The 72,030-nt window shown below is 40.0% G+C and overlaps 1 protein-coding gene across 2 annotated transcripts; it reads right to left on the reverse strand.

Annotated features, from left to right (window-relative positions):
- Positions 1-42,380: 42,380 nt before the first annotated feature.
- LOC139461959 (uncharacterized) lies at positions 42,381-56,281 on the reverse strand. 2 transcript variants are annotated; one of them, XM_071243451.1, is made up of 5 exons: positions 56,208-56,281; positions 48,702-48,801; positions 47,255-47,452; positions 44,817-45,053; positions 42,381-43,668 (listed from the first exon to the last, which is right to left on the reverse strand). In XM_071243451.1, the coding sequence occupies exons 2-5, from the start codon at positions 48,766-48,768 to the stop codon at positions 43,094-43,096; spliced, it is 1,077 nt and encodes a 358-aa protein (XP_071099552.1). In that variant the 5' UTR covers positions 48,769-48,801; positions 56,208-56,281; the 3' UTR covers positions 42,381-43,093. The 2 variants fall into 2 exon arrangements, with proteins under 2 accessions (XP_071099552.1, XP_071099560.1); XM_071243459.1 differs by lacking the exon at positions 56,208-56,281 and adding an exon at positions 52,253-52,354.
- Positions 56,282-72,030: the final 15,749 nt, after the last annotated feature.

Raw genomic sequence — 72,030 nt, forward strand, 5'->3', positions numbered from 1 at the left:
AAAGAAAAATCATAACACGAAATGGCGACCGTCCTTGTCAGTTGAGACATCGTTTGAAATGTTGAATGAACGATACAACTCAAGGACAAAGATGTTACGTCAGGTGACGAATCAAGGGACTGAGCTAAAACTGTCTCTATACACCTACTTACTTCATAATGCCATTTCCTTTTCAAAGTAGTTTACTCCACTTCCAGTGACTGTACAAGATAGCGTCCTTCGCCAGCTGAAGTGGAATAAGTGGCTGTCGTGGTTAATTTTCTGTCGATTGATTGTTAGGGCACGGGGAGTTTTTGCCACAAACCGTCTCCCCATTTTATGGGCTACTATTATAAATTAAGAGGTTCATAAATAAAGATCTATACAATATTGGTATTGATTAGTTACATATCCAACGTCAAATACCACTCAAGGAACTGATCCCTTTGGCCTGTTCTTAAATGTATTTGAAATTTTAACCAATCAGGATAAAAACACATTAACACTTTTATTCAGACTAGTTGTGTATACCGACATGAGCAATTGTTTCAACAAATACAAATGCATTTTTGACAAGTATGATGTACATGTATGTACCTGTGATATGTTTTGAAATAGGGTGTATTAAATAAATATCAATATCAATATCAAATCATCAATATCTATCTTTGTGGGGATTTGCAAGGAGCTTTGGAATCCAGTACAACAGAGGAGAAGAATGGACTGAAATATATGTACTGGGCTGACGTAATGTCTGAGATGTATAGGGTTAATTTGTTCTAAAGTGATGTTAATTCCCTACCTACAATTTAAAGAACTGGCTGAACCCATATTACGGCGCCGTTACACCTCCTCAACTTCTCCATTACCCTACAGCTAGACAACTTATCAATGTTACGATGCATGAAGAAGGCACAAGGGAACTGTTATCTCAGCTGTAAATATACACTTTACTCTCTCAACAATTCCCATACACCAACGTTAGTGTTAAGTGTATATTGGGACTGTTACTCAAGACTAATAATGATTATTTCATTTGACAGTAAACCATTATTTGGTGTTTCGTGATCAGTTCACCTGCTTGCCCTAATACTCATGGAAACAATTCTCGTTCCAATCTTGGGGAGAACATGGAGTCAACAGTACAAAAAGTGATTTACCTGAATGTTTCCAGACTTTGATTGATTGATGTCACCTTGTTTGGAATTAATTCCACACGTGAATAGTTTGGAAAGTTTCGGAAAAAACGGTTTCTTGTGTGAAAGTCAGCATTGCACAATTTTAACCAACTCCTACCACCCACAGCACACTGTAGGGCACTCGGCTCATTAATATTTGACATCTTAGGGGAAACTGGGCAGAACTTACTTACTTATATTGGAGATTTAACGTGCGCTTTCCGACTGCAAGCGTATGTCGCACACGGGCCCGGCCAGGCCATTTAATGTGTTTCCAAAAAGGGGAAAAGTGAGTTTGTGCAACCCAGGAGGGGGCTTTAGGGGTTACTTATATAGTAATTTTGAAATTTTGAGATTTGGAAAGAATGCCAAGAGTGGGTGGGGGACGAACTAAGGGAGCTGTGTGTGCTGGGTGGTTATCTAATAAGGTAGTTTTGGTTTTAATATTTTATTTGGGGTTTAAATGCGACTAATTAGTCTTTATTAGGTATATGCCTAAGGCTTTGAATTTTTCTAATTTATTTTGTGGATTTAGGATTGATTCTAGAGTAAGTCCGGTTGTAGGATTTAGGGTGGTCTGTAGTGTTGTTCGATGTGTTTGGTAGTGTGTGCAGTGAATGAGTACGTGTTCTGGTGTTTCTTGTTGTTTGCAATGTGGGCAGTTTCCTGTTGTGTGTAGTTTAGCTATTTTACGGTGATTATTTAGTTTGGTGTGGCCTGTTTGTAGTTTGGTAATTATTCTGTCGATTTTTTTGGATGGGTGTAGTATTTTGGGTTTATTTAGAGGTTTTTTGAGTACTTTCCTGATTTGGCTATTTGAGTTTTGGTATATATTTTGCCATTTTTTGTTAATTTTTTGTTTAGTGACACTTTTGATTTCTGATTTTGAGCTGGGTAAGTTTAAGCTTATTTCTGGGAGTTTAAGGGATAATTTTGCTGCTTTATCTGCCTTTTCATTTCCAAAGATTCCTACGTGGGCGGGGATCCAAATGAACTCTATTTGTTTACCTACCTTAGTTAAGTTGTTTGAGCTATTGAGTATTTGATTTATTAGTTTGGGGCGGTTTTTAGTGTTTTTATTTTTGAGGGCTTGTAGTCCACTGAGGGAGTCGGTTAGGATGAGGATTTTTTGGTGTTTTTTAGATTGCTGATTGTGTAGTGCTGAGGGCAGAATCCAAAATGAAATTATTTATAACCTGGTGTTTATTTTGGCTTGTTGCTTAAAATCAAAGTGGTTACTTCAGACAATTGGTGTTAAGAACACACTCGACTTGTTTTAAATATCTGACAAGTATATTGTTGCGCGTGAGTTTGTTTCAACGTCGATTTGAGCACTTAATCAATATGTCATAGCAAGCCTAAAAACATAATCAGGGCAAATCTCCCCAAGTACAGTCACACACCATGAATATCAAACTTGTTTTTTTATGGCTGGCCGTATCAAATGTAAATTTAGCACCCCGTATTGTAAGGTAGTGATCACATTGCAGATGTCTGCATCGCATTAATTAATACATTTCTCCATGTTTCCTGTCCGTATTTGTGTTGCTTGCGTCTGTCAACTTGTTCAACGTTTGTACACGTTAACACCTTGAGTTTCGCCTTGAGAACGAACTGGCATTAAGCTGGCCCTGGAACGGTGATTACCGCACAGTGACTACTTGGCACTAGACAGTGCACATCCCAGGCAATGAGCTGATAATAAGTGTATATAGCCCAGATTCTAAGCAAATGTCTATGTCATATAGATACAGACATACTTATATCACCAATTTCCTAAGTATTCAAGTCCCATTGTCGTCTTACAAAGCGACGATAATGGGAAATAGAAGCCTGTCGAGTTGCTGAGAATGGAAGCCTGATCTCGTTGAACCTTACTCACAGAAACAGGTTCGACTGCTACATCTACCACTGCGACGTCAACCCTAATGTCCTGTCATGTATTGACAGAGGAATATATGTTTCTCGTTGGTCTAGTTAAGTATCGATTGGTATTGTGGATGCTCAGAAACAGTTATACAAAAGCTAATAAGGACGTAAAGTCCCATTCATTCTCTCGCCAGTGCTTTCATTCACTCTACACAACATTTACACCACCTGCTTCCCAAGTGTCCCTGTTCTTTGTCGTTTAGAGCAGGTTGTAATTATGTTGATTTAGAGCAACTGATTTTCTGATATGGCTCCTTAGCCTTCTGAATGTAATACGTCGTCGAGCTAAAGCGTCATACAAGATACTATAATTGGTCTGTTTCTAAGGTCGTGTAAGTAGGCAGTCAAGATCACCATCACTAAACCGATCCGTTTTTCAGATTCACACCTCGGATGCCAATTATTTTTTTTTGTAAACTACATGTATATCAACTTAGATAATGCCATATTGCCGGAAAGACTATTTATCCCAGGCAACATGGTAAGCGATTAACATGCCACTATATACATATTCGAATGTCACTATGTAGATGGGGGGTGATTGATTACACAACAGGTGAACAGAAAGAATGAATTACGTGTCACCAAAATCACCTGAAACACAATGAGAGAGATATTCAATGTCACCTGAAGCACGGACCAATTCATGATATACGTCAAATATACTCAGTGGGTGACCTACGGGATTTGTTTTTAAATCTCCAACATAATGAGCACTTCACGTATCACTGGAATCACAGATGTAGAGGAATGTTCACATTCCACTTAAAGACATCGAACATGAAATTGATGTCAGCTGATGGGACACCCTGATCGATTCACATGTCACTTGATTTAATGAATTAATTTTAACTCCACAGTCAGCAATATGCAAGTTGAAGGACAATCTGTTAACGTTGTTGACAACATGATCAACGTTCAAGGCCGTTAGGGTGCGACAGCACACAGTGAGCCAAGTTAGACATTGTGTCCATCCGATTTTGTTTTTGGATTCATTATTACACTTTTGGAAGTAGTACACAAGTTCACATTGTCATATGTGCGTCAACTGTATTCTGAATAGACACACCGTGTTTCAGGGTATGTCCTTACTTCCTCATCAGGTTAATTACGTTTATGTAACCTCATGTTCATGTCGAAATCTATTAATCAGTTACAGTACACATGTGCGACAAAACGCTTTCCATTGCCACAAGAAATCTATGCTAAAAGCAGAGTCGAATCCGGCTGCATCATAAGCAAGTCAAGCTGTATTAAGTTAAGTGTACGCTCCGCATTGCTGATGAAGAAGTGTGTGGTGCGGGGTGGGGAGGGGGGTGGAGGTGTTTCTTTCATAAGATGTGCTTCTCCCAGCCATCATTTATCAATTGCAAAGACTTGAATTAGGAAACTCTTTCATTTTCTATTTACGGAATAGATGAAAGGTACAAGGCATATATGTAAATGTCTGATTAAATCAAATGCTTAAGATTTAAATTTGTATTGCCACACTAACGAATTGCACTGTAAAGCCTCAGTCAATCAGTTAGAGACCTCTGTAGTTAAACCGTTAGGAATATATTTATCCAACTCAACAGGTGGGGTGCTCTTCTCCTGTTGATTTGGTGGTGTATCTTGGTTCTTAGTTCTTAGTTCTTAGTTGTGAACGTTTGGTGACTTTGTGCGAGATTAGGCGAGAGTTTGTTTAAAGTTTAGATATATTGCAAGCCAAGACATTAAAAAGAGACTTTGTTGTAAGAAAAGTGTCAGTGTTAACGGAAGAAAAGAGTGATATCCTTTTTTCACAAATGTAAGGACATGATGAACTTTTCATAACTCTAATTGACAGAAAACGCCAAAGCACGCAGTGTATGTATATTTCTTTATTGAAGATAAGAAAAGTGATATAACATTAAGACGGAACTATTGTCATTAAAGAGTTACCTCCCTGACAATTGTCTCCCTTTATCGGAAGTGTCTAGCCCATACACAAGTTGTTGACTTCCTTTTTATGTTAGTTCCAAATTGAAAAGGCAAACTAATGACAGATGGTCATTTGTGGAGTTGATATTGCTTCATGCCATTTGTTATTCTCTTCAACATGTTTCGTTACAAACTGTAAATTTCTCATTGAATTCGAAACAGTTCGTTTCACAAAGCGCCATTTGCCACCAGCGTAAATTTCGTAGATTTTAAGAAAGGTTTTTGTTGAAGTTGATAGTGTATATAATCTTATATCTAAATGTATGATAAAGAATTTTCACCAATCTTTTTTGTTACTTTTGTTAATATTTCTTACGAAACGAGTCGGACTTTTAAGTCGCATAACAAGGGGTTGTGAACCGTCCCTGTGTGTTAGGTAGGGATAATTTACGTTTCATAGTTTTATATTTGTAATGAACTAATATAATTTTCCGGTAGACAACTATACAAAAAGTATATAAGAAGTAGGATATTCTACACTGCAAACACGAAAACGTCGTTTTTTTCCGTATATGGTCATTGGACGGAAAAACGACTAAAAATTCATTAAAATTGATTAATTGGTCAGCGTCTAGAAAGTGTCCAGAAAAGGGTCGAGTTTTTCAAGCGTAAAATGGACGGAAAAACGATGCTTTTTGCTCCGCCTTGTACAACTGTTAACGGCCAATCAGATGGCGCTGGTCCCCCGACGCACGTGATGTCCAAGGCTTCCTTTCGGAAGCTTTAGGTTTCGTATTTCTGGCATGCCTTGCTCTAGCATGCCTTGCTCTCGCGCGCAGTGCAGCGAGATTTGCTGATAAGCTAGTTTTAGGATATGTTACATGTTAATGGAATTCAGACACGCGCCAAGAAGTCAAATCAAACAATGTTACTAAGTTTATTGTGGTAACGGCTATGTACAGTTACCCCTATCGGATAATGGGTTGTGTTTCATATGGTTATAACAATAACTAATTTTTTAATGTGAAGTTTACAAGATATACGACTTGGACGCGAGGTCGGTCACATGACGTTCTTCACGTGACTGTATTCTTGAAAAGCCGTAAACACTGACTACTTCCACATTCCTGTGGAAAACCCTTGGAATTCCCTGGTACGAATTCATACAGAAGCGTGGTTGCAAGCCCATTTAAGGATACCCTCGCTACAACCCATCCCAGAGAGAAAAAAAACACGAAAAAAAATCCAAACTGTCGCAGTGACAATTTACAGAAATCTATGAATTTACCTTAGTATTTATTTGACACATCTTCACAATCACCTTTCAATGATCGGCCAATTGATCAGTGATGCCAAAGGCTTGAAATAGCCACAGGTTAATTAACAACTTCGAAAATATCTCCCGTCACGTTTATCGTGTCGGCCATTTTGACGTATTGTACTTGATGTAAATGTATTACGACGCTGTCATTGTAATTGACTTACTGAGGTAATTCTGTAAAAGATCTTCTTATCTTATGAGGATATTGTTTGGAATATATTTCTTGTAAACATACTAAAACATATGTTCCTCGCTTTGGGGGGAACTATCTTATTCCGGGGTGGCCCATTAAATCTTGTAGTAAGTCAAGGCACCATGCGTGATCTGTTATTTTATGTGTTTAAATTACGATTTGGGGCGTTAATAAAATACACTGACGCAAGTATATTCTATTCAAATCAATTGGATAATTGAATATGCTTTCTTTTATAAATTACTTAACATCACTGCACAAAATATGAACAGTTGCAGTAACACACTACGGTAATCGCATTAAACATCATTTTCAACTGTACAGTATTTCAGTATTTCAGTTATATCATGGTGTATCAGACTGCTGTGGGATAAAAATCCGAAGTGGTTCAGGTCATCCAATGGGTGTTCGGGAAAAGGTGAGCGTATCCTGCCACACAAGTGGCACCCGTCACAAACACATGCAAGGACAAGTCAATTGTTCACCTGATCAAAGCACGGAAACACACAATGATGCCCGTCCTCAGTTTTACCGAGCATGTAAATTATTTTGTCCGTCAAAAACATGGACGAGTATAAACAATATGTTCATTCACGTAATACATATCATACATTTGACAAAATGTATTGACTCGGAGCATTATTGTTAATCACAGAGTATGCAGTTGAACTCATCACCCATCCCATTATTGATAACCCCTCCTTGAAGATCTATGAAATCAGAAGCTGCAACACTCTATCTTTTAACTGGCATGTCAGACTTCTATTTCATTACTCAGTTTTATTTGCACGGATTACTATGGAAGGGACATTGTCTCGTTGTCGCATTGCCGCATTGACGCCTTTACAACAACAAGCAAAACCTGTCAAAATTAACAAAAGCGCGACAATTGGCCATTTGTCGCATTGTCGCGTGTTCGCATTGTCGCTCTTTGATAATCCTTTTCTTTATTTTACAAAAGGGCGACGATGCCGTAACGCGACATTTTCAAGGTCAAAATATGTCTCGTTGTCGCATTGTCGCCCCATCACAAATGTGTATAAAAGGCGTAAAGTTCAGTTATTGTTACAGTTAGGAAGTTCAACCTGATAAATGTACGTCTTGAAATGAAAACACAAGTCCGTCCGCGAGTCCATAACGTTTTATTATGAGCTCTTCTCTAAAAGTGCTTAGTGTTCAACTCCCAGTTCTAAACACGTAGTACCTCCTCAATAATCCACATACCTCCAGTGCAGTGGTCTTCCGGAAGATCTTACTATTGACCGTATTAGACAACTGACGAGTGCACGCCTGACCTGTGACCTCGTTGCAACCCTCATGAGGTGTTTGCCGAAGGGAGAGGTGTAGGAAATGTGTGCTCCAGCCCAGCGCAGAGCTCGCCACACACTGTATATGTATACAGTATATTGCAGTTGATATACTGTATACTGCATGTGATACTTATTTGCGGAAATGTTACAACTTTCAAGATTCAAGATTCAATTTGCATATATTTCATATACAACAGACCGCCGTCATATATCACTGGAATACTGCTGAGAGCGGCGTTAAAACAAATTGTTTTCATAATGGAGCGCTGCAGTCATTTAAAATAGAACCGTATACATATGTACATGTAGTACCAACTCACTCTATTTGTTTCGAATATTCAGCAGAAAATATATTATTAACCAGGTCTTTGGGAAAAGATATCAGATTTTCATAAGCAGCCACATAGGGATGATAAAGGACCCCTCGCTGATTAGGTTCTTGTTTACTTAAGAGCAGAGTTGGCCATGTTAGATGATATAACCAAAATCCGGGAGCTCCGGCGGGGGGCAAGCTGGTCTTGTTAGTGTATGGTATGAGCTGTGACGTTGACCCAAGAGAATAATGTAAAACATGAGACCAACTCAAGTCTATAATGATTGGGAAAGTCTAGATTTCCACAGCTCTAGCCTGAAATTAAGGATTGTTCTATGCTCCATTTTAATTGTATTATTTTCATTTTGTAGACATGGATGGACCAACCAGGAAAGAAATTGATGGAATATTAATATCACATGTTACCACTGATCCAGTTAAATTCAACACACAATAATAAATTAGTATTTGACATTACGGCATTTGATTATTAGGGCATGATCATGTACATGTTCACTGTAGTAATGTACACACCAGTCAACTTGATTATAATTTTTATCAAAGTGTAGCACGGCATCAACGATTACTTTATGATATCCTCACTTCATCGATGTATTGACATCGAACAATGGACGGCAATTCGAAATTCTTATGGATAGCTTCAATAGGGACAGCGCCGGTGTCAGTACAATTTTCCTAGTTAAAATAAGTATCTACAAAATATAATCTGAAGCAGACAAGAACAATATTTTTTTATTAATGCTTACTTTCATGGATAGAATTAAGGCAATCTAGGCTTGCCAAATCGTTCTAGACTTGAGCTGGATTCCTTTTAAAATTTATTCTGTATGGTCTGGGAGACGAACAGGCGTCAGTATCGCATGAAGAACTGGGACAGCCTTAATCAGTGTAATCAGATATGTTGTGGAGTTTCGGTTTTGGGCTGTTTGCTGAATATATAGAATTGCGAGTTATGTATACTCTGTATTCTTTCGTCATGGAAGTCCATATTTCAAGGCATGTATTTGATATTCATAATAACTCCACAAAAGCTACACAATGGCAACAAAACGGTACCAGCATCACAGATACCAATAATACATGAGATACATATAATTACTTTAAAGTTAAAACATGTATCTAAATAGAAAATTAGAAGGATACACTTCCGACATTTTTCGTATTTTGTTTTCGTTTGGAGAGAGAAGTTGTGATTGGTATCTGATGGGTGCAAACAGGTGTTCCCTTCCGCCCAGGCCTTGCGGCAATGCTATAGCCCAAAATGAAACAAGCCTTGTTCAACAGGTTCAGACTCAAATTTCTATCCCACTTGGACTCCTTTTAAATTTAAATATAATTTCTCGTGTCGATATGTGTCAGAAGAAATGAAATATTACAGCACTGGTGAATAGGTTATATGCGCGTCAGCGTCAGCGTCAGCGTCGATCCTATAATATCCTTTTATGCAAAATACATATATACTGATGAATTAAGGTAGTAATACTACGCAAATATGTGTCCAGATGCATACATCAGTATCATCTCGTGATCTTAATTCGTGCTTTGAGCCCTTTTTCTACCGGAGATTCTGGGGTGTTACATCACACCAGAAAGCCAGGTCCAAATTCAAGTCATAATTTCATGGTCCGTCTTGTATGTTGGAAACCAATATCGCAATATGGCTAAATATTGCTGAACGTGGTATTAACCCGATTACTCACATAATTATTCCATTGTCTACAGTCATCTACGAACACTGTACTATCTTTAAGGAGGTATATCTGTATCATCCAAATGTCCATACATATATGTCCACATTTATATGTATAAAGCAAGTCGTCCTGCACTCTTCCCTAAAAGATAAATGTTAAGCATTTCCTCTGTATGAATTTATATAATGTAATATCGTTTTAATGTAATGCTGATGCAGTAAACGTACCACAGACCTGATGCTAGAATAACATCTAATTTCTGAAATGAACATATTTTACAGAAAAAAACAGTTGTTTAAACAATACTTATAAAATATAAGAACAAGGAGCCAAGAGCCAAATATTGGGCTGTGTTGGACATATTTGTTTCGGGGTCTAATGACAGACAAACCTGATGCCTTTAAGTATAAAGATAAGTAAGTATAGATGTTGTACATATTCAAATATGTTCGTGATTAACCCAACCTTGAAAAATATTGAAAGATGAGTGGTAACTATTTATGCCATTATTTCAAATTAGAATGAGAGCACATCAGGAAAGCATGGTACTTTAATATACGTATCCTGTTAACCCTTGTTATTCTTTTTTAAGTAAGAGCAGCATGTATATCGAGAGTATAGGTTTGGTGCGTGACTTATCACACAGTACTTTCAGAAAGTGTGCATATTCTGTTTATCGGCAATAAATAACATAAGACGATTCATACGGGTAAATACGATTTACTTCAAAACTAGTAGAGATTATTTAAGGTTAGGGGGAAATGTATGTAATTAATTAAACTATGGCCCGGTTTGAAGGATTTGGGTCCTGGCTTTGGCTTTGTGTTGGACGTGTAGACGGCATTTCCAGGTTTGACGTATCAATGACAAAAATGATGTCAGATGCAATTCTCTGCCTTTTCGGGTGAACAATTGGCTTGCCTTTGGATGTGTTTGTGGCGGGTGCCACTAGTGGATCGGAATGAGCTCGCGTTTTTGCGAGCATCCAATGTCATCATTTATTATGGTGAATCATGAAACATGCTCCTGATGTTGTCGCAATGGTGCAGTTGGCGCTGCTTTTGGCAAGGGTTTCTCATGATAATGGAAATGCTTATGTCGCTTTTGTTGACCGATAAACATGAAAAGATATAAAGTTAGTGTATATGGTCATGTAATTAAGAAACAAACGACGAGTGGGAGTTGTTTATTGTACGATAAACAACGACCGAGACTCGTTTATTTCTATATGAGATATCAACATTACGTACAGCCTCTTTTAGGGTGTTAAATTAGGAAAAAATACACGCTTTACAATATTTACCCGTACTTAGATAATGATGATTCCTTGAATAGAATCCGACAGAGGCCATGCTAGATAAATCCATTTTAGGATTTGAGTTTGGTCCCGCATATTCTCACAATTTTCTCGTCAATCATCTGTACCTTTTCTCCCAATACCGATTGTCATATCACTCTCACTTTCGGATTCTCCAGCAACATTTATTTGGAACAACTCACTAGACACATACCTCTCAAAAATAAGGTCAAATTTACAAATTTTACTTTTCAAGTTGCGAGTGCATGTTCGAATCTCAATAAATGACGTCATGATAGAACAATTTTTATCGTGAAATAAACATCGCTTCCTTCTTTGTTTTTTGTGATTTATCGCGTAGCTATCTTATATCATCAAATACCAATTTCTAATTGCTTTATCATGACGTATCCATGTCATGTAGCAATAACATACACAAATATCGTTCACTTCGACGTTGAATAGTGTCATGAAATATGATTATCCTCTTGTGTGCAATATTTCTGGTTGATAATTATAAATCTAACATATTCTCACTTTAAGAATAGCGACTATACATTATTATATATCCCTTATCAGGTCTCTGTAACATTTGCAAAATGATACAAATATAAAAATACAACTGAACCTAAATGTAATGTTTTAATATCCTTACGTTGCTGAGTGCAGCATTTAACAACAAACAAACAAAACATAATATCTTTAAGAATTATGTTAACAATTCCGATGCTAAAAATAATCTCACAATCTCCATACCTCTTTCTCTCTATGAAAACATAATAACTTTTTTTTTAATAATCTGAAGGAATAATAATGGCAATACTATCATAATTATCATCATTATTTATGTTACTTATCCTCAAGCGAAGTAGTCCTCCACATTATACATTCAGTGAAGAAGCCCATGAACATATGAACTATGTAACATGCATTCATGGAAATTAGATGAACAGTTGAAGTTAGCAAATGATATTATTCGGTCGAACGTCTATCAGCCATCTATTCTATTCGTGAAGAACATTTCACGTGGGACCAACAGAGGGAATTATGACTATCGACTTGCTAATTATTTTTTATATTCATGCCAGCTCAAACGATCTATTGGCTTGATTTATTGTTATGGTATCCACAAAATAAGTAAGATCCGATTTTTTCCGTTTTTGTTGAAATAAAACTGAATAATATTTGCTGTTTACATATCAAAGTTTGCCAAATTGTTACAAAATGTTTGCCCACAGCAAGGCTACGTATCCCCAACATATTGTGCTAGGAACAGTATCACTGGACTGAGGGAGGGCGGTATTCCTCCTTGTGGGTCACCTGCTTGGCAATATGGGACGGAAAAACTGCAGGGGGTGAGGGCAGTTAAGTTGATGGTACAGACAGATAAGAGAGATCATTTTACAAATGTGAAACCTCAGTCCACAAAGGAAGAGGCGAAAGCTGAAACTTGGTGAGGTTTACAGAACAAAGGCAGTTATTTCTAGTTTCTTACTGACTCTCGAAGATACATTTAATAAAACAATTAATGCGTGTGTGTGTGTGTGTGTGTGTGTGTGTGTGTGTGTGTGTGTGTGTGTGTGTGTGTGAGAGAGAGAGAGGTAGAAGAAGAATTGTACACCATAAAAATGGCTACGTATGTAGTTGGGGTAGATATGTTGAATGCCCGGCCAGTATGACCTTTGAGTCACTACAGTTTCAGTCATTAAAATGCGTAAAACAGTATTTGAGTGAAAGAAAACACTATAAGTGAGTGAAACAAAAGACCTCAGTACAGGCACACCCAGTCCCCCAACCCCAAGTCTGCATGTACGAATACTCATACCCGCCACATCCTCAACCACTTAACTTACTCACACAATCATCTGACAACATGTTCGCCAACCCTCGTATCACAACGCATGCACGCATGCACACACACACACACACACACACACACACACACACACACACACACATCACATTCTTCTTTACCCACCATTATGTCTACGTCAGCCATCATGGATCCATGCGCATGCTTTCATACATAATCCATCCTCCCACCATTCACCAACATCCATCGAACTATAACTATATCCGCCCTCATGTATTGGTATTCGTGCTTTCATACATACATACACCTCCCTACCATTCCCCTACATCCATCGCAGTATAACTATGACTATAACCGCCTTCGTGCATCCGCACTTATGTTCACACTGCATTAATATTGCATATGCATCGAATTACACTTTTAAAATATCGTAAATATTTTACAACATGTACATATTATATATCAGCAAACAGAGATTATTATAACGCAATAGATTTCATCCGTCAAAACATCACAGAAAGAGGGGCAGCCTGGAATTTTACAATGGCATCTGAATGCACTAAGACGTTCAACTGGTCAGGAGGTGAGAGTTGCGGACGATTACGGTAAACTTCAGTTACAGATCTCCATTACGAATATCTAAAGTATGAATAAAGATCACAGCTTGCTATGGCGTGTACTTCATGCCTGCAGAATTAGCAATGTCCTTAGCTTTAAATTGTATGTCTAAATGCTTATGTAGACAAAGACCCAAATGTATATAGGCATGACCATATTATATTCTACGCAAATATCACCACATTTAAAAACAAAGCTAGATTGAGTCTTTGAAGGGCATTAAGAACTGATACACACAAGGAAAAATATTTATGGATGTCAACGGAGGAACACTGCGTTTCGGAATATATACTTTCTCCTTCATCAGGTGCATATTATTAAATGCTATGAGGCAGAGAACATATATTTATACCTGTAAGAACAACAAAAGTAAAAAGATATCAAAGATGGGAACGCAACAAGGGAAGCCAACAGATAACTGGCATGGCGCTGATTACCCCGCCTCCCGTTTGCCCATTGTCCATTTCCCATTACCAATCATTCATAAGTTAAGTTTTGGCTTTAATTTGTCCATTGATAATCAACCATCAACGTCTATTATCTCCACCCTAAAAATATGTAGTTTACTGAGAAAGTGGTATCCAAATATAATGTGTGTTACTGTTGACCACTTTCTTAAAGGCATTGTTGGTTCAAAGCTTTCGGTCATAGAAGCCGTGCCATTTTTCTCTTGTCAGAGGAGTACACAAAGTATACGTCATCTGGACTAACATTTTTGGTTCGGTGGCTTGGTTAGATCGCCAACAATGTGTTCTGGCGATTGGGTGCCTCACTCACCGTGTGGGTTCAAATCCCGGACGGGACTCAACCAAAGAAAGTACGAGAATCTGTACTTTACTCAGAAAGTGTTATCCCAGTTATAACATTTGTTGTCAAGAAAACACAATAAATGTATATTCGGCTTTGGATGGGTAATGATATCACAGACATATACGGATATTGATGATGACTTGGAGGAGCTTCGTAACGCACGTCTTCTCAATTCAGGGATTGGTAAATCCAAATATGTGCGTGCGTGCGTGCGTAAATGTGGGCCTGTTGGATGTTACATAAAACATTCATCTTGAGCGGGATGGTAGTTCGAGTTGGATTAGCATGTTAACTATATGATCTTCTTTAGGCAGAGAATGCCGCGCATGAATGTATTGATGAAATTCCAAGGTACATGAGGACCTTTTCGTCCCCAGGAATACCCACAGTGGAGACTTCAATGGGGATAGGGTGTACACAATGTGCTACCTGGTAGATTGTGTGTCATCAGACCGGACAACGTTGGTCTTTGACTGATTGTGGCGTAAAACACACTAATGTCTTATTCATTTACTAATATCGGAAATTGAATGTTCATCTTAATTGTTATTGTTGAACATGTAATATATTTTTAAAGAAATAAAACAGTGACATAATAACTACAACTTTATGTGAGCACGAGTAGCTTTTTTGGAATGAGATGAATAAGTCTTATAAAGTTGTAAGCTTCACAACCGTGTAACTATGAATTGACTTTATTGGGTAATCAAAAAAGAGATAAGACCTAAAATAGCCAAATTTCATAGGATTTCACTTGTCCACCACCGTGGATGCAAGGCGAAAACATTTCAGCGCGTTTGAAGCCACTGAGAATGCCCCCTGCAGAGTTGGACGGACATTCTGCGGTGGCGCGGATGAGTTGACCAGAGGCTATCAGCAGTATTTCCTGTCCAGGTTATTTAGGTCAGTTGTTTGTGTGTGCGTGTGCGTGTGTGTGTGTGCGTGTGTGCGTGCGTGCGTGCGGGGGGGGGGGGGGCGTGGGGGGTGAGATTGGGGGGATAGATGATAGATTCAGCAACAAGTAAGGTCATCTTGAGTGGGAGGGTATTCGCAGATGGATTAGCATATGAACTATGATTCTCTTTAGGCAGAAAATGAGGATCCACGATGTTCGACCTCGTGGAAGTGTGTTATCAAACCTCACAGCATTGGTTTTTTGACTGACTGTAGCGTTAAAACAAACTCATTCATTTACTTGAACTGAATGTTCATCTTAATTGTTATGGATAGTCACGGAGCCATGATCCAGAGTACAGGGTGTGATTAGATAGAAATAAACTAAGTAATAATAGGATTACCAGAAAAACGGGGTTTTACACACAAGCCAATAAACTTCGCTCATTAACACCAGAGTAAGTCAGTGCAAGATTGAAAACTGCCCCATAATTATGTATGACATGCTTGTCGGGTATTGCTACATATATATGTGAAAACAAAGTTATTAAAATGAAGAGCAAAACTGATGAAAGTTAACAATAAACGTGTATACGTGTTATATCGTCACTGCAAAAATAATGATTGTTTGTCTTTAGTATTAACAATCAAATACGTTATATCTGTATTAGCGATATTGTCTTTGTTCCACCGGTGAGTCACGCGTTAGTCGTACTATCTCGTAGTATAATTGTATTTCTGAAGACATCACGATACAGTTTTACGATGCATCACGTCTGCACTAGCGCTTGATAACAGCCTTGTGTTTGGGTGTTTCAGTGGTTTAAATCGCTGCTCTTGATATTGTTGATTAAACTTTGATACTATGAACAATATAATGTTATGTGAGAGGATGACTTTAGAACGGTAACATACTAATAGTATATAGGATGACATAAACAGAACAATTAGAAGTTCGTCCAGATTAGTGTATAGGCAACATTTAATAATTAAAAAAATTACATTCAACAACTCCCCTTTTAAGTCCATTTTCCTGACTTATAAGTAAATGCAAGAACAATCGGCCGGAATACAATGTATAGTTCTTGTCCACTTCCATATGACTATATAGCATACAATAAGCTATCGGGTCCCGTTTAGATCGGTTTGGGTGGCAGCCTAGATAGCCATAGAATAGTTTCATCTTGGAATCTCCCATATCACTGGGGATACTCTTCAATTTAAATGGAGTTACTCGTTACGATTCCGAACCTTCACGTGACTGTGTTTATGAACCATTGTAAAAATAGTGGTGACATTAATTCTAGGAAACAATACGCGAAATCGCGCATGCACAGGACGGAAAATTTGGTCAAGGCATTAAGTAATCCGCATGCGCAGAACGATTGATTTCAGTACTTCCGCTAGGCGCTTCGAGTGCAGCGTCAAACGCGGGCCTGTAATCTAACACGCGGGGACTGACCAATGAAAACTGAGAAGTAGAAATACCGGTAGACGCTGTTGCTTGATTGACAATGTCAATCAAGAAAGGGACGAGCTTAACGCTATCGTTCTCTCCCAGTAAATTCCGATGTCAAATAACGACGTTATTTGGACGGAAAAACGATGGTTTGAAAACGTCCAAATAACGTCGTTTTTCCGTCCAATGACCATATACGGAAAAAAACGACGTTTTCGTGTTTGCAGTGCTATGTGTTTCATGTTTCTCTCGTGAAAATATTATCCTTTCCCAGCTCACTGAGAGAAACATGATTTTCTCTCGAAACATGAAATATCGAGTGCGTTTGCCATGATTGCAATAAGCATCCATATTTACTTACTTACTTACTTACTTTGGAGATTTAACGTGCGCTTTCCGACTGATGCGTATTTCGCACACGGGCCAGGCCAGGCCATTTAATGTGTTTCCGAAAGGGGCGAAGGTGGTCTGTGCAACCCAAGAGGGGGCTTTAGGGGTTGGTTATATATAATTTGGGAATTTTGAGATTTGGAATAGATGCCGATGGGGTTGGGGAGGAGAACTAAGGGAGCTGGGTATGGTGGATGATTGTTTGTTTATGTGATTTTGATTTGGTAGGTTATTATGGTTTTAGATGCGTTTTATTAGTTCCGTTTTGATTAAGAATACGCCTAAGGCCTTGAAGTTTTCTAGTTTATTTTGTGGGTTTAGTATTGCTTCTAGAGTGAGAGCCTTGTTTAGATTGAGGGTGGTTTGTAATGCGGTTCGATGTGTGAGGTAGTGTGTGCAGTGGATGAGTGCGTGTTCTGGGGTTTCTGGTTGTTTGCAATGTGGGCAGTTACCTGTAGTGTGTTTTTTTATTTTTTTTAGGTGGTTATTTAGGTTGGTGTGTCCTGTTTGGAGTTTAGTGATTACTCTGTCGATTTTTTTTGATGGATGGAGAATTTTTGGTTTGGTTAGTGGTTTGCTGAGTACTTTTTTGATTTGGCTATTTGAGTTTAGATAAAGGTTATGTAAATGTGACACCAATTTGGCCAGTTTTCGTGTATGTATGCTAGTGTGGTAGTTTTAGCTATGTTTGGGTTTGTTTTTTTTATTTATTTGGCTAGCTAGTGTTGTGTCTATTTTGGGTATTTTAAGTTTAGGGGTGAAGATATTTGATTGTTTGCAGTTTTGTTTAAGATTTTTAATTTGGTGTTCATTTAGGTAGTTTGTTATTCTTTGGGATATTGGGGTAAGTAAGGGGTGTTTACGAGCTAGAGCTTGGTTTTTAGGGCTGATGTTTTGGTTTATTAAGTTTTGGATGAGAGGGTTTGATTGGGACGCGGCCCAGAAATTTAAGCTTAGCTGTTCCCTGCGTAGACTTAGTGGCATCTCTCCTGTTAAGGCCTGAAGTGAGGTGTAGGAGGTGCCATGTTGGGTGCGTGTAATTAGTTTGAGAGCCTGATATTGTATTGAGTCAAGTTTTTTAGATAGGGGGTTGTTAAGGGCGTTGTATATGGCGCAGCCGTAGTCTAGTTTTGATCTAATTAGTGATATGTAGAGAGAGAGGAGAGTATCTTTGGAGGCTCCCCAGTTAGAGCCAGTTAGGCATCTTATGGTGTTTAGGTCTTTACTGCATTTAGTTGTTAGGTTTTGGATGTGAGCATCCCAGGTGAGATGTTCATCGAAAATAAGTCCTAAGAATTTGGTTTGTTTTTGAAATTTGATTGTTTGATTGTTTAGCTGGAGGATTGGGGAGGCGGGTTTCATGTTTTTATGTTTGAATACTATTCCTGTTGTTTTTTCTGAGTTAAGGGAGAAGCCCCATTTGTCAGCCCATTGTTGTATTTTATTAAGAGATTTTTGGAGTAAATTTTGGGCCATTTTCATGCTTTTAGTGCGGATCCAGATGGCTCCATCATCCGCGAATGTTGATGTGTTTACTTTAGGGGATAGGCCCTCGAATAGATCGTTTATCATTATATTGAAGAGGGTGGGGCTGAGGATACTGCCCTGTGGAGTGCCATTTTCTAGGGGACATTGGTCCGATAGAGTTTGGTCTATACTCACGGTTATTTTACGATTGTTTAGGAAGTCCTGGATGTAGTTTATTATCTGACCTTTGAGTCCTAAGTTTTTGTATTAGCCCGTCGTGCCATACCATGTCGAAAGCTTTAGAGAAGTCTAAGAAGATGCCTGTGGTATATTGTTTATTTAGCTGTCCTGTCTTAATATCTTGTTCTAGTCGGGCGAGGTTATCTAGGGTTGAGCGGCCAGGAGTGAAACCGCTTTGATCTGGGTTTATGATGTTATTTTGGGTTAAGTAATGTTGTAATCTATTTTTAGCCATTGATTCCATTACTTTGCATAAGTTTGAAGTTAGGGATATTGGTCTATATGAGTTAGCTTGATTAGCTGGTTTATTAGGTTTAGGGATTGGTATGACTAGGCCCTGTTTCCAAGGAGTAGGAACCTGTCCGTTTAGGTAGATGAGATTGTATAGTTTGAGTAGTGCCTGGAGTAGTTTTAGGGGGAGTTTTTTAATTATTTGGTAAGAGGTTAGGTCTAATCCTGGAGCTGTGCCCTTTTTCCTGTTTTGGATTACGTAGAGGAGCTCCTCCATTGTGTAGGGTTGATTTATTTCTAGATTGTTATTGTTTGATTCTTTTGTGGGTTTGTTTTCTGTTTTAAGTTTATCTTGGAATTTTTGGCTGAAGTTGCTGTTACTGCTAACGGCCGAAAAGTGGTTGGCGAGATTATTTGCTTTTTGGGCGGGGTTGGTTGAGTTGTTAATGTTAGGGTTTTTTTTATGTCGTTTTAAGCCTCTAATGGCGTGGATTTTGCGCCAGACCGTTCTGGCATCTGTACGGTTATTTATACCTTCGCAGAATTTTTTCCAGTCTCTACTTTTGGCTATTTGTACTAGTTTTTGAACCTGGTGGTTTAGTTCGTGGGCTATGTTTAAATATTTGTAGTCGCGTTTTGCTTTATTGAAGGCTGATTTACGTTTTCGTCTAGTCTGTTCTATTTCCTCATTCCACCATGGTACCGTCGGTTTGCCTGACGTTTTGAAGGGGATGGAGGTTTTGGCTGCGTTTATTATATAGTCTGTTAGGTTTTTACAATAGGTTTCTGGATCCTTATTTTCTATTTCGTTTAAGTTAGCTTCGTTGCAGATATCTTGGAATTGGTCCCAGTTAGCTTTATTGTAATGGAATTTTGGTTCTTGGTTTTCTGTTTGGATTGGTACGTTTGTATTTCCATTTTGTATTTGAATATGTCCTGCATTTATACTGTTTATTAATTGGTCATCACTACGCTCATGCATAAGTGTAAATTAGTGAACACGGTCACACATATTATAAGAGCCTGGCATAAGGGCTCATTGGTGAGAACGGATCAATCTGGCAGGTGGGTGAACGTAACTTACCCACAAGCACCCCTACCAATAGTGTACCCAAACTAATCCCTCTATTGTTCTACGCCTGACTAGGTTTGTTGTTTTAAGAAATGTTGGGAAACCGGGGGCACCCCAATAGTATACCCAAACTAATCCCTCTATTGTTCTACGCCTGACTGGGTTTGTTGTTTTAAGAAATGTTGGGAAACCGGGGGCACCCCAATAGTGTACCCAAACTAATCCCTCTATTGTTCTACGCCTGACTGGGCTTGTTGGTTTAAGAAATGTTGGGAAACCGGGGGCACCCCAATAGTGTACAAAAACTAATCCCTCTATTGTTCTACGCCTACGGGGTACTCGGTTCGTCGCCATTATGGAATGCTTTGCATTCATGTCACACAACCTGACGTCAGTCGTGTCTGATGTATGTTACCTTGTGTATTTAATATCTAGGAGTCCATAATGGAAAGATTTCCATTCTTGTCGCACAGCTTGATGTTAGTCATGTCTCTGGTGTATGTTGCCTTGTGTATTTAATATTTAGGGTGCAATAAGCTATTTCAAAGCTGAACAATCACATTGTTGCACGGCCTTCATGCGGAGGGACCTAGGGATACAGGCATTAAATTGTCATCATTAATGCCTGTACCTGAGGTTAATAAAGTAACAGAATACATCGAGTGCATCATTGTTATAGCAGGACCAGCTCGAACTCTTCAGGTGCAGAAACAAACACCACGAACGTTTTATGACTGACAGTGTGATCTTTAAACTAATCACCTTGCATTGCTAGACAGAAATCACATGGCAAGCGTCTGAACGCATGTTTTCCTACATGTTTCCCTTTTTCAAAACCATTTTCTGCTTATCGCTTCACATCTGAACAATATTTATGTGAAAGGTAAAAACACTTTAGAGGAAATTTGTTACCTGAATAACTGAGCAAAACACGTGTGAGGTCTCGGCTTCTGAACACAGTTAATAATGCGTGAAAATTGAAACGTCGCTGTTTTTTATCAGGTCTCATTTCTTAAACAGAGGCGATAGTGATTGTCGTTATTTCCTTCCAGTATGTCAGTTTAGAGTATTTCTTCCCGTTGATGAAGATAAGAAAGACATCGTGGAGGTGAATGTTTTTCATTGGGTGTTCCTTCAGAGGTTGAATTGCTATGAAGAGGTTTTATGGTTCGAACGACTCTCTGGTGCAAAAGGTTGTCGAAGCTAGTTTATGTTGTTTATGTTGTCAAGTTGTTAGTAGTTGTTGTAGTCCTGACCTATACGTTGTCCACACATCGTAAACATTTGTACGTACCATAATGCCATAATATCATCTCTGTCCTGCAATTCGGGGAATTCATATTGGGACTTGATTTACCAGCTTTACTTGTTAGGATGAATATTACAGTGCATTGCATAATCTGGCGGCATTCGTGGCTTTCGGGGAACATTTTTTGTTGTTGTTATTGTGTACCAAATTTCTGTTTACCTTTATATACATTGCAAATGATTCCATTGCATTCGATTGGCTATCTTGGGCTATGCCCACTAACGGAGGATGTGTCATGTATCTATTCATAACAATTAATTTCAATATGTTTTGTATTTATCGATTTTAAGAATAACCACCGGTGTTCAAACTTTGCGTAACGCGGATACACAGTGTGCACACCTGCATTCATGTTTATACCTCCACAAAACGCAAAAAAAACCAGACAAGTTTTCATTATCAAAAAGGTCTTGAGCGCTTAGGGATCGGTCGGTATGTGGTTTGTAATCACAAGACAACTCCATTGCTAACTGAATAAACGAAGCGGAGTCCAATGATGTGTCATCTTGAGGTTTGCGTCCCAGGCAGTGTACATCTATATGCTACTAATGTGTTTTAATGATGTTCATTTAGATAATCAGGGGTGTTAGGATTGGAACTCTTATCTCATATAGTACTAACACCTAAAGTGACGTGCATGGTAATTTACTGTTTCTGTAGGTGTAGGTGATAGTCAAGCCGCACATATTCTGCATTGCGACAAGGCCAATTGATGAAGCTCATTTTTTTTGCACACCACTGTCAACATTCTATTCATTTGGGTCATATTTCTGAACAACCTGTTCATTTAAATAAACTCACCCACCCCTCACTCAAAAGGATGTTCCCTTATCATATGAAAACTTATTATGCCTCAAATCTTCGAGCTATCGGGTCACCCAATCCTGGATTAGAATGCTTGGAATGTATGACCAGGCTGACGGTTGATATGAGTCCATGTTAGAGCAGGCCTGGCTGTAAGCCTGTTGCAATACCTCTAATTATCTCTGATGACACGTTGAAATAAGGTATGTGTGGATATATATTGGTTATTATATTGTCAGTTATACCGCGATTCACAATCATATCGCCTGGGTCTCAGTGAGTGAGTTTGGTTTTACGCCGCTTTTAGCAATATTCCAGCAATATCACGCGGGGGACAACACCAGAAATGGGCTTCACACATTGTACCCATGTCGGGAATCGAACCCGGGTCTTCGGCGTGACGAGCCAACGCTTTAACCACTAGGCTACCCGACCGCCCCTCCTGCGTCTCAGACGTTATTCGGGACAGTGAGCGAAACATGACACACAGATCAACTGAAACATAGATACGATAGCTCAGATCGATTTATAAGCAGAACGTTACACGTACAGATCAAATCAAATTTCGCATTATCAAGCATAGTTATTGCATCCTGTTTTATGACGCAATCAACAGTAGTCCAGCTATATCTCGACAGCCTGTACAGACAGACCTGTAACACAAAGCATGAGCAACGATCCATGGCATCACAAACAGCGAAGTCACCTAAACAAATGACCGTCGTCCTTGTCAGTTGTGATGTTGTGTGACAGGTTTATGAACGATACAAATCAAGGACAAACAAATTACGTCAAGTGACAAATCAAGGGACTGAGCTAAAATTATCTCATTACGTATTTTATAGCATTTCCAGAGTAGTTGACTACACTTCACAATACACAGCAACTGTACATGTTTCAAAACAAGTATAGTAGTTTATTCATCACAAACTAAAAATGGGAATCGTTGTAACGATTTTAAATCCATACACATATCCTGTCTTGTTGAAGATCTTTAAAAAGAAAGAGGTTGATAAATAAAGACCCATACTTTCTTGGTATTACTTAGATAGAGGAACAGCGATCGATGTTTCGTAACACAGTTCCGGAGAGTTGTAGCTCGGTAGAGATTGCACAGTCCAGATCAATTTAGAACCAGCCTATTCCTCCTTTTTTTAAATCACCCTGTAACTCGATTTGTTGTGTTCCTTTTCTTGGGGCAGAGTTACTAATATGAAAAATCACTTTGGCGTTGGTTTGGTCTTTGAATGGTTAACGGGAAATAACAAACTGAAGTGGAATAAGTGGCCGTCGTGGTTAACTTTTTTTTCGATTGATTGTGTTTGCCACCGACCTCCTATCCATTGTATATGTTACAATTATAGTGAGTGAATGAGTGAGTGAGTTGGGTTTAACTCCGCTTTTAACAGTATTCCAGTTATATAACGGCGCGCAGCTGAATGTGGGAGGAAAGCCCGAAGTGATGCAGGTCTGCAGGGGACGCAACTCTGCACAGCCAATCGCGGCTCCTTAGACGACTGGGCCACCCGTGCCCCCTACAATTATACATAAAGAGGTTAATCTATAAAGATCCATACTATCTAGGTATTAATTAGTTACATATCAACATTCTAACTGCTACTTACCAAACTGATAATTTTAGCATATGTTGTTATATTTCAACATGTATTTGAAACTTTAACCATAGCGACTAAAAACACATTAAAACTTATATTTAGTTGTGTAAGCTGCCATGAGCGATTGTTTTAACAAACAAATACAGAATTGACAAATCTGGTGTACCTATGACGTGTTTTGAAACTGGGTTCATGAAATAGTGTAATGTAAATGTGTGTTTGCATGGGCTAGTAAAGCACACACTAAGCGTGTGTGTGTTTTTGGCGGTGTCCTTATTCCCATGGAACAGGTGTCTATATAGATTAAAGGTATTTAAACACGTTTGGCCTAAAAACCTCGAGTTTAAGGGCTTCTCTGTATTTCAACCATTACATTTATCAGTTTAGTCGTAAAGGTCCGGGGTAGAATAGGTCTTCATCCTCCCATGCATACCGTAAAAGACGACTATGCTTGTCGTAAGCGGCGACTAACGGGATCGGGTGGTCTGGCTCGCTGACTTGGTTGATGCATGTCATCTATCTGAATTGCGTGGATCGATGCTCATGAGGTCAATCACTGGATTGTCAAAAACTTCAAACAACAAACATTGTAGTTAAGACAACATTCCGGGATACTGTATGGAAAAAGACCATTTCCGTCATTGTCAGATAATACAAATTTATATTGTATGTCCGTGTCTGTTGTGCGTGTGGACTTGAATTGTTGCAGGTTTGTACAGATTGAGTTACACCTAAAGAGCAAACTGTCAATCAGCGGATTCTGACATGATTACAGAATGCAATATGCCAAATAAATTGAGTTTTATTACAATCCATGTGAAAATAATTCGACTTGTCTCAAATACTTTCTGTGATATAAAGAAAGCCTTTCTTTAATTGTATTAATACAAATGGTTAATCTTTAAGATAGGGATTTGGTGGTACATTTGACACAGCAATAATTTACTCTTTGTACGAATTTTGCATGAAGCTTTAGAATCCAGTACAGAAGTGTGGTGAGGTGAGGTGAAATGGGGTTTAACGTCGCGTCCAAGATTACTGCACTTATATAGCGACGTGCATGCACGTGTATATGTGTGTGTGGCTGCTTGAACTAGTCCGGATTGATGCCGATTTATAGTGCTAGCTCACTGAGATACCATGCCGCAGTTTAACATGAATACCCCACTCAGACACAGTATACTGACTCCGAGCCGACCAGTCCTTCTTTTAGCGCCTTAATGCCGAGCGCCAGACAGGCTAACAACAAGTACAATCTTTTAACGTCTTTTTTGTGTGACGCGGTCGGGGATCGAACCCTGGACCTTCCGCTCTCCGGGCGGACGCTACTAAAGAAGTGAAGAACTGACTAGAATATCGGTGCTGGACTGACGTCATGTCTAAGTTAAAGAACCGGTTAACTCATACTACGGCGCCGTTAAACCTTCTCACTTTACCATTAACCTGCTGCTAATCAACCTTTTAATGTCATCACATCTGTACCATACTCGGTGAGAGTGTGTAGTGGACAGAATTAGTTAATTCAAAACTTAACCGAAACATTATGACAAAGAATATTTACGTATTCTGAACTATTTGGGCGTAATTTTAGATTGTGTAAACTTGAACTGTTTTGCTCCATGACTAGATTGAAAAGATGTCACGTTTGAAATTAATCCTACACTGGAAAATTTCAAAAAGTTTCTGGAAAACTACCAGTTCGTCGTATGAAATTAAACATCTCACAACTTTGACCACATCTCGCCATCCACAACACACTGCTGTGCACTCACATGGCAATTTGACTTCTTCGGAAAGATCTGGAGAGAAACCAAAATGGAATTATAAATGACCTGGTGTTTATTTTGGCTTATTGCTTAAAATCAAAGTGGTTACTTCAGACAATTGATCTTTAGCACACACTAGCTTTGTTTTAAATATCCGATAAGCATACTGTAGCGCAATGATTTCTGAGTGTTCGAGTGAGTTTGTTTTAACGTAGCCTTTCAACAGCAATTCAGCAGTCACAGCAAACATAGAAACATTATGCGAATCTGGGATTTGAAAGTGCGATCGAAGACGAACTATTTGAAGAAGGATCTTGGCATGCACGGATTACAGTGAAATCGTGTAATGTGACTACTCCAGCGACGCCGGGTGTTACCGTACCTAACGAAATAGTCGAGTTCATTAGAGTTACTGCGAGGTGTAGATCGAGGGCAGCTCGGACTTCCCACATACAGTCATACACACGAAGAACGTCAAACTAGTATTTTATGGCTGACTGTATTAAATGTTAGTTGCCTTCACCACATTAATTATTTCTCTTTCATCGTGTTTCCATATCCGTACTTTTGTTAGTTACAAGCGTCGCTCTGTCAATATGTGAAACGTTTGAACACGTGTAACACCTTGAGTTACGCCTTGAGAGCGACCAGGAAATCAGTGGATCCGGGTACGATTAGAGTAACTGTCAGGTTTAGATCTAGAGCAGCTCGAACTCTTCAAGTACAGTCACATACACGATGAAAGTCAAACAGGTAAGTATGGATGACCATAAAAGATGTAACTTTAGCACTCGATATTGTGAACAGTGCTCCCACAGCAGGTTAATTATTCCCATTCTACATGTTTCCCTATCCTTATTTTTGGTTGTTTAATACTGTACCATCTTTCTTTCAATGTGTAAAAACCTTGTGTTACGCATAGAGGGCGAACTAGCAATCAGTGTCTCCTAACACAGATCGGCAGTTACTACCTGGCACTTACTGTGTACATATATCCCAGGGCAATGAGCAGATAGTGAGAACAATTAACTCAGAAATCAAGAAAATACAACATGACGTGTTGTTCATGTTATTAGGTTGAGATTAATAGATACAGACAAACGTATAGCTCCTGTTTATTCATATCAAATTTATTCCCATCATAGTCTTACAAAGCGACTATACAATGAGAAATGCCAAAATATCAGTGATTGGAAGCCTGATCTCGTTGAGAATCTGGCTCGGCTGCTGCAGATCCAAGTGCGGCGTTAAACCTAATATACTGTCATATGATGGACGAAGAAATATATGTTTCTGTTTGCCGAGGTAAGGATCGATTAGTATCCTGGCCTATGTCTGGGTGCTCTGAAACCCCCTATTCAATAGGTTATCATGACTTAAAGTTGCATTCATTCTCACATCACTGCTTTCATTCATTTTATAAAACATATACACCACCTGATTCCTAAATGTCCCCGTTCTTTACCGTCTGGGGCGGGTTTTAATTATGTTGATTTAGAGCAAAGGATTGCTGGTATGCTTCCTGAGCCATCTGAACGTAATACCTCGTAGGCCTAAAGCGTCGTCCCACATAATATCATTGGCCTATTTCCAGAGTCAAGATGAAGTGACCACCATTAGTAAACCTACCCAAATGTCAGGCTGACTCATCCGATGCAGTATATACCTCGACAGCCAATCAGTTTCGTTTTTTCAACTTCAGGCATATCAACTTAGATAATGCCATATTATCTCAAACAATATTTATCGCATACAACATGGAGTGCTATTGAGGTTAACAGAAAGAGAATCGCTGCAATATTTCCTCACACCACAATGATAGAGAGAAATTCACAGATCAATTCATGATATATGTCAATTATATTCAGTGGGTGACCAATAGGAAATAAGATTAAGTCTACATCGCAATGACCATTGCAGTTATCACTGGAATCACAGAGGAATATTCACATTCCACTGATACTCATTTAGAGAGAAATTCCTGTCAGCTGATGTGTCAAAACCCAGATCGATTAACTTGAAACAATGAATGTAGTTTAACGCGACAGTCAGTAATATTCAAACTGAATCACAACTACATGAACATGCGAACCTCTTAATGTTGTTGACAACTGATCAACGTTTAACGTTGTTAGGGTGGGACGAACCACAGTGAACCAAGTCAGACATTGTGACCATCCTATCTTCGTTTTCATTTTTGTTTCATTGTTGGTCATTCAGAAGTAGTATACAAGTTCACTTTGTTTCATGTGCATCAACTGTTTTTAGGATAAGCACACAGTGTTTCAGAGTATGTCCTTACCTCCTCATTCGATTAATGACGTTTATGAAACTTGATCCTCATGTTCATGTGTACATCATGAGCAAGTCAAGTTGTATAAAGACGAGTGTATACTCCGCATAGATGATGAAGAAGTGTTTTTTTCATAAGCTGTGCTTTTCCCAGCCAACATTTATCAGTTGATAAGGGAACACTTTATTTTTGTATATATATGGCATAGATGAAAGGTACAATGTCTGTATTTAAATACCTGATTAAATCAAATGCTTAAGATAACTTACATTGCCACACTAAAGAATTGCTCAGTAATGCCTCAGTGAATCAGTTAGAGACCATGGTAGTAAAACTGTTAGGAATATATTCATCAAAAGCAAAAGGGAAATTGCACTTTTCCTGCTGATCGTGAATTATATCTCAGTTCTCAGTTGTGCACTGTCTTATTTCTGTGACGTTTGTGAAACGTTATGTGACATTGTGCGACACTAGGCGAGTGTTTGGAAAGTGTAGATATACTCACACGCAAAAGAAACGCAAGTCGAGTATGCAGTATACATGTTACGCATTTACAACAGTAATGACAAGAGATACTAATAGGGCCAGATTGACAAAAAATTGTTTGGAGACAGTTTAAGGGATTAAAAGGCAGATGACATAATTGTTTTTTTCAAATGTTAAGGGCTTACACAGTTTCGGGTCAATACCCAAAATGTCAGTCAATACCTGGTGTGACCACCATTAGCACTGATCACTGCCACGCATCTCCTGTACATTGAGTGGATCAGACGATTTGTGAAAGCCCTATGGATCTTCCTGCACACATCCAGAGCAGCTGTGCGTAGTTCATCGGCAGTTGTAGGGACTGGGCGCACATTTTGCAGACGCCTTTGAACCTAATGCCACCAGTGTTCGATGGAGTTCAGATCAGGGCTGAGGGCTGTGTTGTGGCAGAAAGGCCATGGTAGCTCGTGCAACATGGGGACGAGCTTTGTCCTGCTGGAAAAAGTGTTGTTGATGTTGTGCAAAAAAAAGGAACAACGTGGGGTCTGACCACTTGGTCGATATACCGCTGAGCAGTGACACCGTGTCCCAGACCTTGACCAACATTCAGAAAGCACATGGGTCCAAGTCTCGCATTAAGTCCAATCCCTGCCCATATCAAGACTCTAGGTCCACCCCATGAATCCCTTTCCACAACGTTTCCGTCAGCGAAACGATCACTTCGACGCCGCCAATTCTGACTCTTCCGTCTGCATGGAAGACACAAAAGCGACTTTCATCAGAGAAGATGACACGCCTCCACTGACGATGACGCCAATTGCGATGACCCGTGCCCACTGAAGTCGTACTTGTCGATGCCGTGGTTGGAGAACAGGACGACGTGCTCGTCGGCGACATCTGAGGTTGTTGGAACGGAGACGTCGGATCACAGTGTTCCGGCTAATGTGTCGATTATGTGTTCCTATAGTCTGTCGAGCACTTTCACTTGCAGTTAGGAACGGATGTCGCTGGTGTTGACGGGTAATCTGCCGATCTTGTCGAGTTGTGGTGACCCTAGGACGACCGCTCCGAGGAAGGTCATCTGTGGTCTGTGTAGCATTGTATCGATGCAGGAGATGGTACATTGTGGTTATGTTAATGTTGAAATGACGGGCAACATCTTGGACAGACTCTCCAGCTTCCAAACGTCCGATAGCCTGGTTTCTCTGAAATTGAGTTAGAAGTGGCATTGTTGACTAAGGAGTGGTAGGTCCAAGAATCGGCCACAGTTTTATACCCACTACAGTTCGAGACAGTACGTGCATTTTCGATTTCGCGAGAAATGGGTGCAAGATACCCACATATCATTGAAATGGTGCGTTTTGGCGATTCGTTATATATGTTCCGTTTTTACTCAGGGCTTCCAAAATGCAACCAAAAATATTGATAACACCATCAGGCTTCATTACATGCTAAAACTCGTATCAATTTATGGTTCCGTGTTTGTTACCTATTTGCTTAAAACCACTTGCGTTTCTTTTGCGTGTGAGTATAGATTTGGAACCAGGAAATTAAAAACAAGACTGGCAGAAAATGACTTTATCAGCATGAAACGAGTGACATCAGTTTTTCACTAATGTCACAGAATGATCTAAATAATGTGTACAAAAAACGCCAATGCATCCTGTGTTTTTACCTTTCTATCTGTAGAGTGGTCAAAGGGATCATCTCGGGATGAGATACTTGCATCATGTTCATCGTGAGACGAAAATAAAAAGTAGACGTTATCAACAATGCTCGATCGTTATGAGCAGGTGAAAATAGTGTACTTTATTGGATTGTACATGCTGGTCTGACACAATGTCTGAGACACACGGGGTTAATAGGTTCTAAAGAGATGTCAATTCTTACAATCCATGTCAGGAATTGACTGAACGTGTATTACAGCCCACGCAACCTTATCACTTTGACATTCCCATTACAGCTGAAAACTTATTAACGTTACGCTGCACGAAGAAGGAACTTTTGATCTGTTATCTTGATAAATGTACAAGAACATACCATTTCCGATTAGTATAAACCAACTAATGGATTTCGATTGTATTTCATTGTGCTTGGTCAAGGTATTGAACTGACAATGGATATTCACTTGTATCTATCCCAATAAACTGACGGTCACACGAAACTTTACCCCAGGTAGGGAACATCACCATAGAAATGTCAGAAAGAACACTAAGTATATTCGGTTGGACGACCATGAGCACTTAACAGTAACCGAACAAACATTACTTGAAACAGTGTCCAATATACACTATGGTAATGAAATGCATTCTTGATATTATCCTCACCATGGATAAAAGTCCATAGTCTCCTGTGGGACTTCCCCGTCCGTGCCTTGATGCACGCATACACTCTCCGTCGCATCGACTTTCGTCAGCCTCCTAATGACGTCATGGGGGATTCCTGTCTGAGCCTAAATGTGCTTCAGCCTTTTGATCTGAGGGTGTGACCTGCATCGAACACGTCAGTGCATACCACCCCAAAGATGTTCAAAGGATGGCATAGCTGGGGAACGTGCACATCGACGATAACACTTTGATGTGTGTGTACAGGGAGTATTGTACAGTACCTGCTGTGTGGGATCTGGCTGGAAGATGATGCTAAAAGATTTGACTATTGCCGTACACATGACTGTACAGTCGGTAGACTCTGATAGCCACTGCCTGGAGCCCCCTGTTTGTCTGCTCATCCTTTTACCCAAAGCATTTGCCTTTGCCTTTGCATGTCATTGTGACGGGTGCTACCGGGTATCATTACTATTTGATAGTGATTCATGGACGCATACTCATGATATAGTCGGAATCGTACAATCGACTCTGCTTTATGAAGAGATTTCTATTAGACATGGAAAGGGTTTTGTTGCTTTGTTTACGGCGGGACCAGCCCGAACTCTTCAGGTTAAAAAACAAACAGGACGAACGTTTTATGACTGACAGTGTGATCTTTAAAGTTGTAAACTAATCACCTTGCATTGCTAGACAGAATCACATGGCAAGCATCTGCACCATATGTTTTCCCCAATGTTTCCCTTTTTCAAAACCATTTTCTGCCGATCACGTCACATCTGAACGGCATTTGAGTTAAAGGTAAACGCTTCAGAGTTAACTTTTTATCTAAATAACTGAGCACAGACACGTGTGAGGTCTCGGCTTCTGAACACAGTTAATAATGCGTGAAAATTGAAACGTCGCTGTTTTTTTATCAGGTCACATTTTTGAAACAGAGGAGATAGTGATCGTCATATGTTTTTTCAGAATGTCTTCCGATTTATGAAGATAGGAAAGCATCGTGTGGAGGTGAATGTTTTTCGTTGATTGTTCCTTGAGGTTGAATTGTTCTGAAGACACTTACCGCAGGATATATCATTCGTATGGCTCTCTCGTGGAAAAGGTTATCGAAGCTAGTTTATAATGTTTATGTTATCAAGCTGTCAGTATGTTTTTTAATGGTTCCATTCATCAGTTTATCCGAACCATAACGTTGTCCTCATATCGTCCCACGTTTGTACATACCTTAATGCCATAATGTCGCCAAATTCATATTTGGGTTTGATTTACTAGCTTCAGTTGTTCGGATGAATATTACATTGCATAATCTGGCGGCAGTCGTGGCCACCGGGAACAACTTTTTGTTGATATTATGTACCTAATTTTTGTTTACTTATATATAAATGAATTGCAAATGATTCCGTAGCATTTCACTTGCTAACTTAGACCACGCCCATTTACGGACTACATTTTTCACGTATTTATTCATGAGCACTGACTTCAATGCGTTTTGCGTTAATCGAGGTATATATGTAATATCCGGTTTACACACTTTGCGTAACGCTGATTTTCACAGTGTGGAAACCCATTTTTAGAGTATAAAAAACGTGCATGAACATAAAAAAATGAAATCAATTCTACATTATCAGAAAGGGTTTTCGGGTTGATCGGACTTGATCGCCGAGGGAGCTCTCGGCATGTGCGATATTATGACCACACTACTCCATTGCTAATCGATTAAGCCAAGTGGATTCGAATGGTGTATCTCCTTAAGGTTTGTCTCCGAGACAGCGTACATCTATCACTGACGTTTTTTAGTTATGTTGATTTAGAGCAGCAGGAGTGTTAGTACTGGGGCTCTTACCAAATACAGCACAGCTGAAGTGACGTGCATGATAATTAGCATGTTTCTAGCGATGTGCGTGACTGTCAATGTGCACAGACTCAGCATGCTCCGAGTCGGCCAGGCCAATTTGTGAAACTCATTTTTAACACCACTGTCAACAAACTATATTTTTGTGGCATATTTCTGAACAAACTGTTCATTTAAAAAGTCGATCCTCCTCCATTCTCCATTATCAAAATGAAAACTTTCAAGCAATCAGGTCACACAGACATGGCTCAGAATGTTTGGAATGTATGACCAGGCAGACAGAGCATGCCTAGTTTTAAGCCTGTTGAACTTACTCTTAGTATCTCGTATGACCTGTTGAAATAAAACGTGTGTGGGTACATTAGATATATCACGTTGGTTATTATTATACCGTCAGTTCTATACAGTCAATCATATCGCATGCATCTCAGAAGTTATTGCGGACTGTTAGCGACACATGATACACATCTCACAAGGCAACTAAAACATTAATACGTTCACTGTTATAGCACAGATCGATTAATAAGCAACACGATACACGGGCAGATCAAATGACGTGCCGTATAATTAGGAATATATTTCACATGTCATCTAGATTGCTCCACATGGTACTTGAAGTGAGTGACCGCATGCTGTTTAACGCCACAGTCCAGTAGTCCAGCATTATCACGACAACCTGGTCATAGTCAAGTTTTGACCAGACAGACATGTGACACAAAGCATGAGAAACCATCCATCGCACCACAAACAGTGAAGTCACCCGCTCCCCATTAGCGTCCACTCATGCGAGAAGTATGAGGTACTGGGGTCCTTTTTTAACCGGGGTGTCCACGGGATTCTATAGATGCAGCGCGAGAGCATGTCATAGAGCGATTCACCTAGAGGATGTATATGACGCTACTAGCGAGAGCAATTCACAAGACGAAATCATAGTCATGCAATAAAATAAGGCACTCAATAAAGTTGTATTTTACAATATACTGTGCACTGTACGAAGGAGCGTTCAACAGGCAAATCATTACACACAAAAACACACGTCCTTGTTAGTTGTGATGTGCTACGTGTTGAATGAACGATACAACTTCAGGACAAATAAATTACGTGTACGTCATTTGAAAAAAAATCAAGCTAAAACTAAAACTGAGCTAAAACTATCTATGTAGTTACTTCATACCGCATTTTCTATTCTGAGTAGTAGCTACAATCACAGCCAAAATATATTGACTGCACATGTTTCAAAACAACTTCAAATTCATAAAAAAATAAGTCCATGAATCGTTGTACCAGTTAAAAAGCCGTATACATTTGCCTTCTTGTCGACGTGAAACTACCGTTCAACCTACTGTTCAACTAACACGCGATTTCAACCTACACGATTGTTTTCCGGTTTAACATGCAGCATGTATCGGTGGCCCAACAAACATAGGTACATGCCCTAATCCAGTGTTTCTAATTACTCGGTTTCAACGTAATGATAGTCGAATGATTTACACACCTGGGGGTGAGAAACCTATTTTGGGATAACTTGTATCAAAGGCACGTTTAACATCGAATTCCATGTCCGTGACTGGCTACTTCATGGTGATGACCTAAGGTCAGATTATGACAGACTACTATCCTGACGGTAATTCAATTATACGTTTACCGTATTTCAGTCGAATTCAGCTGCGTCTGTGTGGAAGCTTTACGGTTTGAGATTGTTCAATAATGTTCTTTCATATTGTCTAGGGGGGCACGGGTGGCCCAGTCGTCTAAGGCGCCGCGATTCGCTGTGCAGAGTTGCGTCCCTTAGGCACGCCAGAAACCTATGATTGTGGGTTCGAATCCCGGTTCGCCCCGATTATGTTTGTTGGTTTGTCAGCACCATACCCGTGCTCGTGGGTTTCACCGAAGTGGTAAACGTCTGAGACCTGCATCACTTCGGGCTTTCCTCCCACATTAAGCTGACACGTCGTGATATGACTGGAATACTGTTAAAAGCGGCGTTAAACCAAACTCACTCACTCACTCTTATTGTCTAGTTCAGATTATCATACTCACCTTGATAATGCACAGATATAACTAAAACATTTTTTTGAGGAGGGTCAAACCACTAGTAATCAGTGAACGGATGACGTCACGCATGACCGCTGTGTTATTCATGAATGCCCTGCTGCGAGCTTGGGAATATACAAAATATGGATGGATTCAATGCTAAAACGGTGCGATTTTCGGGTGTGTAAGAAACAGATTACTGCACTCGTGCCTGTCATATACCATTTGTCTTACAACTCGCTGTAAACAACATTTGTTTTGAAACAACTCGTAAGATAAGTGGTATCTGACAGCCACTCGTGTAGTAATCTGTTTGTAACATTTTCCAAATCCATAGCGGAATCAGGAGCGGTGAGGGGTGTTTCATAACGAAGTTCTGGAGCGTCGCATCTGGTTAGAGACTGCACTGTCCAGACCTACTGAGAGCCAGGCTATGTTGTAATGAAGGGTAACAAATTTATATCCACGAGCGTCTCTGACTTACAGATACCCGAGGGATTTTTTCATCCATTTATGACATAAGTTACTAATTGTAACGATGTGAGAGACAGAAAGCAATTAACTTTTTACTTGAAACATATGGTACATGCATCTAGGTTTAAAAAAGCGACAGAGCCATTTCCATATCCATAAGACATCTTTGCTATTAGCAGAGTCTTTTGCAGAATTCCGACTATATCATGAGCATGTGTCTATGTATCACTATCAATTTGTGATGATATCCTGTTTTCGCGAAAAAGTGAGCATATCCTGTCTCATCGGTAAACACACGCAAAGTGCACTTCATGTGTCATCGGATACGTACAGAGCAATTCACATAATCTTTGAAACTGTAAGTGCAATTAACAAGTTACAAAATTGACAGAGAAGATGCACATGCCACTTATTCCATATTGATTAAACGATACGACACTTGAAACTGAGTTTTATAGAACGATTCACCCGAAACACAGATATTCTACAGACATAAATCCATGTTATCTCAGAAGAAATGGCACCAGGTGTCTACGTGAGTCAGTGAGGTTGGTCTAACGACGCTTGTTACAATATTCAGCTATATCACGTCGTTTCAGCTTGATGCGTGAGGAAAGCCCATAAAAGCAGGTTTTAGACCTTTAGCACTTTGGTGAAACACACGAACATTGACGAACATGGTGCTGATAAATCTAGAAACATAATTTGGCGAACCTGGGATTCCAACCCTCTGTAATACTGGGTTGTTACGCCTTAGATCACTGGGCCACCAATGTCCCTATTTTTAACAAGACGGGGGTATTATGTGGACATTGCTCAACACAAGCCTCGAAATGAATTGATTGAATCAAAGCCAGAGTTTTGCATCGAAATCACTGTTTTCATCACTGATATTATGTATTATTAATCATATTACCAAACATAACGCTGGCAAGGGCTTAATGTTCATATTTATTTGCAGTAATAACACTTTCAATGCAATGTCCATCATGGAAGATAGAAAACTCCAAGCGTAAAGAAAAGCTCATAAACAACTGATGTACATGTATAGTAACAATTCTGTTATGGCAATTTAAAATATTGTCATTTGTTATGATATTATGTATAATCTAGGTCGCAAGCGCGAGACCCAAAGACCTGAAAAAATTAGATGTAATTAAAGTCATACGCGTTAGAAGTTTATATGTACATACAATGTATTAGAAGCTCCAAGAAACTGAAGAAAACTTGGTGCAGAACTGACAGCGATATCAACAGTTGAATAGTCTCAATATGTCATGCATTCGTCCCACAAAGCAACTCGAGTTGTCGCCCTTCATTCTTACGAGCACACAATAGCGTATTGGCGCTGTGTCCACGAAGCTGAGGTACAGACAGACAGACAGACAGACAGACATATTTATTCAGTAAAAGGCCAATGGCCCAAAATACAGACATGTGAGCATGACATTTACAGGGCACAGAATTTATCATTAATTATTTTGTGAGCATAATAGGACCAGATGTCTCGTCACAGTCGCGGTAGGTCAGCCTACTGCTCTTGTTACATTTTGGATTTCACACTTCAACTTGTAAAATGTTACTTGTACAGTGTGAAAGCTGCTGGAGCTGTGACTTTAACCTCAGGGTCAACCAACAGCAAACTTTAGCATATGGTGTGTATGTTATTATCCAAACCACGCACATAGCTACAATCTATACAATTGCATCACAACGCCCTGTCATTGCATTAAATGTGCGAAAAGGTCTAAGTGTCCGTTGCATAATTCAACTGATAGTGAGATTGTTTTAAGTACAAACCGCTGGTGAGTGAGTTGGTTCTAATTAACGCGAATATTTCAGATTTATATTTGAACACGCCCAAATTAGGCGATGAAGCTGGGACGCAGATGGCGACACAGGTAGTGGAGGTAAACGTTTTTGTTGAGAACCGTAAAATATAAATCTTGACGAATCTGGAGTCCAGCAGATCCTGGCATGGATGGGACGCAACTACACATCGCGACTTTCGTTGTCTTAGGTACATGTTCTACCACTATGGATGGATTCCATGGATGTCGAACACATATCGAATTAAGAAAGGTGGCTGGCTAAAATATCTGTTCACAGAAACGTTAGTAATAATACCATTGTTCGACAATGTGACCTATTAAGTGGCCTTCTTGCATGCATACTAAAGCTTTTCTTCAGACATGTGCAGACTTAGAACACTTGAAGTTTCAACTCGTTAATTAAAAACTATCTGTGAAATCTTTCATCTGAACACTATTGTGTTGTAGCACTTATGGAAGCAAAATCACTACTGATGTTACTCGAAATACCCTTTAAGTTGGATGACTATTTCTTAAAACCTATCTTTCCTAAATTATCTATATGCCATGATATTGAAGGGTACAGTGACCTAAGCAAAGAATTAACCTTGTTTTTTGTGTTTCTGTTCTCTTCAGAACGTTATTCAAATCATCTAATTATGACTGGTAAGCAGTGCCTCTTAAGACATTTAAAGTGTCACGACTGGTCTGAATGACGAGTCACGATATGATATATTCCCACCTCGAACATTACAGTTACGAGAACGTAATAGCAACTGTATCGCTGTACCAGTGTTTAGAAAGACAATGCCATCACATAATAAGGGGAAACAAGGTTGCTGCTAAACGGCACTTAAGGTAATTGCAAAGTGCATTGATTCGTTTTCCTGGGCCTTTAGGGTAATTCCACAGAGGAGCACTCCTAAGTCCATGATTTACCGGTTATAGCTATTGACATATATTGTATAGGGTTACGCAACGTTTTCGTAAACATCGTTTTTGTCTCTTAGAGCAGTAATGCAATATTGACCAACATGGGATTGCAATGTAAAAGATCTGTATTTGTGTCTCAGATAGTTTGCTGATAATACTAATTCTGAAAATTGTGACACATTGTGTAAATTTGTTCCATTGGTAAACGGCAATGAATACCCTGTACCCAACAATATTTGTTGTTTGCTATTTTAATTCCCATCACTGGAAAAAGTTGTTTCATAAACTATCATATTGTTATGTTGTCATCTTGAACGGAGAGGGGCACACCGATTAAAATATCTTGAGACGACCCCTCTTATGCTACCATTCCCTGCACCGTTGTGTAGCACGTGCAGTACGTGTTTGCGCTGTTTCTCCTACCGTTGTGCCCTCCTCCCTTCAAGATGTCAACTTGTACATGACAGTTTCTTAACAACCCTTCCCAGTGATGGGAATAAAAAATAACAAACGACATATATTGTTGGGCACAGGGTATTCATTGTCGTTTACCGTATTGACATTTAATAGACTAAAATCCTCGCTTTTGAGTTATTGTGCAATTTGGAGCCAAACGGACCACTGAAAATCAGTGTTGACACCAAGTGTTCGCGTAAAGGTTACGACTGTCATGCCCTACCAAAAGCACCCGCCATTCACTCACTGTGCACAACATATTAAAGGGCAAGTTCACACGGAAATGAACCTTTTTTTCTTTTACTTTTTCCACATTAAAAGTGTTAACATAGAAGTGTCATAGACAAAAATATAAAAACATCATATTTAATTAACATATTTTTTGCACTAAAACGATTTATATTTTTCACATTTTCCAAGTGTTCTATTTCCATAACAAAAACACCATGGCTTATGTCCCTTGCAATATGACGTCATTGGTGCCAATTGATAAACATTATGACGTCATCATGCTTTGTTAGAGCCGCTTCACGTGGTGTAGGTACAGTTTTGTGATTCTAGCATCTCAGATGCCAGCCAAAATTGTGTTATGCTGAGTCACCACTGCGCCGGAGTGTGTCGTAGACCATGTTGTTTTACCGCAAACTGGTCCTTGATATCTTTTGCGTTGAGAATAGACAGGGACCCAGTTGAATTGGCACCAATTACGTCATAATCTAAGGGGAATAACTCAGGCCTATTTCGCTCGTAAAACGAAGGCCTCATAACGGCATATCACTTTCACACTATTGTGAGCTTCCTACTTTCACTGTGAAAAAAAATGAGTGTGTATTTTCAAACACAGATACTAACTAATTCTAAAATTGCGTTTTGTTTAGAAAAAGAAAGAAAGTGATTTTTGCGTGTACACTTCCCCTTTAAGTATTTACTGTTCGACACCGCGCAGCAGTACTCCTGCCATGCGACGACTGCCTGCAAACAAATCAGACAATCAAGTGATCGATGGACCAGAAAATCCAGTAACATGATAGTGCATTTACTGATTTTGTTCAAAGTAATAGAAACGATATGCTAATTTTTAATTACGTCTGCTGTGTAAAAGTGCAGAGAGTCTGCTGGTTATAAATAAAGAAACACGTGTAAGAACTACATTCGTTTTGCAACACAGTTGGGGGCCGTGTTAATGTATCGGCCCAAACAATTATTTTATTTAAATCTCATACTGTTTGGCATGCGTGCTTTAAGGAGGTACTAGGATGTGTACAGTAGGTTTCTGTTGATTACAGTACAAGAACACCCAACTCATTTATCAGTAAACATGTTCCTGTTTCAGTTTGAAACGCCAAAGCACGACATCAAAATAATTGCAAACAGTAATTATAGCAGTCTTTCTACAACAACAAAATTCACAAAAGGTGCTGTTTCTTCCAATGTAAACAATTGCATTCCATTTTCAAAATAGGCTACATAGAAGTGTTTACGGCAACCTCTTCACTGATCACGCTTAACTTAAAGACATACAGCTGGTTTATCAGCGTTTGTTAAATGACGCCATCAATGTCGACTCCCGCGCTCTTTTTCATTGGTGGTATGTTTCCACAGCGATGTTTCCACAAGGCCCTAACTTTGCGTGAAACTACTAGTCCGACATAGCGTGGCACAAGCTCACATCGCGAAAACCTGCAATCTCGTAATTACGGTGCATTCATGCGTTCGTAGGGTTTTCTGTGTCACGTCAAACTTACGTATGCTTATGTAACATTTTAGGGTCAACCAATTACTATTTGATTGTCAATCAATCAATCTATACTCAAGCACTTCAGAGGCCACAGGCCAAGAGTACACATGATAGAGATGTTGCACACACTTTTAACTATTATTTACAAATTTGGTTCTATATAACAGTGTGTGGAATGCATACATGGCTAAATTTTGTATTTAAATGATTAATCTATCTAGACTGTTTAACAATTGTCGGAATTTCACAATATTTTGATCATTAAAGTTATATACAGGAATATATTTTTTCACAGTGGAGTACAATGGACATGCAAGTAAAATGTTATATTCATTCTCTATCTCGTGGCTATTACACATTTTACATAATCGTTCTGACCTTGGTTTTTTTGTATATCGCCCACTCTCGATGTATTAATCATGGGATGAACATTGAAATCTTGCCAATGAATTACGGTATCTCTTTTTATTTACATAAAACATATATGATTGTCATGACGTACTTGGACATAGAGTTTTAATGAACAAGCAGTGTAGATCTGCAGAAGTAATAGCATAATAGTGCAATATCCGTGCTTTGTCTTATGTCATTGTAATTCGGGGGGCGGGGCACGGATGGCACAGTCGTCTAAGGCGCTGTGCAGAGTTTCGTCCCTTGGGCCCGCCAGAAACCTATAATTGTGGGTTCGAATCCCGGTTTGCCCCGATTATGTTTCTAGGTTTGTCTCAGCACCATACCCGTGCTCTAGGGTTTCACCGAAGTGGTAAACGTCTGGGACCTGCATCACTTCGGGCTTTCCTCCAACATTAAGCTGACACGCCGCGATATAACTGGAATACTGTTAAAAGCGGCGTTAAACCCAACTCACTCACTCACTGTAATTCGGGTGGCCGACTCGATCTGCAAACCACAAACATTTTGCTCTACCCTGTTCCGTAGACAGATCGTGTGATACAATCCCTGTTTGGCCAACACTGTTCCTTAGATGAAGTTTGTATTTAACTGTCAACTTGGTCTACATTGTACGCGGATAAATCTGAATATATGCACTGTTTGTTCATCATTGTTTCACAGATGACGCATGTAATCAGTTGTGTCCTTGGTATGCCTTTCATCGCATATCATGTCGGTAATATGATGTTTACTTGTTCTACATTGCTTTGCAGATATATCTGTTGATACATTCACCGTGTGTTCGTCTATGAAGCTTGCAATAAGCGGGGTGCTTCTTCTACACCACTTTGTCTACGAAGCTTGTAATAAGCGGAGTGCTTCTTCTACACCGCTTTGTCTATGAAGCTTGTAATAAGCGGAGTGCTTCTTCTACACCGCTTTGTCTACGAAGCTTGTAATAAGCGGAGTGCTTCTTCTACACCGCTTTGTCTATGAAGCGTGTAATAAGCGGAGTGCTTCTTCTATACCCATTTGTGCATGAAGCTTGTAATAAGCGGAGTGCTTCTTCTACACCACTTTGTCTACAAAGCTTGTAATAAGCGGAGTGCTTCTTCTACACCACATTGTCTATGAAGCTTGTAATAAGCAAAGTGCTTCTTCTACACACCTTTGTGCATGAAGCTTGCAATAAGCGGAGTGCTTCTTCTACACCGCTTTGTGCATGAAACTTGTAATAAGCGGAGTGCTTCTTCTACACCGCTTTGTCTATGAAGCTTGTAATAAGTGGAGTGCCTCTTCTACACCGCATTGTCTATGAAGCTTGTAAAAAGCAAAGTGCTTCTTCTACACACCTTTGTGCATGAAGCTTGCAATAAGCGGAGCGCTTCTTCTACACCGCTTTGTGCATGAAGCTTGTACTAAACGGAGTGCTTCTTCTACACCACTTTGTCTACAAAGCTTGTAATAAGCGGGGTGCTTCTTCTACACCGCTTTGTGCCAGAAGCTTGTACTAAGCAGAGTGCTTCTACACCGCTTTGTCTATGAAGCTTGCAATAGGCAAAGTGCTTCTTTTACTCCACTTTGTGCATGAAGTTTGTAATAAGTGGAGTGCTTCTTCTACACCGCATTGTCTACGAAGCTTGTAATAAGCAAAGTGCTTCTTCTACACCGCATTGTCTATGAAGCTTGTAATAAGCAACGTGCTTCTTCTACACCCATTTGTGCATGAAGTTTGTAATAAGCGGAGTGCTTCTACACCGCTTTGTCTATGAAGCTTGCAATAAGCGGGGTGCTTCTTTTACAACTCTTTGTGCATGAATTTTGTAATAAGCTTCGTTGATGAAAGTGGCAACATTATGTCCATCGTTTCGGTATTGATTAAGCAAACACCAGATCATCTTGTCAGGTAAATTAGCACAATGGCTACCATATCCTTCCTAAATGAAACAAAATCAATGTCTTGCGCATGGTTTAATGTGACGGATATATACATGGCATTGTAGAATATGAAACATAAAACATTTACAGACATTTGGACGGAGTAGTCCTGATCTAAAACTAAAAGATGACAAATTGCATTTCATGGAAAACAAACGTGTCGATGCAGGCAGGATTGTGTCGTTTTCTGATTCATGTTGAAGGGCTACAGCTATATATTCAATAAACATGCTGTTAATAACAGTATTATTAAAAATAAAAGTACCGAGGAAACCTGTGCATACTGGAAATGTCGGCCTCCCCTATTACTACAGAATCTTTCATTAAATATAGCGAGTTGAGAGCATCATGTTCAGTGTTTGAGGCATGGAACGCACAGACAATTTAATAGTAGCCAACTCGTTATTGAAGATGTATATATGTTTTACTCATACATGTAGCATCTCACACGTGTGTACATGCACCTACATTCGTCGATAAACCTCTATAGAATTCGACGATTTTTACGAAGCGTACACTTAATTAATTTTAATATATTTGGAATGAGCTGAGAAAGAAACAAATAACAGAAAACTGCAACTATATATAACGAACAAATTAATTACCCAATTTAAGATCAGGGATCGCGTGAAATAATGAGGACAGTGAATGTCATTGAATCAAACTCGCAGTCGTTCCGATATATCTTCTTCGAACACTTTGTGACAGATATGGCCAATGATGTACTTCAACCCTCTATCCAATCTGCTCTGGAAAGGCGGTTATGAACTCGTCTATATAATGGTCGATATCAATCAGCCTTTCTAATCCTATTGGTACCAGACTAATAAGCCCCAAAAATAGCTTCTTCTCTCGCGGATTAATCTTAAGCTCCCAGTCCTTGAACCGAACTTTCAGAAGGCTGTGGTCTGGTCTAAGGAGTTCCTCCATGTCCTTCCGGGTCGCCTTGATGATCTCCACTTTGTCTTTCTGTTCCTCCGTCTCGCACACTCCATGAATTTGGGAGAGACGGTAGCAGAACGTAGTTTCCACGTCCTCAAAGATCTGTCCAATCACGTCAAGAGTTTCAAGGAATATGTCGATGGATTCAAATCCTGTTTTTCGGATGCCCTTTGCTATCTTGACAGAGTTGCGGAAGTCGCCAAGTGATTGGATTATACCAACATCATCAGGCAGGATGCGTTTAACGCAGATCATGAAGTCGTCCAGATTCAGCTCGAAATCGTTCTCCAAGTCCCTCATCTTCGAGGTGTCCTCGCCGAGCTGCTTCTGACAATCCCGGATCTCCTTCAGGATTTTCATGTCGTTAGCTGGAAGAAATGATGAACATTATACAGCAACCTGGATAAAAGGAAAAGAAGGTGTCCAATCAGTCATATCGGTACGTAATACATAATAATATAACCTTTAAAAACAAAACGTTTGTTTCAACATAAATCAAACATCGGTAAAAATTGCTAATAATATATTGGCTAGTGGTGGTGGTAGTAATGGGATTTAAGACGAATAGCAGTAAAAGTATAAGGGCCACCGACACCCGCTTTGTGTTCAACAAAACACTTTAGTAATAGTGGTTGAGCAGATGGAAATCGATTCAACATTAATATGTTGAGACCTACGTATAAGATAGACATGAGATAAATAAAAGCTGCATATACATTGTATATCTGGATTGAACATTCTCATTTACATATTAACATTATGATATCTATTCGTTTTGTGGATGAATTCTATGGGCCTTTGGACTGAATCCCTCATAATTTTTCGACTTCAAGGCCACGACATTCTATGAAGTATTTGGAAACAATTTCGGCCACCAGAATGGCAACAATTTGCAGAAACGGTCTTATCTGTAGTACATACGTCACCATTTAGTCCACAGTTCCCCAATCGAACTCGAGTGAAAATCATTTTTTAAACGTCTTTTGATTCTGTGGATTTATGAATATGTCGGCCTGTTTTACTGTCATTCCTGAACAACGATGCATTCATCTTCTGCACATAATTTGTTATAACTAGCTTTAGTTCACCCGTCCTGTCTCTGTTTCCATAGTTCTTAGTGAATTGTACACATCCCTGGCAGGAAATATAATTTCTGGGGATATTTTAAACGCATGTATTTATTTGTTGTGCAGATGCTGCTTCCAGAGGTCGTCTTAAGCAACATTATTGTCAATGTGATCAATACATTTTGGATACAGTATTGTTGTCTAAATGTATTTGAAATTTGTAACATGTAGAGTTTCCTGAATCTAAAGAAAGAAGATGGAACTATGACTTGGAGCAATTCAACACCACGAAGGCGGTCTACTTGTAAAAGAAAATAGACATACACGTCTCTACACAGTTGTCATGACTTTCGTTGGGATTTCCAGGATACTACCGCTACACAAACTGCGACATTCGAATCAAACAGTAATAAAATACCGTTACACGAGGGATAGATGGAGTTACTCACGGAACTTGGCGATGCTGACTCGCTCATTGCTTCTGTTGAGAAGCTCTTCTTTGCAGTCTGCATATTCATCCTCCCACATCTTAGCGCGGATGGTCAGCCGGGTCACAGCACATTGCTTCATTGTCTCCTTGGTAACGAACAGTTCCTGGAACAATGTCGACAACTTGTCCTTCTCCCACAGCCTCCATAGGCTCTCCAGAGCTTCAAGGTCATCGAAGGTGACTATCAAGATCATACCTGAAACAACACTAGGTTTTAAATCAGGTTACTAAGGAACAAAATTATAACATATAGAGCGACCTATTTTTGATCGGGTCTTCAGGCTCGGTGACTACCAATCGTACCCATGGCGTTGACCGTTGCTCATAATATTAATCACTTGTTTGATTATATAAATGTCGTCGTTATATAGTATGGATATTTGAAAGTGCGGCTTTAAACAACAAGCAAAACAAATGATTCATTTAACTCCAAATAGGTGTCACGGGATATTCACATGGGTATTTAAAGGATGGGTTTACATGGAATAATGGTTAGAAGGAGTGGCTGATACACGCGTATGTGAGAAGTAAAAGGTGATTCACGTGGAATTAAAACGGGAGTGAGTCAGTTGGGTTTTGGAACTTTTTAAACAATACTGATATTTCAGTTATTTCACGGCGTGTCAGCCTGAGGGTAGAACGTCCAACGCGATGCAGGTTTTTCACGTTCACCACATTTGTGAGCCGACGACCACGGGAATGTTGCTGATAAATCATAAACAATTATAGTCCGGGATTTGAACCCACGTGTATTCTGGCTCTGAGGGAGGTGCAGACGTGCAGTTATGTTTCGAAGAAGGGTGGCTTCTATACATGTTTAGTACTGACGGTCGAGTGCCTCATTATCATGTGGTTCAGGTTGATTGAGTTTCAGATATTTAAATGGGCATGTCGTCGGACGGTATTATATACATTCAGTATGCTTAATAGATGGGGGGGTCAAGCTCGTTGACTTGGTTGATGCCTGTCATTGTTTCCCAATTGCGTGGATCGATGCTCATGATATTAATCACTGGATTGTCTGGTCCAGCCTCTATTATATACAAACCGCCGTCATATAGCTGGAATATTGCTGAGCGCGACGTTAAACAAGAAACAATACAATACAGTAACAGGTGGATAATAACAATGACCTATTCATTTGTGAATGTGCAGATGGTGCAGGGTGACCTATTTCTATGAGAGTGGGTATATGATCCGATACAGACTATTCCTAATGCGAATATGCACATGGTGCGGGGTGATCTATTCCTAATGTGAATATGCACATGGTGCGGGGTGACCTATTCCTATGTGAATGTGCACATGGTGCGGGGTGACCTATTCCTATGTGAATGTGCACATGGTGCAGGGTGACCTATTCCTAATGTGAATATGCACATGGTGCGGGGTGACCTATTCCTAATGTGAATATGCACATGGTGCGGGGTGACCTATTCTTAATGTGAATATGCACATGGTGCATGGTGACCTATTCCTATGTGAATGTGCACATGGTGCGGGGTGACCTATTCCTATGTGAAGGTGCATATTACGCAATACAATCTATTCCAAAGTGAATGTGCACAAGGTGCGGGGTGACCTATTTCTAAGGTGCGGTGAGGTGAAATGGGGTTTAACGTCGCGTCCAAGATTATTGCACTTATATAGCGACGTGCATGTACGTGTGTGTGTTGGCTGCTTGTACTAGTCCGGACTGATGCCGATTTATAGTGCTAGCTCACTGAGATACCAGGCCGCAGTTTAACATGAATACCCCACTCAGACACAGTGTACTGACTCCGAGCCGACCAGTCCTTGTTTTAGCCCCTTAATGCCGAGCGCCAGACAGGGTAGCAACAAGTACCATCTTTAACCGTCTTTTGGTATGACGCGGCCGGGGATCGAACCTATTTCTAAGCGAATGTGCACATGGTGCAGGATGACCTATTCCAATGTGAATGTGCATATGATCGATACAATCTATTCCTAAGTGAATGTGCACATGGTGCGGGTTGACATATTACTATGTGAATGTGCACATGGTGTGGGGGTGACTTATTCCTGTATGTATGTGCATATGATGCGATACAGCCTATTTCTATGTGAAATCGCACATGGTGCAGGGTGACCTGTTTCTATAATATGCATGTGCACATGATGCTATACAGCCTATTCCTATGTGAATTCGTACATGGTGCAGGGTGACCTATTCATAAGTGAATGTGCACATGGTGGAGAATGACCTATTCCAATGGGTCATGACTGCATATCATGAGATCCGGGCGATATACAAACGAGAGTCTGAGTTCTGATCATTCATCAACCTTCACAGGGTAGAACATAAATCTGCGTGTGATCTCCATGATCTTTCACACTCGACTAATCATGTAAATCTGATCCTCCGTGTTACCGTACCTTTCCTTATCCCCTCCAGGATGACCCCTTTGAATAGTCCTCGGTGTTCCAGGGCGCCCTTCACCTTCACCAGGTCCGCTCTGGACAGGTAATCCAGCAGGCTCTCCCGGACCGACATCATGAAGCAGTGCTCCAGACCGAACTCTTTGGGGTTAACTGCCTGAGCATCGACCGGGTCAATGTAGATCCCAACCTCACCTGAAACATTCGTTAAGTGAAAAGTGATTAGCAAAGTGTATTGGTTTTCATTACATTAGTGAGAGGTTTCCTAATCTTTCATTGAGAATAAATGCCATATCTCTGAGGAGTTTCTGATATATCACTATCTAGAGTTGTGATATCAGACATCGCCAATGGTCAAAGTTCTTGGCCCATGTTTGTCCAATGTCAGGGTCCCCGACGTGATACTGCCACTTAATGGTTATCAACCCTTTGCGATCCTGAAAAGACATTTGGAACCTCGTAAATGGTTGGCCTGTTTAATTCTTGCCAGAATGGCCTGTTGGAACTATTATATGGAATGTGAACCCTGACGGAAGTGCCATTCGATTAGATAAACGGTGTAATTAGCAACCACCATTAAATATCCTCTTTATATCAGACACCATGAGACAACCTCAGAGCAGAGTAGGTAATGATATGAAGGTGGTAGAATTTGGAGAAGAGCAAAAACAAAAGAAAAAATGTCTGTGTAAATGGCATGTTAGAATATTAGTCTGGGATTTCATGACGACTCGCTTGGAGTATTTAAGATAGGAAACGTTCAGACCAATATGTGGGTATTATGTGATGTTCAATCCTAATATTAGTCTTCTGGGAATTATCATGTCTTGTCGTGGATGGGATATATTCAGTCCTAGTAATGGCAGAGTGAGATACCATCACATTCAGTCCAAGTGATGTCATGGTCAGGATAGAAGGCGTTCAGCCCTAATGAGGGCAATATGGGATACCTTTGCATTCAAATGGGGATGAAGTAAGGATGTGGTGCATTGAGCTTTGATGCAGTGAAATATACTAGATTCAGCTGTAGTGATACCAATGTGAGACATCATGACACTGAGATATATACCGGAGTCTGTCCCAGTGATAGCAAAGTGAGACATCATGACACTGAGATATATACAGTAACTGGATTCAGCCCCAGTGATAGCAAAGTGAGACATCATGACATTGAGATATATACTGGATTCAGCAGCAGTGATAGCAAAGAGAGACATGACAGAGATTGTATACTAAATTCAACACCAGTGATTTCGACCTGGTCCTGAAAATAGGAAATATCATGTAATTCAAACTATGCGCTGATAACGTTAGATGCGAAGACACAAAACTGGTCAGCAGGCAACGAGAAATATAGAAGACGATGGAATCGAAATTGTCTTTATGGAAATGAGGCTAACCCTAACATGAACCCGTCCATTCAAGAACACATGTCTAATCTCACCTGTATTTCTGGTGAGGAAGGGCCTGGACGCATCCTTAGTGTCAGGTATTTCCTCGTCCGGGTCCATCTTCCCACGCCGGTGCGCCAGGTGGTTCAAGAACTGAAATTCACAATGGTGTGTTTGAACGGTAAGGTTCTACAAAGGAAATATGGCCGTATCAAAAAATCCATGGGTGTCAGTCTTCAGGTGGTGGGCGGTTGGCACGGGTCGGTTAAACCATAACCATTTTTGCTGAAGCCAAAACACGGTTTCAGATTCCCAAAATTGGAACATAAAAATGCTACTGCTGGAGTTTCGCTGTTGTAATATTGATAAAATAAGTGTCAAATCGCACTTTACACACGCATGGTGGAATCAGCTGCTTGAATTCCAATATGAGATATGACTATGGTTTTAGCCAGCCTAAACAATGCAAGTGTTCTGGTAATATCACGACGAGGGACATCAGAAATGGGAGACACACACTGCACATTGCAAATCGGACCTGGACCTCCGGCGTGACGGGCGAATGCGTTAACCGCTAGGATAACACACCGCCCCTCAACGAAGTATAAAGCTTGCCTCATTTCCCTACATACATTTACGCATTATCATCTTATCTTGGTTTCATCGGTGTAACAGAAACGTCACCCCTTAAATATGACTTAATCCCACACATGACAATGCTGAACATGTATCTACTTAGAAAGGTTTACTTTCCTTCCAGGCAGCATTTGTAACACCTTACAATGAAACCAGTTCACTTCCTAGCTTGCAAGAAACGATATAAATTGAAACTAGGTATTTAAAAGGTGAACGCTTATAGCGTGACAGGAATGTGTCATATCAATACATTGTAAACGTCAGTCACTCTCAATTTAGTTCGGAAAAAAAAATGCCCCTGACCTTCCCCTATAGAGTACTTCGCGAAGGTTTGTAGAGTTTGCTCCTTACAAATCAATGCCTTTTCCAATGGGCAAGTCTTCGTTGTGAATAGTCAGACAAGATATACCTACTTGCAAGTTTCTTGCTGACCGCATGTTTTATCACCTTCTCCGCGGACGTGCCAATGGTCACAGAGTGTTGACTCTGACACCACACAAACAGTTAACCCCGCAATTGAATCAAAACCTCGTGTCCCACGTGTCTAATTTCGTTTACGCAATCCGTGAGAACTGTTCTCGCCACTGGCGTGCACATGATGGCTGGTGGGTGTGGCTTCACCGAGAACACAATAATTACTATCTACACTTAAAAACCCCGTGAAGATCAGAATGAGAATTGGTCTTCAGCAACACATGCTTGTCGTGAGAAGGATCGGGTGGTCAGGCTCGCTGACTTGTTTCATGCATGTCATCGTTTCTCTATTGCGTTGAGCGATGCTCACGATGTTCGTGACGCTGATCATTTATAATTTATAATTTATAATTTGAGTGCTGCGTTAAACAACAAGCAAACACACAAGCCTTTACATGTTATCGGTATTAGAGGTAATCGAGCGGGTATGGTATCAAATTTCGTGAACTGTCATTCACTTCCCGAGAACTACTTTCCGTTGAAATTGTTTTCAATTAATGTACACAAAATGTCGCTTTATGAAAGGTCGATCTATATGAACAAATGCTGAAGACACAACGTCGGCTTCGTCTGACGCATATATGGTGACTGTGCTTTCACAAATGTCAAAGAATATTCAAAACTACTTTGCTTAAGAATAGTTTCAAAGTACAAAAGTACAAAGTACAGTTGCCGTTAAATAATCAGTAAACTAGTACGTTTTCATAAATATTTGAGAGACCTGTTTATCACATTGCACACAAATAAGTGACGGGACTCACCATGATGTCTGTTGCAAAGTAAATCTGCTGCTTGGTGTTGGTGCGTTCTCGTTTAATGTGGATTCCTGGACCAAGTGCTGTATTTATACAGAATGGTCTTCATAATCAGATGTTTGTCTCTAACAATGCATCTGATTGGGTAAGAATAAGAATCATAACAGGTATATATTCGCCTCATCGGTCACGCCCCAGTAAGGTAAACGGTTGGCTAAATGGTGGCTGATTGGTTAAGTGATGCACGATCGACCAAACGGCAGTCGGAGGCTTAATGGAATTGCAAGGACGTGAATACAAACTACGATTCAGGAACAGATGTGCCTACCTTAATCCCCAAACCTGAATTCCTGATATACAGGACATGGTTCAGAAATACAGACTGTGTCACTTGTAGCATCTTGTTTACAACAGAAAATTGATTCCAATTAAGGTACGGAACGGCAGTTTGGCAAAATCGAATGTCAACGTAATTTAAGAGAAACATTGATTTGAACGGAGAGTTGGAAGAGTGGATTATTCTATGGAACAGATTCAATTTACACCAAGCTATTCACAGGAAGGAACCATGACGGGTCTGCAGATGTCATATTTCTGTAATCGACATTTAGAATGTACACTTGATAATGTCATTAGACTGATGTACACACACCCTTAACAAAGTCAGTAGTGTACCGTACTTGCCATGTCTGTCTCAGAGATGTTTTCGTGAGTTGATCATTTACCAAATATAATACTTAGCTGCTTTTTTTCTCCATTGTATTTTGTAATTCTCAATTGTTTCTTAAAACAATAAATTTTTATTGTTTCTTTCGGCGGGTGGACATTGATTATTCTCGGGCGTTGAAGTTTTATATTATATTCATACAGAACCACACTTGTGGGAGCATATTTGTGTCCCTAATTCTTGCCCAAATCCGCTTTTCATTGGTTCGAATCCGACGTTGGCACCTGATCATGATCCTTGTTCTATCAGCACAATACCGGAGTGTTAACGTGCACTACCCGCCTTACTCGGGACGTTTCTCCCTCATGAAACTGACACCGTGTGATATAACTGAAATATTGGTTAAAAAGACTCAAACCCAACCCATACATAATGATCATGATGATTATACCTTTTTCGCAGTTTAGCTTTTCAGGATACCGAATTATTGGTTTTCTAATGATATAGGACCTCACTCCCATATACCTTTCACAAGACGTTACAGAACACCCGATATGACTATAGTTAATCTATCACGGCATGGCAGGTCATATGAACAAATCGGGCGTTCTTAACTTCTTTTGAGTGGTGTAACCTAACTGCTACGCTATTACTTCAGTACGTTTTGCATATAGTATCATAAACGATGAGTTGATACATGTACGATCATGTCAGTCTTGACTGTATTTATTAAACACGTCTATAATAAATAGCAGAAGCGGATGTTTGGAAACTTTTTAATTTTCACCACAGGTCATAATGGAGAATATCCTTCACGAACACCGATGTCCCGAGGTGTGACGGATTGCTGTATTTCAGTGGATCAATGCTTATTGTTATGCATGTCAGTGAACACCGTAACTATATTGGCAAGAGATCCTGAACTAAATTGGCTTCCGTAATATATCGTATTTCTATATCAGAGACTCAACCACATGTTAGTAACATGGTCCTCGTCAGAGTTCAAATTCAGTCTAATCCCATTCTTTAGCGTGCATTAATCATGATCCTTGACAGGAAAGCTATCACTTACCTCGGCATCAAAGACATTCCTATGGAGGTTTCTTTAAGGCTGGCAAGGTTTAGTGTTAAACTGCTATATTAGTTTGACAAATCCAATATTAAAGTGTTGCAAACACCTCACGTAATGCGCCTGGCATATTGTTAAATAACAAATAATGTCAGGGAATAGTTATTGAGCATTATTCCACGGCCTTTATATCTACTTCTGAGGCGTGTGTAGCCCTGCTGTCGCACGCATCTATTGTGTGGTCATTTATTGCATTTTGTACGGTAGGCATTCGTTTGTTACAGTGACAACTAAATGGTCTGAATAGTACACACAAAGGAACGAATTGTCAACATTAATGTATCAGTTCATATGACAACACGCCCGCATAAGTGTAGTGTCCAACGCTGAGAAGCAATAATCGAGATCGTCTGACCTACATACCGGTTGTGTTCACAAGAAGACCCCACTCGAATGCGACGCCAGGAAATCTGACTGAAACATGTTTTCACCTGGGTTAAAGCTTTCAATAGATACGCCATAAATCATAGGTTAACCGTTGAGTTGAGAACCGTTTTGTATGACCCCAGTAAGCAGTATGACATGCACTGTTACTGATTGGAAAGTCTAAATATCTCGTTTCTTTATGTGATGCAGTCGTGAACAATCTGAGATGTCATGTTGATTTTCGAATCCCATAATTTTGTTGCTGACAATTTCTATCTTGTTTCACTACATGTGCGATTGTGTAAACACAGACAGACAGACAGACGGATAGATAGATAGATAGACAGACAGACAGACAGACAGACAGACAGACAGACAGACAGACAGACAGACAGATAGATAGATAGATAGACGTCGTCGTCAATCGGAGAGCAGAACTGTTTTGTATTTTAAGATAATTAATTGTGATGTGCAAAAACATGAATTTTTAAAGAAGTCACGTTCGTGAATATATTAATAAAAATTATAGAGAAAAAAACTCACAACGGAGAGTTGAGTGAGTATGGTTTTACGCCACTTTAAACATTGCCAATATTCCAGCAATATCACTGCGGGGGCACCAGAAATGGGCTTCACACGTTGTACTCATGGCGGGAATCTTACAAGTTCAACGGAGATCACTGATTTACAAATAGCAACGTCATGGAACATACTATAGGATGACGTGACAAACAAGAAGCGCGATGCCGGTGATGGGCATTCTTAGGATAAGTCTATCCATATTAGCTATAATACTTGTTGAAACATTCACATTTAGTGCAGTATATATTGCATTGTGTTTTCATTATAGCGTTGTGTCGGTCCTGTCAGTTACACCGGTTGAAGGTGTCAAGCTTTCATTTTGACATGACATGTGCGATATGGATACGAGATAGGGTACCTTTCGGCATAATAAATTCGCCACGGTGTCTTTAGTTGCCGTATGCGGTATCATATTAGGTTAGCAGAAAAATATTGCACTATTACTAGTGAGTGAGTTTGGTTTTACGCCGCTTCTAGCAATATTCCAGCAATATCGCGGCGGGGGACACCAGAAATGGACTTCACACAGTGTACCCTTGTCGGGAATCGAACCCGGGTCTTCTGCGTGACGAGCGAACGCTTTAACCACTAGGCTACCCGATCGCCCCACTACTACTACTAGTAGTAGTAGTAGTAGTAGTAGTAGTAGTAGTAGTAGTAGTAGTAGTAGTAGTTGTTGTTGTTGTTGTTGTTGTTGTTGTTGTTATAACTATTCATGTCTGGTACCACAGCCATACCTTAATGTCATGCATGGCAGCGCTACTAACAAGAACTACTGTGACCCCTATGTCGGACAGATATGTGTGAACACATGTTTACCGTCGCCATCATGACAACACTGTCATAATAGTAACACCTTGTTACCAGACATTTGCTGCTGCATAATTTATGTGTTTACTCGATCACCCACAACATGAAAATGCACTTTAAATGGCTATTAACATGTACGAGGAATGTGGAGGAACTAATCTCCTTTATTCGAACAACATTTATTAACTCTTAAACTGTGATGATCAACACGGCACGAAGCGAAAGTATTCTGACTCTCTACTCGACAATGTGTGACTCTCTAACCTACAATATGTGACGCTCTACCCGACAATATGTGACGCTCTACCCGACAATATGTGACGCTCTACCCGACAATATCTGACGTTCCACTCGACAATATGTGACGCTCTACCCGACAATATGCGACGCTCTAACCGACAATGTGTGACGCTCTACCCGACAATGTGTGACGCTCTACCCGACAATATGCGACGCTCTACCCGACAATATGTGACACTCTACCCGACAATGTGTGAAGCACTACCTGACAATGTGTGACGCTCTACCCGACAATATGCGACGCTCTATCCGACAATATGTGACACTCTACCCGACAATGTGTGAAGCACTACCTGACAATGTGTGACGCTCTACCCGACAATATGCGACGCTCTACCCGACAATATGCGACGCTCTACCCGACAATGTGTGAAGCTCTACCCGACAATATGTGACGCTCTAACCTACAATATGTGACGCTCTACCCGACAATATGTGACGCTCTACCCGACAATATGTGACACTCTACCCGACAATGTGTGACAGTTTACCCGACGATATGTGACGCTCTACCCAACAATGTTGACACTCTACCCGACAATGTGTGACAGTTTACCCGACGATATGTGACGCTCTACCCAACAATATGTGACACTCTACCCGACAATGTGTGACGCTCTACCCGACAATATGTGACGCTCTACCCGACAATATGTGACACTCTACCCAACAATATCTGATCCTCTACCCGACAATATCTGACTCTCCACCCGACAATATGCGACGCTCTACCCGACAACATGTGACGCTCTACCCGACAATATGTGACACTCTACCCGACAATATGTGACACTCTACCCGACAATGTGTGACAGTTTACCCGACGATATGTGACGCTCTACCCAACAATGTTGACACTCTACCCGACAATGTGTGACAGTTTACCCGACGATATGTGACGCTCTACCCAACAATATGTGACACTCTACCCGACAATGTGTGACGCTCTACCCGACAATATGTGACGCTCTACCCGACAATATGTGACACTCTACCCAACAATATCTGATCCTCTACCCGACAATATCTGACTCTCCACCCGACAATATGCGACGCTCTACCCGACAACATGTGACGCTCTACCCGACAATATGTGACACTCTACCCGTCCATATGTGACGCTCTACCTGACAACATGTGACGCTCTCCCCGATAATATGTGACACTCTGTCCGACAATATTACGACACTCCACCCGACAATACGAAGGACTGTCATGTAATCTCCTTTAATAGCCATTCCAGCTAGCGAGCAGGAAACTAGGGAATGCTGTTTTCTCTTAATATTGATCACACGCGCCTCGTTCTACCCCATGACACCGCACACAACGTGACTCTCTGCCAGACAGCTATTCCAGCAACACGACATGCATAACAAGTACGTCTCCTCCCAAACAGAGGATCGTGTTCCTGCCTACAGAGGTTGATAGTGTGTCACCGACGTAAGCAGCCGAGTGACTGCCGTAACACTCACGTGAAAAACAGATGATTTATTCCGATCTTGAGATTTCTATTTACGATTTCACAAAACCCATTTCGTCCGGCCTCATCAGTTTTAATTATGTTATCTGAATGTGTCAAGCTGCAAGCATAACATACAAACATACAGAATATTTCAAAGGAAACATATGATTCTCTGCAATAACTGAAGAGAGCAATAACGAAATGACTGATATTTGGACGTTGTTGTTCCAAGCTGCGAAGCTTTCACATCTCTCAGTTGTCAACGTCGTAACAAGTTGCTGTTTAATAGGGTATCAATGTTCCAGCCATAGTTTCAAACATTTCGTCCTGTGTTAAAAAGCCGGTATGACACACAGAGAGTCAATGCTACTGACTTACCTGGTGCAGTGTTCTATGCTGGCTGTGGCGCTGTGACTGTCTCCTTGTGAGCGGCTCGCTGGGACATAAGAGACTCGTATCGACCAAGGCTCCACCCCGAACAACCACTTCGTCACACACTACAATGTCCTACGTCGTTTTAGTAACACGCTTCTCGTTTACCGTCATTACTCACTTGGACCTTTCAAACACATTCTGTAATCATTTAGTTTCAGACATTTGTTAATGTAGACCATTAATTATTGACCACATGATAATCCAGAAGCTATTATTAGTAGTTGCTTGTCGTTTTCAATTAACGGGATGTCAGTCACGAAACAGTATTTCTATTTATTTATTATTTGATAAAATATATTATGTATAAATGCTCTAGACTCATGTTGTCCATGTTGAAATGTATACGATTACTAGGCACTAGCAGTTGTCTGGCACTGTGCACCAGGCAGGTTGTCTGACAGTGTTGACTTGGCAGGTTGTCTGACAGTGTTGACTTGGCAGGTTGTCTGGCAGTGTTGACGAGGCAGGTTGTCTGACAGTGTTGAGTGTGGACTAGGCAGGTTGTCTGGCAGTGTTGACTAGGCAGGTTGTCTGGCGGTGTTGACGAGGCAGGTTGTCTGGCAGTGTTGACGAGGCAGGTTGTCTGGCAGTGTTGACGAGGAAGGTTGTCTGACAGTGTTCCCAAGGAAGGTCATCTGACAGTGTTGACAATGCAGGTTGTCTGGCAGTGTTGACGAAGCAGGTTGTCTGGCGGTGTTGACGAGGAAGGTTGTCTGATAGTGTTCCTAAGGAAGGTCGTCTGACAGTGTTGACAATGCAAGTTGTCTGGCAGTGTTGACTAGGCAGGTTGTCTGGCAGTGTTGACGAGGCAGGTTGTCTGGCAGTGTTGACGAGGCAGGTTGTCTGGCGGTGTTGACGAGGCAGGTTGTCTGGCAGTGTTGACGAGGCAGGTCGTCCGACAGGGTTGACGAGGCAGGTTGTCTCGCAGTGTTGACTAGGCAGGTTGTCTGACAGTGTTGACGAGGCAGGTTGTCAGGCAGTGTTGACTAGGCAGGTTGTCTGGCAGTGTTGACTTGGCAGGTTGTCTGACAGTGTTCCCAAGGAAGGTCGTCTGACAGTGTTGACGAGGCAGGTTGTCTGGAAGTGTTGACAATGCAGGTTTCTCTGACAGTGTTGACCAAGCACGTTGCCATCCACAATGATGTACCAGGAAGCGACTCTAAGCCCTACACCAATAAACATTAGTAACATGTAATGTTAGGTTAATGTCGAAAAGACAGGGTTGCCTCTACGGTGGCCTAAGCAACAAAGAAAATGTATCAAATATCAGGCGTGGAATTAACGTTTTCTCATGTTGAAATTTAGTTTATAATGCCCAAATATGTCTACAAAATAATAACACCTCTAGAAATGTATATGCCGTTTGTTGTGGTTGTCTGTGGGTGTATACAAGATATGGAGGAGCGATAAGAGTGAATCTTGACAGTAGAGAGTGGTTATATGAGAGATAGCCTCTTGGCAACCGAGCTATTCACTACTACGACACAGTGAAATATCACCTTACACCAGGTCCTGTTAAACAATACAAACAAAAGGCTTTGTGAAATCACCCCCCTCTACGGCGTTTCATGTCTGAAAAAGAGTGCACGTTGCGACAATTAAGCGATTTTTAGCTTTGACCTGTGAAAAGGCGATAATATATGTTTTAATTTGACATTTCGTTCTTTTTATATAAAAAACTATGTGTTTTTCAATTTAATGGTAATCATGGTAACTGTCCTACATTCAGGTGTGTATTTACTTTTGTTGCAGTGAGATTGTTACACAATGTCAGGTTGTATTCAAATGGGTTACCCATTCATCAGTTTCACCAAAATCTATTATCTTTTCGTGATTATTCCCATGTTGACATACTCTAGTAGATACTATTCACATATACATCGTCACATATAAGGGATAACACATGACTTTAACACGTCCAATTCGTTGCGTGTAACCGATAGCCCCAAACGTTAACTTTAGAAATCCCAAATTTCAACATCCGAAACCTATTCTGTTAGCACATCTCCTTCCAGTGATATTTTTCGATATATGTTTGTATTAGTTTCAAAAATTGTTTCATTATTTGTAATTATTGGATGTAGAACATTATCGCAAAAATGTTATTGGTATAGGTGTTGTATGATCCCCCTGTAAAGCATTATAATAACGATCTATTGCAGTGGAAAGAACGGAAGTGAAAGTACATAAAGAATCCTAGGTAAATCAGCTTATTGAGACAACACCTCTTATATTACTCTTACACTACGCCTGTGTCCATACCTATTTATCGAGACTACACCAGAACGCATTGTGACCACGCCTGTTTATTGAGAATACACTTGAATGTATTGAGACAAGGCCTACTATTACAGACAACATCTGCATCTGTAGAGACTATAACTATTCGCTGCCGCTTCATCGAATGCATTAAGACTACGTGTCTTTACTGAGACGAAGTGAGAACAGTTTATCCAGTCTCGAGTGTTTAACATCTCATCACATGTTTACTGGGTATATTGAAACAACACTTCTTTATTTAGAGTACACCTATTTATCAATACTACACCTACACCTACACCTACACATGTATTGGGACTATACCTGTTAATTAAGACTGCACCTTGATGTATTGATACACACCTGACTGTCTCGAAACTGTAACCGAATGTGTTGAGGCTTTACCTGAATGTATCGAGACTACACCCAAATGCATGGGAACTACACCTGTTTATTCAGACTGCACCTGGATGTTTTGATACACAGCTGACTGTCTCGAAACTATAACTAAATGTATTGAGGCTTTACCTGAATGTATCGAGACTATACCCGAATTTATATGTCGAGACTATGTATGGGGACTACACCTGCTTATTGAGACTACACCTGTTTATAGAGAATATGCTAGGATGTATTGGGAATACATATCTTTATTGAGACTACGCCTGAATGTATCGAGACTACACCTGTTTATTGAGACTACACCTGGATGTATTGATTCTACGTCTGAATGTATTGATAATACACCTGAATGCATTGAGACTACACCTGAATGGGTTGATCCTCCACCTGAATGTACTAGGATTACACCTGTGTATTGAGACTACACCTGAAGGTACTGGTACTATACCTGAATGAATTGAGACATGACCTGGATGTCCTGAGACTACACCTGAATGTGTTGATCCTCCACCTGAATGTATTAAGATTACACCTGAGTATTGAGACTTCACCTGAATGTGTTGATCCTCAACCTGAATGTATTAAGATTACACCTGAGTATTGAGACTTCACCTGAATGTGTTGATCCTCCACCTGAATGTATTAAGATTACACCTGAGTATTGAGAGTTCACCTGAATGTGTTAATCCTCCACCTGAATGTATTAAGATTACACCTGAGTATTGAGACTTCACCTGAATGTGTTGATCCTCCACCTGAATGTTTAAAGATTACACCTGAGTATTGAGACTACACTTGTTATGTGGAGTTTCTACACTCTAGGGTGTTTACATTCTCAACAAATATTTACCAAATACAACGACTGAGTGTATTGAGACTATACCTGTTAAATGAAACTACGCTAGGATGTATTGAGACGACAGCTATCCCCTTAGACTACCTAGCCCTGATTGTATTGATACAAGACCTGTTTATTGAGACAACGCTAGGGCGTATTGACACCGAGTATTAACATTCCAACTAACAGTAACCCTTTTAAAACTAAAAACTGAAAGACCCGTAAAGACAGCTATCGTATTTACTTTTAATTGTTTGTCCAGTTGACAAACACTTGGTCCAAAGTGTGTTCTGAAAGCGCTTGTCGACATTTAGTTTGACCTTTACACACAGAATGAAAACCAATACACTGGCATATACATATTGGCGCGACACGGACTATCCCAGCCTGTGTGAGGGTTAACCGATCGCACCTCTTAATGTATAAAAACTACCCAGAATATCTATCTATGGGCATAAAATACACCGCTCAGCGTAGAACAAGAAGTTATGTATGCGCAGTTTACGGTAGGTCAAATTGAACCTATGTCTAAATTCCAATTGTAAAGGGCAGTAAGCCATTATGATACTGAAAGACTATAGCTCTGTATGCTATGCTTCAACGCGTTTGGAGAAAAGGACTGTGGAGCCCGCGACATATCCATTTGCAATGATAAATCAATCTGTCAGAATATGTAAGAGGGGTTGTTTGGGCTCTTGTTCGTCTGGAGTGTCTTCTTCCCTCTCAACAAAATATGTCAACGAAGGTATTCCATAGCAAGTGAAACTAAATCACAGCGTGAGTGGGCTTATCGAACATATTGGAACGAAGACAGTCCCGATAGCATTTACATAACGCTGTGTTTACATATACTTATATAAGACTGTTTTCCGAGTGTCCCTTGATCCAGGTTGCTATACATACACATTAAAGTGTAGCAAGTATACTAGCATTGCCTTTGATTGTAGCCGGTATAAAACTTTACACTGATCTGCCTTTGAGTATTGTGCTTATCAATACAGTTTACTGAGCTATATTCTACATCATAGATATAGCCCATATATATATATACTGAGTTACCTTTGATGATATTCCTTATTGATAAAACGTATTGATTATAGCCATTGTTGATTCATTTATAAATTGTACTTGAGTTTACCTTGATTGTATCCATTCTTGCCAACGATTTTTTTATAATGCATAGCTCTCATCAACACATGTATTGAGATACTATTGAGTATTGTCCTTATACTTGTATAAAGTCTTACGTAATTGCTGTCCTCAACGACAAATATTTGCATGAGCTACCTTTGATGATAGACCTGATTAATGCCAGTACATATAATGTGTTTCTTTTACAATACGTGTTCGTTCTAAATGAAGATTTAGAGCTGTACTATGTTGAACCCCGTACATTTTAAGCACGGGTAATGAAACAACAGAAGCTGAAACGCTGATATCAATAATAAGAAAAAGATGTAGCGATATACACGTCTACACATCACGTGTAATATAATAAGATGCATGAGCATGTCTGTGAATAAGTCAACCCCTTCAACCAGTCATGGAAGCTAATGCTTGAATTCAAAACGTCAATGCGACAGCATGATATTAATCTCTTGTTTAAATTTTCAGTTAAGATTATTTTGTTTTCTTATGATTTAACCATGTCCGGGCATCTTGCAGGTGAGCGCCTGTCTTCTATTGTCCGAGTTCATTCTGTCAGATTGTCCACTGCCTGTAGGTGTATAGGGTTTCCTCGCGAGTCTTTATGACATGTAATAGGATAGGCATCATTGACTACACAACCTACTGTTTACACTGCTACATCAACAACCACTGTTTGGCAACCACTACCGTATGTACATGCTTTGTGGCAACTGGTTATCTCTACTGTAAACGTGGACTTCGATTGTGTCATGTGTTCAATGAAATACCTCTCCACCCCTGTCTTGTATACTGAAATCAATTAGACCAGTACATATATTATACAATAAGTATTGTGTATGTAGGACAAATTCAATGAATGTGTTGAAGGAGGGAAGTGAGTCTTTGTATGTGGTGTTATACTGTTTACAACCAGATGGGCTACACTAGGTGAAGGTCATGTAAGAGACATTTCAGTGTATTGTGTTATAGACCGAAGAGATACTAGCCTGAGGATAATGATTCAGAAACACGTGCATGTACACATATGATTACTTCTCTAATACCTCCGTGTAGATCCGGGTTAGAATTGGTCTTCAGCAACATGTAAGAGGCAACAAAGGGGATCGGGTGGTCAGGCTCGCTGACTTAGATCATGCATGTCATCGTATCCCAGTTAAGTAGATAGATGCCAATCACTGGATTGTCTGGTCTAAACTTAATTACAGTAGAAAACGGATACAAGGAACACCGACGTATCGAACAAACAGATACAACGAACTGTTCAAAAATCCCCAATTTATCTCCTATGTAATATCATAAAAAAATTACATATATAACGATTATTACAATGTATTACAATACCGTCGTCATATAGCTAGATATTGCTGAGTGCGGCGTTGACAAACAGACAAACAAACTACTATAATAGTGTGAATATTAAGTGAGTGAGTGAGTATGGTTTTACGCCGCTTTTAGCAATATTCCAGCAATATCACGGCGGGGGACACCAGAAATGGGCTTCACACATTGAACCCACCCGGGTCTTCGGCGTGACTAGCGAACGCTTTTACCACTAGGCTACCCGACCGCCCATGAATATTAAGACAGAGGGTCCTGTGGGAAACTAGCTCGTTTATATAGTGAGGGGGCTTGGGTTTAAGGGATTTTACGCGCAACTGTCTGTGCAGAGTTATGTCCTTTAGTCATGCCAGGATCCGCGGATCATTGGTTCGAATCTTTAATGTGCTCTGCAAATGGTCTTTCGTCTGTCTCATGTGTATAGCTATCCCTCGACATTCGGCTGACAACTCGTGACTGAACTGAGCGAGTGCGAGTCTGAGTATTGTTTTGCGCCGCAGTCATCAATAGTTCAGACAGGCCTGTGGTTAATCGCATGAGTAGTGATCTATGTTCCAGAGTGCCAACACATAAACAGGCATGTCACACAATCCCGACGGAAAGCCAATTTACAGAGGACCCATTTAGCTTCGATATCTCCTCGTTGATGAACAAAGAGACTTTTCCATAACTTTGAATTATATTTAGCCTGTACTGTTTTCACAGCCTAACGCACATGCAATATATATGAACACAACTGACTTCCGTGTTGGGAATATTTTGTAATTTGTATACAAAAGCAATACAAACAGAGGTGAACAGGTCGACAAAGCAATCACGGCTCCAGTTAATGTCATGACAATGGGACATGAATCTTAATGTAGGTAATTACACGGTTAGCCCAACCTTGTGCGTGACAAAAGTCATGCGTGACAAACAGTTTGCATCTGTATACACTGGGTTAGACGTTAATTAATGTGTACAGAGTTAACTACCAAGGATTGCCAACTGACATAGGACAAAAATATATTTTGCTTTTGCGCTTTAAGTTTGACACAGCAACAAAAGTTTATTGATATCGACATGTTCTATCAAAACACGTAGTTAAATGTAATTAAATCATACACACGAAATGGTAATTAAGACAGTTTTGTTATATTATATCGTTGTAATTGTATATATCAATATATATGTGTGTGTGTGTATATATATATATATATATATATATATATATATATATATATATATATGACTGTGTGTGTGTGTGTGTGTGTGTGTATATATATATGTAGTTTTGCTTGTAAAATTATGTAGACACGTCGATATTAATACTAGTATATCAAGACAGCCCTAGCAATGTGTTTTTACATTTTATATCTGTTGTTTATAAGATGACGGTGAGACCCCGAATCTCGTGACAACGGTATACGGATCTTTACCGAAACGTCGCCTTTACAGTAAATAAAGGAGTTGTTATCCATAACTTGTGTCTACTTTGTCATCACTGTTTTTGTGTAACAGTGACAGTGACTCATCTCACATGTTGAGTAACACAAGGATCTGTATTTTGCCACCTTCTTTTTATCATCTACATGTTACCTCTTGGTGACATTTTCAGAAGACACAGATTCGGTTTCCCCTGCTATGCCGATGACACGTAAATGATTCGGGGCTTGCATCATTACATGATGAGATTGGATGGCTGGAAAACTGCGTCTGCAGCATCAGAACATGGACTAGCTTTCTCACACTGAATGACAGCTAATGACAGGAACGGAAGAGGAAGTTTTCATTGCTGGGCTGAAACACTTACTGCCTAAAGTTATCGGGCAGTCGGTAAACATGGGACAAATAGCAGTGCCTTCTACTGATCAAGGGAGACATCTAGCTGTCTACTTTGATTCCAACAAGAGCATGAAGAAACAGATCACGCTTGTTGTTTGCAATTTGCCGATTTGACAGAGCAGATAATATAGGAATATTATCTGCTCTGTCAAATCGGCAAATTCCGACGTTATCTAACATCTGAGACGAGAAAAGTGGTACAAGCATGGTGATATCCCGCGTGTTTAATGTCAATTCCCTGCTGCATAGCATCCCGTCCTTTTCAGATCATTCTGAATACAGCAGCCAGAATCGTAATTCGATTTAACATTAGTCTACAGGTTACACACAACCAAATGTTTTCCCATAGACTTCTATAGTAACGTTATATTTTTTGAAATATCACTAGTAGGCATTCAACAGCCACAGACATTACATCTGCACTGTCACAACCGGTTCTGATTTAGTGTAGTAGAACCTTTAGAGAGATGCACTGGCTACCTGTTGCAAACTAAATCATGATCAAACAGCTCACTGTCACAAACAAATGCCTGACCTTGCACCAAAACTTCTCACATTACCATGTCCCATCACGAGGACAAGAACCTGTTGTCAAACATCAACGTTCTTAATCAAAAACAACCGCTCCTGTCAATGTGCACCATCTGTAGTCGGCAACAAACCCAGTACCAACTCTTCAGGTGTCTCGCGGAGAACTGAAACACATATATCCCCATAAAAAGACAACTGCAAGAACACGGAGACATTGAATGAGGCAGATCCGTAGGTGGAGATACTGTTCTGGGCCACAGTTGAACCATCAGTACCACCTTTACGTTTCTTCAAATGCTTTTCCTGGACAGTGTAAGGTATGGCAATCACGACAGTAGTATCGCTATGTCATAAAACTACGACATGACTTGTACGTGATAGCTTGCCTTTGTCTTTGGTTTAAATATAGAATGGTAATTATGACATCCGAAACGTCAGGGGTTCTTATGGAACAGGGCATTGCGATGCATATGACAAATAAGTTTAAATCCTACAGCTTCAGATTTGAATGCTGGAGAAATCCCAAACGGGCGCAGACCGAAGACGGCTTTGGCGAAACCAACTTGCCCGGTACGGTGCTGACAAGCAAAGGTTTACTTGTCTATAATACGTTAAATAAAAGAGGACGCATATACAACCGCAATAAAACCAACGCATCATATCGAACATCTTATATATACTCTTCACAAAAGGCAGGAGATCATGAAATATAAATGTTAATGCAAAATAAAGACAAGTGTTAATGTCCGTGAAACGTAACACCCAAACACATTCTGTAGTTTGCACGTGCCTCAAGCTGTAGCGCCACACACGTGCGTGGGGTGTCATTCCTTATTCTGATTCAAGAGAGCTCGATTAATCTCTGTTGAATTTGCTACAGTTTTGATTTACTTGATTTCATTAATTGTTTGAGTATGAACCAACGATTCAGAATTTGCAACGCGCGGAGCGTCTTCGGGCTATTGTAAGAAGTCAGCGTACAGTGGCCAACATGTTCAATGTTATCATGGAAACAGTGTGACTGGAATAGATACTAACAAACCCAAAATGTTGGCAATTACCCCGTTCAGAGCGTTCCAGGTCAACGACAAGAGTACAGAATCGACTGATCCGAAACAAGACTCTACGAAATCTGAAACGGCGAATGAAATTGCTGCAAACTTTCATCAGGCTACTGGAGTAGGAATTGAGGATCAGACGATTAGACACCATTTAAAAACAGTCCATCTCCATCCTCGACGTGTTGTGCCACCCCATACAAATCGTCATATTGCCAACAGACAAGAATGGTGTACACAACGTCGAAACTGGGGAAACTGGTGATGTCACAGGTCATGTTTTCAAATGCGTCCCGATTTACTTTGCGCTTCTTTGATAGGCGTGGTCGTGTCTGGCGACGTTGAAATGAACGTCAAGCCAATGTCAACCTGATACCCAATGACTGAGTCAGCAGTAGATCGGTTATGGTGATGAGTGGCATCCACTGAATGCCATGGCCACATTTTCCACATTGAACTCGGAAATGATAGGGAGACGTGTGCGATCACTTTGGCTGAACTTGGCCAGGCGTTGCGAGAGGACAGGCTCTCTTAATTGGTCATTGGGAGACACACGCAGTATGCCTCGTCGCGTGATTGAATGTTGCACAAATCATTGGTGGTATTACGCCCTACTGATCCAAAATCACCACTCTAATTTTTGTCCATCTCAGCCCTATCATCCTTCAAGATCATAACATCTACTGCCATCTTTCACTACCGGTTGTAATGTGTCCCCAATTCATTAACGTGTTCATTATTATCATACAACTATTACCAGAAACTAATATATCTTACAATTTTGGAGACGTTAGTTTATTTCGGAGTATTCCCTGTGCATGGAGTATATGTACTTGCATGAGTGTCACTTCAAGAATGAAGTCTTAGATCATTTTATATCTCTCTTACGGACTCGCAGAATGAGCAACACATTGTTCAATGCAAGTTCAAGCACCCCCTCCCCTCCCCTCCCTAACCCCATTCCCTCCACCCATCAACGTGCACACACCCTTCCCTCGGTAATGTAACGCCACCGTGCGTGTTAATTACTGCTCGAGACAGGCAGCAAGAAATGAGGACTTTTTCACTTCAACCTGGCCTTCGTTAAACATTCAAGGGAGCGTGATGCCATCAATATTCGATTGTCTTTGGGTAAACACTGAGCATTGGAGAGGCTGCACGTTCTGATTGTACGAGCAGGATGCATGCAATGTTTTCTCCTGAAATATTATGTCTCAATATAATGACTGCAACTTGACTGCAACATTATTTTTGTTGTTTTTTAGCCCAAGTTGCTACAATTTCACACGGTTAGGCTCGACTGTCCGCAGTGTTCATGGTGCCACCATCATGGTTTGTAATAGTGAGTGAGTCAGCCAGTCAGTTCTTGGCTTATTCCGAATGCAGGTTCGTATATGGGTGAGTGAATGAATGCTGTTTAACACCGCAGTTTGCAAAAACGTTCAATAGATCTCTGAAATGCGGCGCTTACATTGTCAAATTGTCGTGTTTTTTTTGTGGCTTTCTTTTAATAAAATGATGCTTTGGTCTTCTTTGTTTGTTGAGCACTCACTCACGAACTGACTAGCGAACTGACTCACGAACTCACTCACCCATTCCCACTTAAGGGATTCAAAAGAAAATAAGTTGGTTTTTTTAACTTCGTGTGTTTTGTATAAAACATGCTTCGTACTGATGTGTTATTAGTTATTGACAATCGCTGTTGCTTGGGAATATCGAGTACCTTGTCATGTAGCCTATTCAACACTTTGATTAATTGTCCATTGCCCTTTTATCTCTCGTGTTACAATGGTGCGATTGCTTCTATACACTGTCACAAACAATCGATTCACTGGGAACAGGAAATGGTGCAGCAAACAGATTTACGAAATACTCCATCATCTTATGGTGCTTATGGTGTATAACCTGGCAACATTTATGTGATATTAATGTTATTGTCGATCTGTTTATAGGACTTTACATTCGTATGCATATACGGTATATGGACTTTTATTGAGTGAATTGGTTTGTCAACGCCTTAGTAGAGGACATTTCTAAATTAGACGCCTCAATTTGGGATTCAAACCCATGGTCAAAGTATCCTGACACGCCTGAGGAACGCAATTATGCACAGGAGTTGCGGCGCCAAAGACGACCGTGCTACGTGTGCGACCCCTTGATGTGCATATGAACATGTACATAACATGCATAAACTGAATACTTACGTGTGTATAAATTGCATATGCGACCTTGTGTTTATATTTGTAATGGACAATGTGTAAACACTACGCATCTATACATGAATGTGGTATGTAAACGTGTGCCTATACTAACGAAATAGTTTATGTTTATGCTCCGAAAAATAATGTGTATATGTTGGCATTTTCTAGGTGTATTTATAGTTTTATATAACAGTACCAACTGTATGCCATGTGTGTACGTACTAGATATACGTCACATCTTTTCACTTGTGTGTATAATTTAGCTCTTTATATGAAACGTATAATCAGTTTTTATGTGTAATACCTGACATTTTCATCCAGCAACCTGTACGCGACTTACCGGCTCGCTTTGGGTTGAGAGGTCTCAGCACGCATAATTGAGTGAGATGACCCTGGTACTAAATGACCCACTTACTGTCCTTGGCACATCGGCTGCATGTCAACCAGATCAACTTGAGCACGGGAACTGAAGTCCTTTGACACGATTGGCGTGACAACTACCCCTTTGATAGTCATCCTTTTCCGCTTCTACTCGCACTGGATATATGATGACTTGAAGATGCTGAGTGCTTCTTGAGTGATGTTGGCAAACTTTTTATTGGTCTCTACGTCATCTTGTCTCGGCCACCATGGCCTGTAGCAATGGGGTACGTTGATGACAGCAAGGTTCTTTAAGTGACACGAAGTAGAAGATACACTTACTATCTTCACGATTACAGATAACCTTCCAACGTCAACACAATCAAGGACTTCATACTTCTTTAGCAAATTATACTAGTGTAGTTGTAGCTTCAAGAAACTGGCTGAAGTTGTTCTGGTATTCTTCTTTAGGCAACGGAACACTCATGCTGTCTTCATAACTCTTATAGGATGTAGCCTTAACTGTGCTTCAGTGTCAAGTTCCGTGATTGAAAAGTGAAAAGATCAAACTTCATCATCCCTTTGTGTGATGAAGTGGGAAGTCATTTATCTTTGACATTATATGTCCTTTTTTGTTGTTTTATTAAATCGGGAGGCGTAAAAACGGCGTAAAACCATACTCACTCACTGTTTTATTAATCCTATGACTTACTCACCTGAATGATTATAGGACCATGTCAATGTTGTCACGAATGTACTCTTTCTTATCGTTACTAGCTATGCTGTTCCATTTCAGTTATTATGTCTAAAACCGTAAGTAAACTTTAAGATATCATAAATAATAACTGACCATACGTATTGACTGTAACATATATAGGGTAGAGGATTCAATTATTTATCTCTGGCATCACGGCCATAGTACAAATGTAAATAAAAACGATATATGCATACTGACTTACGTTGAACGTCATGTTGATATGTATATATTATGTATGCTTAATGTATTAACTTTCTGTGTGTATTTTCTTGTTATTCGCTCTGTGTATTCTGTTTTGTGTATCTTTTTGTGTGTTTTAATCACCCGATGGGTCTCCATTGGGAGGCGACTTATTGATCGGATGATCAAACTCGGTGACCTGGACGATAGCGTGTCATCGAACATCGACAACCTTGATCGTTGCTCATAATATTAATCACTTGTTAGTCTGGTCCAGCCTCCACAATTTACATGACGCCGTCATATAGCTGGAATATTGTTAAGCGCGGTGCCAAACAACGTTCAGACCAAACAATAAATATTCTTTTTCGACGAGTATAATAAGGAGCATGTGCAGTGTCGTTACTTTTCGTACTGATTTGGAGAAAAGGGCAGTGACCGAGTTTCAAATTCACGAGAAAAGTCAAAACGCTGATCACGTTTCAAATTCACGAGAAATGACAAAATGCTGATCACGTGGCTGCGTCTTGCGCCATTCCACAATAACAACCCCCAACCAACGTCCGTGACATTACCTCATATCTCACCATCATCTCAATAATGTTTAATAATTCAATCAATGGGACTGTAAACTTACTGAGGGTACGATAGTAATTATAATAACGATCCATTCCAAATTCATCAGATTTCCACATCAATTGGTGTTCAATCGTGACACGAAGGCTCCAGCTGAGTACACCACAGGCGACTCTGTCTCGGTAATAAAGACTACCCCGTCAGCTGGGAGTGAGTTCCTTTGGATATCTCTGTCAAATCAATAACTTGTTGATATGAAAATGATCTAACCAGTCTGCCAGGCGACTTTAGATCGTGTCGGTGATGGAATCACGACACTGGGGCAATATTTTGAAAGTTTAATAAACACACTAATGTGTTATACATGAATCCTACACGCTGGTGCGCGTTGCACACGTGCCCTGCTTCCCCGAAAATAGTGTCTCGCATGTGTCTTACATAAAGTGATTCAGAAACACCTGCTCATGATACAGACGTAATTGACTGCTTTAGCAGAGGTTTCTCATGTATGTTGAAAGGGGTTTTATATTACGAGCATCTTCACATGTCCGACACAGTCCCTCACTTGTGTGTTACACATCCGAAAAAGTTGCCTACTGGGATCTTACATATCCTTAAAGGTGCCTTATGTGTGTGTTAAATATCCGTTAAAGTGCCTTACATTTATGTTACATGTCCGATAAAGTGCCTTACATGTGTGTTACATATCCGATAAAGTGCCTTGCATGTGTGTTACATATCTGATAAAGTGCCTTGCATGTGTGTTACATGTACGATAAAGTGCCTCACATGTGTGTTACATATCCGAAAAGCGCCTCACATGTGTGTTACATATCTGAAAAAGTGCCTTGCATGTGTGTTACATGTACGATAAAGTGCCTCACATGTGTGTTACATATTTAAAAAAGTGCCTCACATGTGTGTTACATATCCGAAAAGTGCCTCACATGTGTGTTACATATTTAAAAAAGTGCCTCACATGTGTGTTACATATTTTAAAAAGTGCCTCACATGTGTGTTACATATCCGAAAAGTGCCTCACATGTGTGTTACATATTTAAAAAAGTGCCTCACATGTGTGTTACATATCCGAAAAGTGCCTCACATGTGTGTTACATATTTTAAAAAGTGCCTCACATGTGTGTTACATATTTTAAAAAGTGTCTCACATGTGTGTTACATATCCGAAAAGTGCCTCACATGTGTGTTACACATCCGAAAAAGTTGCCTACTGGGATCTTACATATCCTTAAAGGTGCCTTATGTGTGTGTTAAATATCCGTTAAAGTGCCTTACATTTGTGTTACATGTCCGATAAAGTGCCTTACATGTGTGTTACATATCCGATAAAGTGCCTTGCATGTGTGTTACATATCTGAAAAAGTGCCTTGCATGTGTGTTACATGTACGATAAAGTGCCTCACATGTGTGTTACATATTTAAAAAAGTGCCTCACATGTGTGTTACATATCCGAAAAGTGCCTCACATGTGTGTTACATATTTAAAAAAGTGCCTCACATGTGTGTTACATATCCGAAAAGTGCCTCACATGTGTGTTACGTATCCGAAAAGTGCCTTGCATGTGTGTTACATATCTGAAAAAGTGCCTTGCATGTGTGTTACATGTACGATAAAGTGCCTCACATGTGTGTTACATATTTAAAAAAGTGCCTCACATGTGTGTTACATATCCGAAAAGTGACTCACATGTGTGTTACATATTTAAAAAAGTGCCTCACATGTGTGTTACATATTTTAAGTGCCTCACATGTGTGTTACATATCCGAAAAGTGCCTCACATGTGTGTTACATATTTAAAAAAGTGCCTCACATGTGTGTTACATATCCGAAAAGTGCCTTGCATGAGTGTTACATATCCGAAAAAGTGCCTCACATGTGTGTTACATATATCCGATAAAGTGCCTTACATGCGTGTTACATATCTGAAAAAGTGCCTTGCATGAGTGTTACATATCCGAAAAAGTGCCTCACATGTGTGTGACATATCCGATAAAGTGCCTTACAAGCGCTGCCAACTTGATGACGTCGTATGTTTGACGACGCTATTTTTGGGAGGGAGTGTCTAGTGAGTTGTTCCCCATAGATGTAATATAGCTGGGCAACGCAGATAAACATGATGGCCGAACGATCGCATCCAAAAACCGGGAGAGATATGACAGTCGCTATTGGTAGAAAAGGTGCAGGTAAGCCACGTGCGGATTGTGAGACTATGCGGGAAATACCTACCCTCTTGTGCATAACATGGACTTCTATTGCGGGAGTCCTCATTAT

Source organism: Haliotis cracherodii, unplaced genomic scaffold (assembly GCF_022045235.1).
Source record: "Haliotis cracherodii isolate W230 unplaced genomic scaffold, xgHalCrac1.p SCAF_1, whole genome shotgun sequence".
Taxonomy (NCBI): Eukaryota; Metazoa; Mollusca; class Gastropoda; order Lepetellida; family Haliotidae; genus Haliotis; species Haliotis cracherodii.

What these genes read in the sequence shown, in the direction of transcription:
- LOC139461959 (XM_071243451.1), bottom strand. Translation starts at nt 48,768, where the DNA reads ATGGACCCGGACGAGGAAATACCTGACACTAAGGATGCGTCCAGGCCC. An exon ending in CTTCCTCACCAGAAATACAG is followed by an intron (nt 47,453 to 48,701) that starts GTGAGATTAGAC and finishes CGAATGTTTCAG; the next exon opens with GTGAGGTTGGGATCTACATT. An exon ending in CCTGGAGGGGATAAGGAAAG is followed by an intron (nt 45,054 to 47,254) that starts GTACGGTAACAC and finishes GTGTTGTTTCAG; the next exon opens with GTATGATCTTGATAGTCACC.